This window comes from Phycodurus eques, chromosome 13, assembly GCF_024500275.1.
Source record: "Phycodurus eques isolate BA_2022a chromosome 13, UOR_Pequ_1.1, whole genome shotgun sequence".
In the NCBI taxonomy this organism is placed as follows: Eukaryota; Metazoa; Chordata; class Actinopteri; order Syngnathiformes; family Syngnathidae; genus Phycodurus; species Phycodurus eques.
The window spans coordinates 15,346,534-15,418,622 of NC_084537.1; the positions used below are offsets into that span (position 1 = coordinate 15,346,534).

At 40.6% G+C, this 72,089-nt stretch overlaps 2 protein-coding genes across 3 annotated transcripts; one reads left to right on the forward strand and one right to left on the reverse strand.

The window, feature by feature from the left end:
* The first annotated feature begins 4,921 nt into the window (after positions 1-4,921).
* pax3a (paired box 3a) lies at positions 4,922-34,091 on the forward strand. 2 transcript variants are annotated; one of them, XM_061693664.1, is made up of 9 exons: positions 4,922-5,006; positions 5,164-5,399; positions 6,435-6,564; positions 6,721-6,864; positions 22,072-22,271; positions 23,222-23,387; positions 25,260-25,483; positions 31,022-31,285; positions 34,074-34,091. In XM_061693664.1, the coding sequence occupies exons 1-9, from the start codon at positions 4,922-4,924 to the stop codon at positions 34,089-34,091; spliced, it is 1,467 nt and encodes a 488-aa protein (XP_061549648.1). The 2 variants fall into 2 exon arrangements, with proteins under 2 accessions (XP_061549648.1, XP_061549649.1); XM_061693665.1 differs by lacking the exon at positions 31,022-31,285.
* Positions 34,092-52,125: 18,034 nt separating this feature from the next.
* On the reverse strand, positions 52,126-70,089 carry LOC133411743 (zonadhesin-like). The gene is made up of 29 exons (XM_061694407.1): positions 70,013-70,089; positions 69,877-69,914; positions 67,940-68,187; positions 66,343-66,907; positions 66,028-66,224; positions 65,559-65,948; positions 64,443-64,735; positions 64,084-64,352; positions 63,873-63,947; positions 63,540-63,677; positions 63,198-63,454; positions 63,021-63,105; positions 62,837-62,887; positions 62,227-62,483; positions 62,035-62,119; positions 60,730-60,986; positions 60,537-60,621; positions 59,205-59,461; positions 59,011-59,095; positions 58,665-58,910; positions 58,423-58,560; positions 56,376-56,632; positions 56,207-56,291; positions 55,481-56,131; positions 54,019-54,227; positions 53,784-53,937; positions 53,360-53,694; positions 53,142-53,271; positions 52,126-52,268 (listed from the first exon to the last, which is right to left on the reverse strand). The coding sequence occupies exons 1-29, from the start codon at positions 70,087-70,089 to the stop codon at positions 52,126-52,128; spliced, it is 6,057 nt and encodes a 2,018-aa protein (XP_061550391.1).
* Positions 70,090-72,089: the final 2,000 nt, after the last annotated feature.

The following is a 72,089-nucleotide window of genomic DNA, read 5'->3' on the forward strand; positions in this document are numbered from 1 at the left end:
TAATAGCTGTCATGAATGGGCTACACATTGCTATCTTTGAACCATATTGCATGCCTTGAAAATGTCAGTACACTCACTGGTTGATTGTTTACTTTTCAGATTTTTTTTCATCGGAATTCACATTAGAGAAAACGTTAGAATCCTTATTTCTGTGACAGTCTGTAAAGCCTATATTAAGGTTTTTATGATCACTACAGTACTTCCAGATTTTGATAAAATCAGATTCAAAAAGCTCTATTTGCATTATTACTACTATTTGTTAGCCTAATAGCATAATTGACCAAGTCATTTTTAACATATTGACGCAATATAAAAAAACAACAACAACAAAAAAAACAATGTGGTTGCATAAAATTGTGTTTTTTTTTCTTTGTCCGTGTAGATTTAAAGTCATCCAGATCATGGTAATCCTCAAGGACTGAATCAAGGCAACTGGAATTTGATGTGGGTTTTTTCTTGTTTTACAAAACCCTTTGAAAATGGTTTTAGGCTCAGTTATTTTTTTCCTATTTGCATGCCGGTAATAACTCAGCTGTGTGACTGCAAAATAAATATTGCTGTTGCTTTACCAAATATCCTCGAAACAGTGATATGATTCATTATGATTCAAGATGTTTGTTTGTGATGTGCATGGTAAAAACACAATGGTAACACTGACATTCGTGGTTTGTCTCCAGTTATACAAAGGATGTAAAAGGGAAAAAAAGCAATTATAAATATGATAAAAGAAAGGTGACCTTTGTACATAAGAATTTTTTTAAAAATGTATGTAATGACGTACTTCTAAAGCTGATTGTTTAAATTCCATGAAAAAAGGCAAAACATTACTGCCTTTAATCTAGTTAGAGTACTAAATTTTTAGCTTTTTCCCTACATGCATCATGCCTTTTTTTCTTTTCTTTTTAAGTAAAGTGGCTTGGTTCTTTTGATGTAAGGACGAAAACCGCAATGATGATCTAAATCTGAGCAAGCCTGGCAGTACAATAAATGAGGGATTTATTCTCGAAGTCGAAGCGGGCCTCTTGCTTATCACTATCCACACCAAAATCCACAGCATCTGTACGAGAGCCATGAACTAACTTTGTCTTTAGGGGAATGGCAAATGACTACTTATTGTAATGTGTGCACTTTGAAGGCTGACAGCCCTGAAAGGCCCGAATGGCTTCTTCTCGTGTTTAGTGAAGGCAACACACTGTTTCTTTTCAGGGACATTTTGTACTTCATTTTTAATGCGTTTTGTCCGCCGCCACAGTACATTTCTGACTCAGCTTGCCCTGCTAATTGATTTGACACGCCGGATCCAATGTCCTTTTCATGATAGTCAAACTTTACTATGACTTTTATGGACATATAATGTTTCCACATGTTCTCTGTCCCCACAGCTTTGTGTATTTTTTTTATTTTTTTTTGGTCTGCCCTAAGGAAAATGTAATACAAATATTGAATATAACATGGGAATAAAAGGAATGTTAAAAAAAACCGTGCAACCTTTATTTGGTGTGTTTTCTTGCTTGATTTGCTTATTCATCCATTCACTTCCAAGTTATTTGATCTCTATTAATAGTCATATTATAGCATGTTAGTGATGACAATGCACTGGTTTGTCCTGTGGGGGTCATGACCAGTTATATCTCGGGGATGTCGGCCACTCAGCAGCCTATTGTCTTATTCCTGGGGGAGAATGGGCCAAAAATGTATCGGTCTGTTAAACACGCCTAATTATCATAATTATCACGACTCGACAAGGCCGCAGCAAGTCAAATGATCGCTCATGTGCTCCTATGTGTCCCTAATCGAGCATTTGCACGGCTGTGTTACACTCCCGTGTGTCTCCACCACATGTCCACGCAGCTCCCCTTGTTCCTGCAACTATTTGATGGAGCTTTTTCTTTTCGAGGGGGGTGTTGTGTGGTTTAAAAAAAAAAAGAAAAGAAAGGAAAGACACTACATTTTAGTGCATTCTTTGGTTGTAGAGCATGGTATTTTAGTTCATATTGCCATCTGTGCTTTTTAAGGCATTTTATGTTAACAACGTGGCACCACTTGATAAGGTGTTTACTGCCTTGTCGTAACACGCAGCCTGTTACATATTAAACATGTTGAATTAATAGGAAAAGTAATTTGTGGAAGCAATCCAATGCATCTCAGAGCTACAAGAAGAATTGCACTGTAAATTGAAATATTAAAAAAAAAAAAAAAAAAAATGTACAAAATTCTGTATTAACCTCACAAATGTACAGAAAGTGAAACAAAATTGGACACATGTACAAAATCTGGCATAATTGAAAAATGTGAAATAAAAGCGCATGTGAATGATTGACTCTTGTCGTGACTCAAATTCATGGGGAGGGGAAACAGCCATGATCTTTATGAGTGGAAGATAATCTTCTGCCCTTTCTCCTTGTTTTTGTCCCTACTTTATGTCGGTAAAGTGTTTTGTTTTGACAGACCGCATTGCAGAAACACGATTGATAGGATATGATTGATATTTCCATACCGTGTCACATTTCTTCCCCAGCCGGAGCAATAAACTATTTTACAGCAAGGTATTTCATGAAAATGCACCATAAACGATGGTTATTAGACATATTTAGCATCAGAACATAAATCTGTTTGCAGGCGTAGCTGTATTATAATAAATCGTTAGCTCAGTTGCATAATTCCTCTTGTCATCTTTATCTTACTGGCACAATATCACTTTAAAAAAAAAAAAAAATAATAATGTGTGTAGATTAAGTATTTTCTTGAATATGATTCTCAGTCATCCAGTTTATAGTAATCAATTTCAATCTAGGCAACTGGATTCTTCTTGCTTTCTGAAAACATTCAAATATCGCTTCAGCAATTATTCTATTAGACTAACATAATTTAATAATGGTTCTGATAATATAATAACTTTGTGCCTTTTAAGTTCTTCTGAGCTTGTAACAAAGGAAAACGATCTTTCCACAGAGCTTACCATGTCATTAAAGCAATGCATTTACAGTGGACATAAAAAGTATGCACACCCCTGCTCAAATGCTAGATTTTTGTGATACATAAAAAAAAGGAGCCCAAGATAAATCATTTCATACCTACAGTGAAGCATGCTAATGGCAGTGTCAAGCTTTGGACTACCCTCGACAAGGTGGAGGGAATTATGAACAGTTCAAAATAGCAGTCAGTTAGCAGAAAACCTTTAAAAAAACAAGTGTTAAGAAAAATGTCAGGAAAAGCCTACTAGAACATCCAAATGAAATGGTGGCAGATGTGTGCTGACTCCCATTTAACATGAGTTTGAATGTGATCACTGAATTCTAACCACATTCACGTCACACTTATAAGAGGGTGTGCACACTCGTGCAACCACATTATTTTAGTTTGGGTTTACTTTACCCTTATTTTCTTAATTGGGTTGTGCAGGGTATAGGTCACATTAATGGTGGAAATTATTTATCGTGGTTTATTTTTTTAATATCAGAAAAACCTCGAATTTAAACAGGGGTGTGTTGACTTATTATTACTAATTATTTCCTTAACTTACCCATTTTGGAAGATTGGCTTCTGTTTTGAAGTTTGGAAACATCCCTTAAACTTTGTCAATTCCCAGTTTTGTCATTTTGTTCAGAGGTTTGCAACTTTTTTTCCGAGTTTGTAGAAGTACTGTATATGTATATTTTCTTTTTTGTACAGCTGCTCGATGACAGTACAGAACATATGAAGTGAGGTTCACTTTTATGTTGACTAAAATAATGTATAATATATAAAGTAGCTTGCATTTAAAATGATCCACTGAAACAGTGACATGATCTCAAATGTTGAAATATCACACTATTATCTTACATACTGGACGTATCAAAAGTCTATATTATGTTTCCTCACCGCTTTTTAATTTGCATTGAATCAAGACAAAAAAACTTCCCCAAAAATTGAATGAAAAAATCTGTTTTGTTTTTTTGGTCACATTGCAGCGTTCGCTTAAGAAAAACTAACAAAAAAACGGGCAGTAATGCATTTCATTTTGTTATTATTATGGAAAGCCTCAAGTTATGTAAGAAGTATTGATAACAACAGTGAGAGTAGAATCTCACTCTACAATTGCAATTATTGACTGATAACTTAATGAACTTATTTACATTAAAGTTTAAAAAAAATATATAATTCTCATATACAATACTACTGTTGGGATCACTTAGAAATGTCCCTTTTTAAAGAAAGGCACAGTTTTTTTCCAATGAAGATAACCGCTAATTTAGATTCATTGTAGATGGACTTTGTGAATACCTTGAGGGAAATTAAAGTAATTACAAGACAATGTGTCGTTAAGTTCTGAGCCGACAAGAAAGCAATCAGGTAAATTATCACTGTGAAAAAGTTGCGTGCAGCACAAGCTTGTGACATCGCAGCCAGATGACCCTCGTGAGGTCAATCCACCCTCCCGAGGAGCTACTGGGGGTCCAATCAAAACGGCCGGCAGCCTCTGGACGTCCGGAGCCGGAACCAATCAGCGGGCTCGCCCGCGAGTCAGAGGGGACAGCCACCACAGATAAAAATGTTTGACTATCCTCCATCCTCCCAAAAACATCCTCTCAATCCTCACAGGACGGATTGCGAAGCTCCACAATATTTGATCCCCCCCACCCCACCCCCGCCCCCCCTAAAATAAACCCCGACCAGAATCTCGGTGAAGTTCGGTTTTTATATTGGCAGTTCCCATTCGGGCGAGCAACCTGTTGAGTGAGGGAAACAAGCTCCATTCTCCCCGAAAACAAGCGGTGCTGTTGCACTTCTTTTTTTCAAATTTTTGTTGTTATTTATTTTTTGTATTTTTTTTTTTTTTGTGAGATAGGATTAAAAACGAGAGGATCAATTTAGGTCCAGCTTTTGTTTGTTTATTTATTGATTTATTTAATGTATTTTGCCTGACGGACGGTCAGGAGGCATGACAGCACTGGCAGGAGGTTTAACGAGGATGATGAGACCCGGTCCGCACCAGAATTACGCACGGGGAGGCTACTCTCTGGAGGGTAAGTTCGTTGTAACACGACTAAATTGCATTTAGCATTTACAAAAACAACAACAAAAAAGTACGTATTTCCTTTTTTCGTTTTTTTGTTTTGTTTTAAAGTTAAGTGCAGCGCAGGTTTTTCTATTTTAATGCAAGTTTTGGGCTCCCTCCTGCAGTGTCCACTCCTCTAGGCCAGGGTCGCGTCAACCAGCTCGGTGGTGTGTTCATAAACGGCCGGCCTCTGCCCAACCACATCCGCCACAAGATCGTGGAGATGGCCCACCACGGGGTCCGGCCCTGCGTCATCTCCCGCCAGCTGAGGGTCTCTCACGGCTGCGTGTCCAAGATCTTGTGCCGCTACCAGGAGACTGGATCCATTCGGCCCGGAGCCATCGGAGGGAGCAAGCCGAAGGTAAGCCAGAAATGTTACGATTTGTATTTCAAACGCAATATGACTTCAACGCAGCACCTTTTTTTTTTTAAAAGATGTTTTTTTTATTTTTTTCATCGTGTAAATTGCTTGCAGTTATTATTCAGGTGAGAAACTTCTTCTTTTTTTTCCTTTTCGCAAATAACGTTAGCACAAAACGGCATTTAAATGTATACTCGGTATAAAAAGTTTTTGGTCTTACTTTCTTTTTTTTTGGCATGAAAGTAAAAAAAGAAGCATGCATTTTTTTGGGGTGGCAGAAATGTGAGCACAACCTGTATTTTGAAATAATAAAGTGTCATGTTTTTATTTCTTTCATTTGAACCATTATTGCAAGTTTATAAAAAGTAAGCACGCATTTTTCTGGGGCAGAAATCTGAGCACAAACAGCATTAAAAAAAAAAAATAGCTGCAAGCGATCATATTGTTATTATTCCTTCCCCTTGAAGCATGCATTTAGAAAAAAAAAACGTGTATTTTTAGGTGACAGAATTCTGATTATAAACAGTCGGGCTATTTAATAATGCTTTGTAAATAAGTGTTCATGTGCATAATATTATTTTCTTATTGCACACCTATTGAAATAAATAGTGACTTTTTTTGCAGACGTTAGCACAAACAACATGCTAAAAAAACGCTGGATATAAAAAGTGATCATGTTTTATCAATCTTTCTTTTTTTTAGCAATAAAATAACACATTGCATGTTTATTCAGATAAGAATGCTTTTTTTATGAATTGTGAGCACAATCATCATTTTTTTAACAGCGGAAATGAAAAGTGATCGTATTTTTCTCATTCCTTTCGCTTTTTTTGTATTAAAGTAGCTTTGCATTTTTTCTCAGAACGAAGCTCAAAAAGTGACCATGTTTTACTTTAACATCCTTTTCAGGATTAAAGTCATGATTATATAGAAAGCATCTTATACTGTGGATTTTTGTAGAAATGTGAGCAAGTTTTCATGTTTTTTAAAAAAAAAAATTTTTTTTTTTTTTTTAAATATTTCTCCCTCTTAAAGCAAAGTGCTTCTCCAGAATTGGACAAGAAGATTGAAGAGTACAAGAGGGAAAACCCGGGAATGTTCAGCTGGGAAATCAGAGACAAGTTATTGAAAGATGGCATCTGTGACAGAAACAGCGTTCCTTCAGGTAAACATAAATAAATATGAATCTCACCACTCGATGTTTTTTTTTTGAAGTAAAGAATAATCCTAGAAAATATGCTTTGGTCATTTAAAAAAAAGTTTCTGTGAAGTTTATATTTTCACCTTCAAATTCTTTCAACCCTTTCTAATGGGTTGAAAGTGAGCGCCATCAGTCGCGTCATGAGGTCCAAATTCGGCGGTGTGGGTGACGATGAGGAGGATGGTGACGAGGTGGTGAAGAGGGAGATGGAGGACAACGAGCCGAGGACGAAACACAGCATCGATGGCATCCTGGGTGATAGATGTAAGTTCATTTCTTTTTATTTCATATTACACATAATTTACTCGGAGACTCCACGTTCGTTTTTTCATGAACCCAAAAATGCAAACACTTTTATTTTGGAACACTTGGTGATGAACTTCACCCTGGTCAAAGCTGAGAGATGTCATTTGAAACTCACACCTCCGTGCAAGGCTGACGAAAGTAAATTGATGAATTTTATTTTTTTTTTAAATAATAATAATAAAACGTCTAAAGGCTGCGAAAAAAAAAGGGATTGGGGATCTTTGAAAAAAAAAAAGAATGATTAATTATTCCGTTTTTGAGATGGAGTAAAGCAGCTTGGCACCTGTTGATTTAAGACCTGTTGGATTGTCTTTTCACTCAAAGGAAATGGAGACACAATGGAGTTAATGATTGATGGCTATCTCCCCGTGGTTGCACGTAAAAATTACGCACGTTCACGCACAGATTCAAAATCAGCTAATTTCCCCTTTCACGTTGAATGTTTCCTAAAAGTGACGTAAACAGCAAAGCAGGTGATTCGCGCTCAACTTTGCGCCTTCAAATTGAGCATTTGGCACTTTCGTCACGGCTCCGAGCGCAAGGGAACGCTTCTCCCCACTAGATGAAAATCCCAACCTTTTCTTCTTTTTCACTTTCATCTCCCAATGACCCCCCCCACCCCACCCCCCCAAACCCCCCCCCCCCCCCCAAAAAAAACCACCCCCCTTTTCTTCTTCCTGCCTCGGGCGCCCACATTCACGCACTAACTGGGAGCGCTTCTCATCCTTAAACTTCACCCAACAGTTCCTCTTCACAAATAAACTGGACTACATTGCAAATAAGCACTTAATATAACATACGTGCACCGTATAATGTAGCCTTAATTAAAAAAAAAAAAAACCTATATATGTTCACATTATACAGTGGGATACTGTATATAAATATTGTCAAATCAACAATACTTGTCATATATAGGCCTAAAAATTTGTTATAAATCGAATATAGCATTTGCCTTATTTTAAAACGACGATAATTATTGTCATTAGTTCTTATTTCCAGACATATTTTCTTTAGATAAAATCAAAAGTGAAAGGTCAAGCATGTAAACTCAAATACAGAAAGTAAGAATAAAGCGAGCATTTATATTTCGTAAAATGTCGAGAATATGTAAACATATACAGCAGCTTTACATTCATATTAAAAATACATAAAATCTACCAATCATTCCAAATAAATAATAGCATGCTTTAATACATATGTCATTAGTTTGTTTTCTCCAAAGTTGTCCAGGACTTTAGATTTGTTTTAATAGATCGACTGATATGTTGATTGATCGATTTTTATTGATACGATTGATTAATCAATCGCTCAATAGATATACAGGTAGCGAGACAGATAGATAAATTCATGAGATCCACCACTAGTATACACACAAGGTCTAACATATTAAGTAAGGTGCAATTTTAGATAAATAGATAATAAAAAAATTATCAAAGGTGCACAGTAAAGTAGAAATCCTCAAATATAAGCTAGAAAAAAATAAAATTAAGTGAATCTATGCTAAGCTATCAAAATCTTGTAGATTTTAAAGCTTGTAATATAATGATGAACTCCTTATATGAAGTATTTCCATCAAATAGGTGACATCCTCCAAACAGCTCACATGCTTTCCTCCCATTCATACACAGAACAGCAGTATATCTTTCTTGTGTCTCTTTGTGGAAGTAGTTGTTGTTTTTCCCTTTTATGGCTCCTCATTAGAATGTGAAAAGGCAGCTTTCGGGCCAGGGAGGTGGGGGGGGGGGGGGGGGGGGGGGGGGGACTCGAGGAGAGTGTCTTCTGGCCAAATATTGATTAAGTAGGTGTTTGCAGAGGCCATTGTTGCGGCACGGAGAGGCCTGTTGCTCTCTGCCCCTTTCTCCTCCAGCGCCATTGTTGCCTTTCCTTAAGTGCTCACATCAAAGCTGACTCATTTAGATTTATTTGTCTGGGAAAAGGACAGCAAAAAGGTTCGGGAGATGCATCCAAAGAGCCGGTCCGGTTTGCCCCGGGGTCTGCGTGGCATTAGCAATACGGTGCTGTGGGAATGTTGGAAGTTGTTTGTGTTTTGGATCTTAAGCGTGTGTAGAATTTCCACAGCAGCGCTCCAGTGAGTTGTTTTTGTTTATTTATCACTTGTGACCACAAAGCTGTTGAGTTAAAAGTGAGCCAATCAATTAAAGACCCTGTAAAGTGAATTGAGAGATTTGTTTCGGAATACATAATACACATTTGAAGGTAACTGTGGAAAATATGTGCAAAGATTGGCTATGTAGTACTGAATTGTGGAGATAAAGAAGGAATCTGTTCTTCACCATTTCCTGTTTCCTGATTTTTTTTGGGGGGGCGGGGGTCGTGGCTAAAATGACAAATTAATGGGCCAAACAGCGTAGCGTATTTGCCATTAAATTAGACATTCAAAACTGGTAAACTGGTACTTTCTGACCTGATATTTCAAATGCCATTTTCTTGGCCCGAGTCTGTACATACACTGTAAGATGGAATAGTCCATTGCATGAGAAGGAGTGGGGGGCAGTCGAAATGTTGGTGATACAGTATGTAGTATTTTGATGTGTTTTATTGGAAAGTGTGAGCATCCTTGCGTCTGTTTTCTGCTGTTTGCATTTTAGCCTCATTGAACTAATTCAAGCAGCCCATGAAAGAGGAGTCGCCACTCTTGCAAATATCCATTTATGGCAGCGGGGGTGAGCAGAGAGGAAAAAGAAAAGCTCAGAAATGCAAACAGTCAAAGGGATAACTTTCTTTTCAAGGGAGTCCCGCGGTGCCACGTTGAATGAGGGCCCACTTCTTTCAAATGTGCCATGGTGAACGCAGTCAACATGTAATAATTGCTCTCATTGAGGTGCATTCCGGCAATCTGCCGCCATTCTGCGGCCTCAATTGTGCGGCAGGGCAGGCGAGCGGCCCCGAGAGCCAGGAGGAATCAAGCTCTGACAAAACATGAAAGATTGCAGCGCTTTTGTCGCCAAAGGAGCCAAGCGGGACTTTGTTTGTGTAAATAAGCCGACTCCCCGCTACTTCGGCGTGAGGTAAACTTGGAGCAAGCGAGGCGAAACTGTAATCCAATTCAAAAGCTTCCTAACGTCCGAGAATATAAACACCGGTGTTTCTCTAGCAGGGCCGCAACCTCCCTACAGAATGCGTATGTGCTTGTTAAGAGGTGATGGCGTTTCCACGGTGAATGGGTTTTAATGTGGGATGTTTAGCGAGACAGTAGGCCTCAATGTAGTCTGTGGAATGTCTGCTCGAGGGCTACAGTTCCGTTATTCCTCTCAGGGCAACAGAGAAATATATATGTGGGCCTCAATCACTGTGTTTATAGGGCTTATAATGGCGGTTTCGCCAAATGGGCTGATGGGAAATAACGAGCCGAATTCCAAATATTGTGCAGGGACTGTGCAAAAGTCTTGGGCCACCACTAGCTTTGCTGTTTTTCTGACCTTCACAGAATTTTCCATGTTGACATAGTAAAACAGTAAATAATAGGACAAATCCCATCGAGTAGCAAGTTTCTGTCGTTGTGTGTTCTGTTTTTGTTTTTTAAATGTTATTTTTGTCATTTACAGTGCGAGGAAAGGCTCTCGCTGCCTTTTATACAAATACTGCATAGTTAAGCCCCACATTATTCAAACCCTGGCCAAATCTGGATTTCAAACACGTTGTATTTATTGGCTGGGGATCTCCTGTCAGGAAATTATGCAAGAAAGGGGCAAATGTCTGTACAATGTGTGAGACTACGACGTGTGAGACAGATTGTGATGTATTTTTTTGAATAGACTTGTTTTATTTTCAAAACTATTTTAGACAAAATGTAACATATCCAAAACTGTTCATATCGCTCAATAAAGACCTACGCACTATTCTACATTTACAGTTGATTATAATGGCCTCGAGCAGTGATTGTCAATGCACTAGTGGGTACGCGGGACTCCACTGCCTCAGTACAGTTCAATTGTATTCAACTTTTACGTTCAATATATTTGCATTTAATATTGAAGAACTCTATTTTTTTAAAAGATTAATTTAGGTTTTATTGAGCTTAGACGCAAAACTTTTAAACTTTTTTTGAATTATTATCGAATTATATTTTTTAATTTTCCTATATTCAAGCACAGTGTTAATGTTCAACTGCATACTGTGACTAATATTGCAGTGGCTTACAGTAAGATGCAACATACTGTTTAAGAATTAAACAGCTGTCTGATTTTTTATGACCACTTAGGCCTTTCACGCAACTGTGTTTTAACATTAGTAACGAGTGTGATTCTTGAAAATCAAAGTTTTTTGGGGGCTGGTACTTTCTTAAAAGTTTGAAAACCACGACCCTAAATTATGCTGTTCAATAATATAATCCTTTAAAGTGCTTCAAAAGATTTGTTCAATCAGGAATTAAACCTGTCTGATTTTTAAAAAATGAACACTAGGGCCTACTACGCTACTGTATTTTCACAGTAATGTGGATATTACTTGAAAAGCTAAGTATTTTTTTAGATGGTACTTAGTGTAAAAAGTTTGAGAACCACGACAATAAATTATGCTCGTCATTTCCATTATCCTTTAGAATGGTTTAAAAGAGAATTCCAAGAAGATTGCATTTTTGAATAAAATTATTTAAATGTTAAAAACAACAGATTTAAAAAATCTTTTTTTTTTTTGTAATATTGCTCACACTTGCTAACTTGTTTGGCCACTCTCTTGTAAAAGAATCTTACCTAAATGTAGTAACATGGGATCACACTTTAGGATCATGTTTTTGTGTGTACAGTATTCTCATACTCAGAAAATAATTCCTGATCGTCATTCCAAAAGTAGTAACTCGGACTTTTGCACGGTACTGTATGTATACGGATTGATGGAAGGCCTTCCCACTGTCTCTCTTCTCCCATCTAAACACACTTAACACTTTCATTGGCGTGATTCTCAAGACTCTCTCCATTCCCCCCAAAAAGAGAAAAAGCAAATCCACTCGAGCTGATCTGCAACTGAATGCGACTCTATGCTTCATTAAAGCCTCTTTCTCTGTTGGCACCAGCATTGTGATCCTCCCAATATTAATTCAAAGGACAATTAATGAATTCAGGCCAACTTTGAAGTAATGGGCCGGGGTCCTGCCCTGTGCCGGCCCCCTAAGCACTGATGTACTCTCCTCCGCATTCTCCCCACTAACCCCAGAGACACCGTGAAGTGGCTGAAAGAGAAGCCGTGAGCAATGGAAGGTCAAGGAGAGGAGCCCCAGCAGAAAAGGAGCTCTCTATTCCCTTGGAAGTATTAGCCAAGCAAAACTCTGTGATGGGGAGGATAAAGGAGTGGGAAGAGAGAAAAGGGGGTCGGGGGCCGAGGAGACTCTGCAAAGAGGAGCACAATGGGATAGTTAATTGACTAAAGCTAGACAGCGTTGTCAATCACTTAACTTTGTTTAGCCTCCGTTCTCCCCCCCCCCCCCCCCCCCCCCCCTTTTTTACCCTTTTTATCGTTGCGCACATTGCACATTATGGACATGCCAGCAGCACTGAGCCCCTGTTTTGAGTTATGCCTTTTTGATTCAGTCCTTAGAGTCATCTTTTCAAGAATACGTCAGAACAAACAGAGATGCTGAAAGTTCGCAGGCTCATACAGTTAGAAGTATTCGGACAATGATCAAGTTTTACATCGTTTGCCTTTATATTCCACCTCAATGCATGTGTAGAATTGGAGCTTTAATTTAATAGGTTTTACAAAAATATGGCATTTAAAACTTTGGAATTACAGAGATTTTATGCAGAGTCTCTCCATTGATGGTTATACAAATACTTGTATAACCATCATTTTAGGGTCAGTATGACTATTAAGTGCCTTTGGTGGCCTCATCAGAAACACTCAGTCATCGTGAAAATGTAGCAGAATAATGAAACTCCGAGGTCTTATTATAAGTGACCAAACACAGAGTAGTACAATGATATTTCTCTTAAAATGTGCTTCCTTAATTGATATCATAATTTTGGGATGTGATAAAAGGATAAAGATAAAAGGGACCGTGAGGGAAAAGTGGAGGAATGTGAAGGTTGGTTCTGTTTCTGTGAAGTGGACTTGGAAGGTCAGCAGCGAGGTGATCTTTGCAGCAAAAGTGCGGAAGAGCTGTGGAAAGGTCAGGGGCTAACTGAGGGTCACTTGACTGTTAAAACTATCAGGCCCCATGGAGGAGGTTACAATAATGTTTAGGGAAAGGAAGACTATTGGCCGCCCTGCTCGTGTCCCTCGTCGGAGGCCGTTTACATGGTGCTTTTTTCACAAAAATCAGGTAAAACGAGCATGGTTTTGGTTCAAACATGTTTTAGTGACTGAAAACTAACAAAAATGGGTCTCAAAGGGAAAGTTGCACTGATTTTATTTGAACATGTCATCAATGAAAACTGGAGTACAGTACATGCACAACTGTTCGGTCTACAGCTGTCAGTCAAAAGTATTGGCAGTGACTTATCAAAAGACAATTCAGATAAGAATAAGAATACAAGTACGGCGAACCTATGTCGCATATTTTACAGTGTACTGTACAAGTGAGTCTGAAATTAGAGCTCCACACCTTACGCTTCGTACCATGATGTGCCACAACAACCCGGGCAGCACTGAGGTCTACAGGAAGAGATGCAGTATGTAATTAAGAGCAAGAAGAACAGGCAGAAAAGGTGCCCAATTAATCTCAAGTCATAGTTTCCATAGAGCAGAAAGATTATATGCTTTTGAGTATAATTGTTTTTTTTTTAATGTGTTAAAGTAGCAGTTATTTGAAGATTCATAATTACCCGAACATCAATGCTAATTTATATTTGCCGTTCTATGGCATTTCACATTATATGTTAGCATTAAACTAGCAGACTTTCATTAGATGAAGTCATATGATTTGGGTAAATATTTTTGTGTTAAAAGTACAAAGTTTCATTTTCTCTCGTTTTATGTGTCAGTTTTTCAGTAAACTTCAACTGTGAGCGACAAAAAACAGCTTGAAGCAAGCACGCTTTGCTCTTATTTTGCTTGAGAACAGATTCTCATTTGCAGTGCAGTGCAGAGCAAATACATATACAACACACTGTGCATTGTGATAGTTACATATTTACATAATATAGTTACATATTTACAAAATACGTTACATCGTAGCACATGGAGAAGGTTCATAACAAGCTAAAAAGAGGTCTGGCAAACATGTAGAGTATCACTAACTCACTAACTTTTTAAATGAAGGAAAAATGTGAGTTTTCCAGTCAACAGTAGTCCCTACTCTGCGAACGAAGCGGTTGATAAAACTGCTGGAACGGAGAGGTGGCGTCTTGCCAATGTCTATTTTAGAGATAATTTTATAGATATACTGTAGTTTATTTAGACAACAGCGGGACAGACAATCTTTTCGTTCCCTCAAAGTGGTTTTATACAATAGTCTTCCATTTCTTGACCTCGACAGAGTGAGAGCAGGTCCTATGGAATAACTTTAAAAAGTGTGTTTTAATAAGTTGAAATGTTTAAATCTTATGGGTGGGCTAAAACTACAACAAAATGTATATGGTCTCTCTATATTGTGGATTTTCATCTATCACGAGTGGGTCTGAATCGTACGCCCCGCGATAAACGGGGGTTTACTGTAATTGGTTTGCATGTGCATAGTATTCTCAACAGTGACCTCGCCAACAAGCGGCCAGTCATACATATGTCAGTGTTTGTTTTGACAAGATTGTCGTCTGTAAATAAAATGGTTCAAAAACGCTCTTACTAGTTTGTCATGTAAACGTCCCCTCAAAGTCTCATTTGTGTCGCTACTTTGTAGGCTTTGTTGTGCTTATTTCTGGCCGTCTGTCTCACGCAAACACAAGCAGGCTAGTTAGTGGCCATTTGAATGGAACATGCAGCCTGTTGCTACATCCCGCATGGGCTCTCTGCTGCTTGCTTTGTCCCTGCCCCGAGGGTGGAAGTACCACCGTGAAAGTGTCACCTAACTGGACCACAAGTGGAACTAAATAATAAGCGCTGCACGCCGGGCGCGCATAATGCTCATGCGGTGCCATTGGCGGACTTTGTTTGTCAGCGATATTAGACAGAGATACAGCTTTCAAAGTCGCATCACCCGCTAGCTCTTTGTAACGTGCCCAACCGTCTTTGGGCTTATTCACTCCATCATTTTACATCCATCCTCCTCCTCCTCCTCCTTCTCATCCTCATCATCACCACCATCATTTCCCCCCTGCTTTCCCATGCAGGCAGCTGCAGGTTCCTGTATGGGACTCTTTAGCAAGTCAAGTGAGCAGCCCACTCACTCCCATTTTTTACCCCCCCTTAACTGTTAACCCCAGCTGAGCCTATAAGCTGTCAGTTAACTATTCTTTTCCTCCCATGCATCTGCTTGCTCCGGGTCTATGTGGGCCTGCCAATATTTTATTCAGGGTGCCGACACGCACTATGAGCCGCGCTCTGAAAAGGGCCAGATCTACTTCCCTGGGCAAATAACTAGTTCATTTGTCTCTTCTGCCCTTTGTTTTGCATTGCCAACACATGTCACAGGCTCAATTACCTTCTGTATTAACAACACTTTGGAGGAAGGGCAAGCCAGCCCCTTCCAAGACAAGGCTGTAAAGTGGCCCATATGCTGCACTTCTTTTTTCCTTTCGATCACAATCACTTTTCACGTGACTCTCACTGTCCAGCTTACATAATAATTCCTCTCTACACATGATTCATACTGGATGCTTGCTTTGATTATATATGTAGCAGCAGAGTCAGGAATACTTAAATTTTTACATTTAATATATTATACTCATTATAATCCTTGATCAGGAAATACTGTGCTGTATATTTTTGCTAAATGTAACAGCAATACGGAATACGGAAAAGTAGCCCATGTTCCTTTCTCTCTGTCTGATATGGTGTTATACCTTTGCTGTGAGACAAAGCAAGATCTCTGGTTGGGGGGAACCAGTTGCATAAGGCAGATGATAACTGCCTGTTCATATACAGTGGGTACGGAAAGTTTTCATCCATCCATCCATTTTCTGAGCCACTTCTCCTCACAAGGGTCGTGGGCGTGCTGAAGCCTATCCCAGCTGTCATCGGGCAGGAGGCGAGGTACACCCTGAACTGGTTGCCGGCCAATCGCAGGGCACATATAAACAAATAACCATTCGCACTCACATTCACACCTATGGGCAATTTAGAGTCCCCAATTCATGCATGTTTTTGGGATGAGGGAGGAAACCGGAAAACCCACGCAGGCACGGGGAGAACATGCAAACTCCACACAGGCGGGCCGGGGATTGAACCCCGGTCCTCAGAACTGTGAGGCAGACGCTCTAACCAGTCCCCACCGTGCGGTGGAAAGTTTTCAGACCCCCTAAAATTTTTCACTCTTTGTTATATTTCAGCCATTTGTTAAAATTATTTAAGTTCATTTTTTTCCTCATTAATGTGGCATAGTGACAGAAAAAAAATTGTTGAAATCTTTGCTTCTTTATTAAAAAAGAAAAACTGAAATATCACACAGCCATAAGTATTTAGACCCTTTGCTGTGACACTCATATATTTAACTCAGGTGCTGTGCATTTCTTCTGATCATCCTTAAAATGGTTCTACACCTTGGAGTCCAGCTGTGTTTGATTATACTGATTGGACTTGATTAGGAAAGCCACACCCCTGTCTATATAAGACCTGACAGCTCAAACTGCATGTCAGAGGAAATGAGAATCATGAGGTCAACGGAACTGCCTGAAGAGCTCAGAGACAGAATTTTGGCAAGGCACAGATCTGGCCAAGGATACAAAAAAACTTCTGCTGCACTTAAGGTTCCTAAGAGCACAGTGGCGTCCATAATCCTGAAATGGATCTGCAAGGAGGAATGGCAGATGATCCCCAAATCCAGGTGAGAAAAACATCTTGCATCATTCCCAAAAAGACTCATGGCTGTATTAGCTCAAAAGGGTGATTCTTCGAAATACTGAGCAAAGGGTCTGAATACTTATGGCTGTGTGATATTTCAGTTTTTGTTTTTTAATACACCTGCAGGCGGCACGGTGGACGACTGGTTATAGCGTCAGCCTCGCAGTGCTGAGGACCCGGGTTCAATCCCCGGCCCCGCCTGTGTGGAGTTTGCATGTTCTCCGCGTGCCTGCGTGGGTTTTCTCCGGGCACTCCGGTTTCCTCCCACATCCCAAAAACATGCATTAATTGGAGACTCTAAATTGCCCGTAGGCATGACTGTGAGTGCGAATGGTTGTTTGTTTCTATGTGCCCTGCGATTGGCCGGCAACCAGTTCAGGGTGTACTCCGCCTCCTGCCCGATGACAGCTGGGATAGGCTCCAGCACGCCCGCGACCTTAGTGAGGAGAAGCGGCTCAGAAAATGGATGGATGGAATACATCTGCAAAAATTTCAACAATTATTATTTTTTCTGTCAATATGGGGTGCTGTGTGTATTAATGTGGAAAAAAATTAACTTAAATGATTTTCGCAAATGGCTGCAATATAAAAAAAGAGTGGAACATTTAAGGGGGTCTGAATACTTTCCGACTTCTGGACGGCTTCGAGGAAATTCTGGTCTACCATCCGGCGTCTCAGGAGGGGGAAGCAGTGCACCATCAACACTGTGTATAGTGGGGATTGGAGCGCTGCTGACCTCGACTCGGGACGTTGTGAGCCAGTGGGGAGAATACTTCGAAGACCTCCTCAATTCCACCGACACGCCTTCCCATGAGGGAGCAGAGTCTGGTTTCTCTCTGGGGTTGAGGTCGCCGAGGTGGTTAAAAAGCTCCTCGGTGGCAAGTCCCCGGGGGTGGATGAGATTCGCCCAGAGTTCCTAAAGGCTCTGGTATGTTGTGGGGCTGTCCTGGTTGACACACCTCTGCAACATCGTGTGGACATCAGGGACAGTGCCTCTGGATTGGCTGACTGGGGTGGTGGTCCCCCTTTTTAAGAAGGGGGACCGGAGGGTGTGTTCCAACTACAGGGGGATCACACTCCTTCGTCTCCCTGGTAAGGTCTATTCAGGGGTGCTGGAGAGGAGGGTCTGTTGGGAAGTCGAACCTCAGATTCAGGAGCAGCAGTGTGGTTTTCGTCCTGGCCGTGGAACAGTGGACCAGCTCTACACCCTCGGCAGAGTCCTCGAGGGTGCATGGGAGTTCGCCCAACCAGTCTACATGTGTTTTGTGGACTTGGAGAAGGCGTTCAACCGTGTCCCTCGGGTGTGCTTTGGGAGTATGGGGTACCGAACCCCCTGATACGGGCTGTTCGACCTGTACGACCGGAGTCAGAGTTTGGTCCGGATATCCGGCAGTAAGTCGGACTCGTTTCCGGTGAGGGTTGGACTCCGCCAAGGCTGCCCTTTGTCACCGATTCTGTTTATAACTTTGATGGACAGAATTTCAAGGCGCAGCCGAGGCATAGAGGGGGTCTGGTTGGGTGGATGTGGTGGATGTGGATGTGGTTCTGTTGGCTTCATCAAGCCGTGACCTCCATCTCTCACTGGAGCAGTTCGCAGCTGGATGGGATGAGAGTCAGCACTTCCAAATCTGAGACCATTGTCCTCAGTCGGAAAAGGGTGGCGTGCCCTCTGAAGGTCGGGGATGAGATCCTGCCCCAAGTGAGGAGTTCAAGTATCTTGGGGTCTTGTTCACGAGTGAGGGAAGACTGGAACGGGAGATCGACAGGCGGATCGGTGCAGCGTCTGCAGTGATGCAGACTTTGTATCGATCCGTTGTGGTAAAGAAGGAGCTAAGCCGAAAGGCGAAGCTCTTGATTTACCGGTCGATCTACGTTCCTACCCTCACCTATGGTCACGAGCTGTGGGTCATGACCGAAAGAACGAGATCCCGGATACAAGCGGCCGAAATGAGTTTCCTCCGCATGGTGTCCGGGCTCTCCCTTAGAGATAGGGTGAGAAGCTCGGCCATCCGGGAGGATCTCAGCGTAGAGCCGCTGCTCCTCCACATCGAGAGGAGCCAGATGAGGTGGCTGGGGCATCTGATTCGGATGCCTCCCGGACGCCTCCCTGGTGAGGTGTTCCGGGCACGTCCCACCGGGAGGAGACACCGGGGACGACCCAGGACACGCTGGAGAGACTTCGTCCTTCGGCTGGCCTGGGTACGCCTCGGGATCCCCCCGGAAGAGCTGGATGCAGTGGCTGGGGAGAGGGAAGTCTCGGCGTCCCTGCTAAAGCTACGGCCCCCATGACCCGACCTCGGATAAGCGGTAGAAAATGCATGGATGGATGGATGAATACTTTCCGTAGCCACTGTATGTAGATATGACCTTGCCTAAGAAGAAATAGGCAGACACTTCTTAGAACAGCCATCAGGATGTATTTAAACTTTTTTTTTCTAAATTGTATCTGTCATTATTCTTGAAGAGCTTGTCCTGTCACTTGATTAGCATAGGGTTCCTTCCTTACACTACAAAATGTAATTTTTGGGGGGAGTGAGGATATATAAAAGTACAGATTCAAGATTCTTTTCACTTCACTTTTGCTAGGGCCAGTGAATACTGCATACACATCTTGCTGACAACAGGGCTTAGAAAAGAGCAGGGTAAACATTATTGAGGGTATACATTTTGGTGATGGTCCAAAACTTACTCTTCACTGGGTTCCATTCAGGTTTTCTTCGTGTTTTTCGGATGGTTTTATCACTGCTACAGGTGCAGTTAAAGGTTCTGGATGTTCCTGACATTATCCTAATTAACCCTCAAGAGCTAATCTCCCGAGCCTGATCAGTGTCGAAGCTTCAATGGTGCCTCAGTAGCACAATCCACTATTTTCTCAGGGTTACATCGATCCCCCAACAACCTACAATAGTGCTAACCTGTTAAATTCACCCCATTGGAAAACACTACCCAAAGTCTGCACTATCTATCCAGTTGTTGCATGCTTGTTATGAGCTGATTAATCCGTATCTTATAAATGTCTGTTTTACAGATAATTCTGCAGTAGCCCCAATATCCGCCCCCGCAGTCATAATCTATCTTTCTATTAAGTTTCTTGTCGGAGCCACAGCCAAACTGTGAGCGGCCATGAAGTATTTTCAGCTCCCCAGAGCTTTAGCTCCAGCGTAAAATTTGATTTGGGTGTTTAAGTAAGGAGGGTGAAGCCTCCTTTTGTGTGTTTAGTATCCTCTTCTGCTGCTTGTTATGGGGAATGTGTGGGAACAAATTTGCGACTGTGTGCCTCGCCATTGGTGCGATCCGAAGCGGCCTCGTTCGGAAGGTGGCGACGCAGCGGGGAGAGCTTGGCGCCCACGCACCCGGCATCTTCAGGTGCCACCAACCTCCTCTCCATGTCGACCCCCACCGTTTGCTTCACCCCCCAGAAAAGCCAATGCCCCTCAGGCAGTCAAGGGAGGGGATGAAGGGGTGCTCCCCTGCTGTGCCCCTCTGCATCCCCCAGTGGCCCTTTTTGGACCCCTTTGTGGCTCAACCCTCCCTTCCACCCTTCATTCCCCCACTGCAGCCCCCCTCCTCCCACTCACTCCCCTGCTGGGCAGGTGACAGGCCCCTGAATGCGGACCCGGGCGTCCCTGATGGCTCCTACAGATGGAGCGTGGTAATCGGTCCAATAGGGGCCTGCCATAGGCTTTTCCCTGCGAAGATACAAAGGCTTGGCCACATCACTTCCACAAAAAAAAAAAAAGAGAGTGAGAGAGGAAGAGTGCCAAAGAGAACGCAAAGCAGAGGATGACAAAAGCAACACTGTCATCCGCCATTAGGGGAGAGTCTGTGACGGAGTGTTTTCTCTAGTTTCTAATAATAAAAACAAGGAACAGGGGGTGGGGGAGAGAAATAAAAGGGGGGCAAAGTAGGCAAGATGCACCCCCACCCTGCAGTTAACATGACTTACTGTGCCAATGGGGAACTTTAGGCGGTCCCCTTCCCTCCTTCAGGAATCCATTCTGCGCCATCCATACTTCTGGCTTTTTTTGTTTGGTACTAATTAAGGAATGTTGCAAATCCCCACCAAAGCAATGCTAATGTTTGAAGAGTATCAAGTGATATTTTCCTGCAGGCCACATCAGCAAACCACAACCTCATAGTCCAGGAGTTTTTGAGCATTCAGCCAATTGCCTCATGCCAGCGTGTTTTTGTACAAATGTAATGAAGACCTCCTCTCAGCATCAGAATCTTCTTATGTGCTGGCAATTCGGCGCACCGCAGACTTCCCAGGGCCAAAATCCGTGTGTAATGCCTGGTCAGACGCACACTAGCAACCGGCGCAAACATTGCTGCTTGGCTCCAGAGGCAAGGGGAGATCCCTGCAAGCCCCCCCTTTCCTCCGTCTGTGTCTGACTTGGCACTTTTTAATTAAAGCTTTAAATCTGGAGGGCAGAACTAAAGTGAGGAGTGAATCTGGAGGAGGAAACAGACAAGCCTGTGTCCCGGCGCTTGGGATAACCTTCTTCACTTCTTGTTTTGCAATGTCGAAAAGGTGCAATGAACCCTCCTCATGGTCTTGAAGAGGTCCCTCTGGAGTGTATTTGGGAGTGGATTCTTTCTCTATGGAGTCCATCTGTGTCGGACACATTGTGCCAGACAATGTTCTTTGAGCGAAAGCCTGCATAGGCTGAGACGTAGCAGATGCATGTTTGTGACTGAGAAAGAGAAGAGGGACTGCATACGTGTAATTGGGGACAATAGTGGGCTGTCACGCTAGTTTGTGGAGCCTAATCATTATTTAATAGACGGGTAACCCCCCAACCCCCCACCCCCCAAACACGCCAATAGTCCCCGTCCTCTACTTTAAGGCCTTCATTGATTCAAGTCTTCTGCTGAATTAGACCCCAAAAGCCGTCCCTCAGTCGCCCGCTCTCTCTCTCCGGCTCTCAACTGAACAAACAGATTAAGAAGCACCTGCAAAGGGCCGAGCACCCTTAACTCTGGGACCCTATCGGCATAGCGCACAGCATGGCTAAGACCGAGAGAGACACAGTGTCCCCGGGAATGGAAACCCCGGAGAGATCTAGTCCTCTTTAATCCGTGTTCAAGCACTCTCTGGCTTTTGATCGCTTCAGGAACCACCGAGGGGTTTAAAAGAAGCAGGAGAAGACAATTTAAAGTGGCTCTGTACCATGTGCTGCATTCACTGAAACCTTTTGTCTCTGATCTGGCTTTTGTATCACGGCTTAGTGCACCTCTGTAGGACTCCTGAGTAACACTTTATTTGTTTTCCAGCCAGTCACTCGGACGAAGGCTCCGACGTAGACTCCGAGCCAGGCCTGCCCCTCAAGAGGAAGCAGCGGCGCAGTCGGACCACCTTCACGGCGGAGCAGCTGGAGGAGCTGGAGCGGGCCTTCGAGCGCACGCACTATCCCGACATCTACACACGCGAGGAACTAGCTCAGAGGGCAAAACTCACCGAGGCTCGCGTTCAGGTTGGCACTCTCCGATCTCACCCCCCAAAAAATCGAATCTTGACTGTCAGGCGATGAGTGGGTCTGTCATGCATCATGCGGGTATTAAATGGCCTTGGGACGTTGCCATGCATTCCATACAGCCACTAGACGTGTTAAATCTTCAAGCTGTCGACCCTGCGCTAAACCCTCACCCCAGACGTATAGACAGACATACACTGCGCCCACTGTATGTGAAGACAGCTTCCTATTTTTGTCAGCGCCAATGTAAAGATCCCCAAAATACATCACGGCTACTTCAGATGGTGTGCTGATATAGGCTTTAACAACTGGAACAGCCCTCTGGCTTTATTTGAACCTGGTGACTCGCAGCACTACACAAAGATGTCTGTGGTTTCACTGCACACGCCACATGTTAAGCTCTCTATCAGTTCAACTCCCTGTAATGACACAGAGAGACTTTTTTTTTTTTTTTTTTAATAACACAAAGGACTAGAAAAGTCAACTTTTCTTTAGTGAGGTCATCAGATAAATTCGTGTTTCATAACCTTTATTGAGCCAAGGCACACATTTTACATCAGAAAAATGTCACGGCATATCAGCAAACAAAACTGTCACAAAAATTCAGAAAACTTATATTATGACGGCCTAGTCTTAATTTACACACAATTGACTTATTCAGTCTGACATTTGGGCCTGTTTAATTGAACAAAAAGTTGATATACTTACAGGAAGCCATGACTTCTTCTGTTGTACAGTATAAATGACAACAGGTGGATACACAGGTTTATTGTATTTTCTGCCATCGAATGGAAAGAGCATTTAATTGTTCTGCCTGTCGCGATCCGTCGCTGGCATAGATAGATCAGCAAAAACATATTTGTAATTAATAAATTAATACATTTTCCCATGGCATCCTGGTTGGGTATCACTGACGAATGCATACTGAACAATGTTTTTGCTATTCTCAGGTGTGGTTCAGCAACAGACGAGCCCGGTGGAGGAAGCAAGCGGGAGCCAATCAGCTGATGGCTTTCAACCACCTCATCCCAGGCGGTTTCCCTCCGTCGGCCATGTCGGGCCTGCAGCCCTATCAGCTGCCCGAGAGTCCTTACCCCGCAACTTCCATAGCTCAAGGTGGGCCTCGATTGAGACACTCATTTTATTAGGTACACCTGCATATCATATTCAAAATAAGAGCGATACATACTAAAAACATTCATTTACAAAGATAACGAGCTCAACTCGATTCATACCTAACCTGTATTTTTATCATTATGGGTCTTGCATTATTTACACAAAGAAAAAAAGGAAGGGGGAAATGCCCTCGTTTCCCGATTTTCAGTATGTTAACAAAAGTAAGAACATTTTATTTGATTGGCACCTTTCTCTGTATGCCACACTTCTCTAGACTTTCATGAAAAACAGTTAAGTATTATTATTCTTTTTCCATAAACCTGCCCTCGGCGGCACGGTGACCGACTGGTTAGTACATCTGCCTCACAGTTCTGAGGACCAGGGTTCAAATCCGGCCTCGCCTGTGTGGAGTTTGCATATTCTCCCTGTGCCTGAGTGGGTTTTCTACGGGTACACAGGTTTCCTCCCACGTCCCCAAGACATGCATTGTAGATTAATTGGAGACTCTAAATTGCCTGTAGGTGTGAATGTGAGTGTGAATGGTTGTTTGTCTATATGTGCCCTGCGATTGGCTGGCGACCAGTTCGTGGTGTACCCCGCCTCTCCCCTGAAGATAGCTGGGATAGGTTCCAGCACGCCCGCGACCCTAGTGAGGATAAGCGGTATGGAAAATGGATGGAAACCTGCCCACAATTAAAACATAACCTCAGCAATAATGTTATGTCTGCATGTTTATACAGTCTATGGTTAATGTCAAAGCTGTTAAAAACCCAGAAAAATGCAATATCCAGTTTTATGTCTGTGCGTGTGAGTTTGATGACCTATCCCTGCACTCTCTGAAGCTAAAAAACTACTACTACAAAACAAGAATAAAACAGAGCATCTTTTTAAAAACTAAAATCTATCTCATCCAGAAAGTGAAGCAAGCCAAGAAAAACAACGACAGACAGAAACATAAAAGCAAGCATTTGAGCAGATTTGTACAGTACTACATGTATCCCCCTTACAAAGAGCAGATGTGGCTGTATTTAACCTGTTTCTAATATTTGGGCCCCCTCAAGTAGCTGAATAAGGTAACCAAAATACTGTATCAGGGAAACCTCTCAGTGAGATTTAATGCTGCAAACTACAGTCACAAATTCAGTCATAAACATATTGTTAAATCATTAAATTGCCTTTGCAAAGACAATATTTCTGACACTACTCCTGTTGGATCTCATTCAATTGCACACGTGTACTTAATGTTGTGATGTGTGAGTGTACAGTATATTAACTGTCGTATCGGGTAAATTTCATATTTTTTCACAAATCGATACTATGGGTCTGTCTCCAGGTTGTCTGTTATATTGACGCATTATTAACCAATGTGAAGTGTTGAAAATAGCTTATGAACAAATCTTTTAACTCTCTCAAAATGTCGAACTCTACCTCTTCCCTCTCCGTGGGAGCCGTGCTGCATTATTTTGCCTCAAGACTGAAAGTCTGGGTGTTTTTTTTTTTTTTTTTTTTTTTAGACAATAACAAGTGAAACTATTTATGTTAGATAGATTCAAGTAAGTCTGTTTTGTTAAAAATGGATCGCTGTAATGCTTCAGTGCAGAAGAACTGGTCAGCCCTGAAGGTAACTGGTGAGTCAGCTCATCCTTATATTTGGAAAAAAAAAGGCTTTATGTCTTGTCGGAGGGGTTGGCACGAACTCAAACTCTGATGTGAAGGCCAATGACAGCGTTATTAGTGATTTTTGTGTGTGTGTATTAGCGTTTCAACATGATTTTGGGGTGTTACGTTGATGTTGGTACATTTTCCATAACCTGCCCTCCTTAAACTTAATCTGAATGTGATTCTAAGTGGAGTTCCTTTTATTTTGAACAGCCACTGAGCAGCCCAGCACGGTCCATCGACCGCAGCCTCTGCCGCCCACCTCTGTGCACCAGAGCGGGCTCAGCTCGTCGTCCAGCGCTCAGGACGGCGGTTCGGGGTACTGCCTGTCCTCCGGACGTCACGGCTTCTCAGGATACTCTGACAGCTTCGTGTCCCCGACCGGACACGCCAACACCGTCAACCCCGCCGCCATCGGCAACAGCCTTTCCCCTCAGGTTGGTCCGCGCGACCGTTTGACATGTTACCGCCTTGACATTGATGAGATCCTTATTGGTATGGGGAAAAAAAAGGTAGCTTTTCATTTGTGTTCATCTAGATTAGTTGATGAATCTGCAATGCGGTAAATGTCAGTCTTTGCAGGAAGGCGACAGATATGAGTGTGGATAAGTATGGATGTGGCGTGATGACACAAATCAAAACTGAAAAGACAATTATGGCCGATTACACAGTCATCAGGCTCCATCAGTGGCCCCCTACAGGGCCAGAAGATGGTCTAACAGGCGGAAAACGAGCTTTTAGCCTCCACAAAGGGTGGTCGGCCCCAGATGCAATGCATGCTGGGTACTAATTCCCATGAGAGAGAATCTCAGTGTTCTGTCAGGTGCAGATATAAACAAGAAGCACCTCAGGCAGGTTTGTTACTAACCTGAACATATGAGTTTGTATGCATTTAAACATAAAGGAGTATCTTTAATATTGCCTCCAATGTGAGGGCGCGATAGGTGGCTCACTATTAAAATTAAGAAGCAGTTGTGGCCGCAATATTAGTTTTTCAATTCATTCATGGTAAAAGATGAGGTGTGATAAACCTTTACGCCACACATTGTTGGTTTGCTTTGGAAATGTAACAGATTACGCCTTAAAACTTGTAGACTATCCTGTTCTGTAACAGGCGTAAGGATGAATTCATACACTCACAGGGGTCACAAAGTGACTGGCACGCCAATAAAAAAAGGCCAAAGGTTGCGCGGCTTACTGGCTGGTTTCAGCGTTAACCTTTAGCAGACACAAGGTCTTGCATGGATGCGGCGTGCCAGGAATGTCAGTCTGGAATTGCAATCTCACATTTGCCCAATGTCTTAATTGAAGGGAATGAAGTAATCTATCCCCTTGTAACGCGGTGTGTAATTTATGCAAATTATTCACTTTGTTGGCTAATTTCTTTTAATTTGTGTATTCATTGCAGCTGTTTGAATGCATATTGCAACGCAGTTTGCTCCATTTCAGATTAGGAACTAATTAATTTCCTGATTTGGAATAAATAAGAGAGCAGGAGTGATTACGTTCAATGACATTGAGAGTTAATGGAGACTTTAAGAACTTTGTAGCTTCGGTTTTTTTTTTTTTTTTTCATGGCTCATTTTCTTTCGAAGGGGGAGTTTGCAATTTCAAAGAAATCCCTTTTTGTCATATGTGTTAAAATAGTCATTATCAATTTACAGGAGTACATTATAAATATGATCTGTGTAAAAGTCAACCGTCTCTGGCCCCATCTTGTTCCTTTAATTTGCAGTGCACTCGCGGGTGCACGACGAATGATTGACACCTCGTATGTCATGCCTTCTGTCTCGAATTGCTTGTTTTTCTTGGGCGAGGTGGTTTCTTGTGTATCAAATAAGAGGTAAAAGATGGAACCAAAGAAGGCTATTTTTTTCTAAAGATCATATTTATCATGTACTACTGTCAAGTAGGCATTTTTTAAATTTATGTTTTTTTTGGAGTCATCATAGCAGGCAAAGTGACACGACGCCTCCCCCCCTCCAGTTGTTGTTGCGAGCAGTCAGTGAGAACGGCGACATTTTCCCCGTGTTGTTTGTTGGGAATTGTTTAGGTACAGCAGCTTTCCAATATGGTATCACATTTACGAGAGTGCCAGGCATCACTTTTGACAAATTCAAGGTAACAAAAATATATTACGATAACACATTCACGTTTGCAACCAGCTACGTGAGTTAGCGTTTACAATTGCTGAATAAATAATATAGACTCATTACTGAGGCCGACAACTAGCATGGCTAACATCAGTTCCTTTCCGCACTGACGTTACTTCACAATTTGAAGTACTTTTACTGTTGTACTACAGTTTGATTATATTTTGACAAATTCTAATGTTTATTTTCTGTTTATGTTTACTAATGTACTTACAGAGTGCGTTTAATGGAAAAAAGTTGCTACTTACTCAAAATAGTTTTAGAGCTGTAATTGCAAGACTGTGATACCATGATATTTTTGCTCACGGTTATCATAACTCTAGAATCTGATACCGACACTTGCCTGATGTAAAGTCATAATGACTGTTTTAACAAGTATGACAAAAAGTGATTTAAAAAAAATGCAAACACCACCCTTTAAATCGCCCTTATTTCCTTATCTGAACTGGAATTTTGTAAGTGAGCCGTACTCGCCGACGCGCTATATCCATCAGAAGATTCAAATGTTCAGTTAACTCCAGATATGGTCATATCAGGACCTATTGACTGATATGGATAAGGTTGACTTTAGATGGGGGAGATAGTTGTCAGAGAAGTTAGAGAGCTGCGATCGGAGCAATGGCGGCCTCCGCTTTAGGCACGAGGTCTCTGGCATCCCTCTGCTGATCTGGTGCATACCGAAGCGATCCGTTCTCACCAAGGAAGCGAGCGGCTGGGATTTGCACCCCCCTGAGACCTAATCCCCGGAACAACCGCAAAACAGACACGCCATCGCCAACTGCTGCCGGAGAAAAGTCAGATCGCCGACGCATAGTATTTCCAAGCCGTACCATGGCCACTTGAGAAGAAACGTGCACTTAAACAATGCATATTAGCGCCTCATAATTTTTTCCCTGCTATACATATAATACATTTAAATCATTAAATGACAATTTTATGTTTTTTTTACAGTATAATTAATTTTTCCATTTCTATTTATGTGAAATAAATCCGTTCTACTCTATCCCACATTATATTCAGTTGAATGGGGAAATACCTTTTTTGTTGCTGAAAATAGAATGAAAAAACAGAGTAATAGTAGGGAAGTGACAAAATACCAATATGACAATGTACTTGTTTTCTCTTACATTATACTATCTATCTATCTATCTATCTATCTATCTATCTATCTATCTATCTATCTATCTAGTATCGATACACAAGCATCATATTATAATAAATACCTTCGTACTTTTCGAATTTTGACCAAGGAAACATTGCATACATTAAATGTGATGCCAGCAAAAATTCTTACAAGTAAAAAAAAAAAAAAAAAACCAGTCTAATTGCTGTTAGACATGTTTGGAATTGGACATATCAGCTTGAAATTGGACAAAAGCAGTTTGGTATGTTTGAGTTGCCTGATGTTATCATTGGCAAAACATTGTGATATATATGGTGGGTTCCTACCCCTTGATAATATTGCCTTTTTTTCTTGCACAGATCTTTATTAGTCAAGTGTGGAGGTGACAATGTGTGCGGTCTGAACATTGGCAGCCTACATAACATATATCAGTACAATCAGAACACACGTGCCAGCTGCCCGCTAGTATGGGAAGCCTCATGTATTCTGCTTTATATCTTTGTCATTCATTATTTATTCTGCCTTTCCATTGCAGGCCCTTCCCCTCTTCTTTTCATTACATAGACTGTAACTCTTTCTCTGTAAGTCATGTTCGATGTGCCCCCCCTGCTTTTTTTTTTTTTTTTTTTTTTTTTGAAAGACAATTTCATGACTTTGTTTCTCACGCAAACCTGTGCGCAGCTGTTCATGATGTATCACCACGGGCGCTACACCCCTGACATCAGAGCTAAAACTGCAAAGAGAGTCCGCACACAACTTGCGGTATTGGTTCGACACACTGGCGACGTCTCACACGCACATGCATGGTCACACACACACACACACACACACACACCGCTACCCCTCGTTCCCACGTACCCTTTTGGCCTCTAGGCCTCACAAGGACACGGTAATTTTCGGGCATCAAGAGATTGTGAAAGAGGGTGTGTCTTTGAACAGACACAACAGTCTGAGCGCAGACATAAACATAAATATGAGAACACTTTCAAAGTTGCAGAAATTGTGTATTTTCCAATAATTTGACTAAAACATTTGACTAGATTATGCTAGAACTGCTTAACAACTTAACGGAATTTTTTTTAAATTCATAATGTTCTGCTTAGTTTTTGGCCAGTGTTTGATTCTTTTTTTTCATTTTAGGCTAGTTTGACAATGGAATATGTAATATTTTCTGAAACACAACTTACCTCTACATTCCACCTTCACAGCTTGGTTATGATACAGTTGCTGAACGATTGCCACAATAACATGATTCATCGTTAAGGTTTGCTTGTTATTTGGAAAGTGATCATTGTTTATTAACATATATCTATCTATCTATCTAGTCTATCTATCTATATATACGCACAGTCTCATTCTCATTAACTTTCTCTCTCTCTCTCTCTCTCTCTCTCTCTCTCTCTCTCTCTCTCTCTCTCTCTCTATATATATATATATATATATATATGCACTCTCTCATTCTCGTTAACTTTCTCTCTGTCTCAATCCAGCTCACTTTCTGTCTGTGTCGCTCTATCTCTCTATACTCATTTCTACCTATTATACTGTATTTCTCTAGCACTCTGTCTCTCTAGCTTTGTCATTCTCTCCATCTCTAGTGCTCTCTCTGTCGCTCTATCTCTTCTGCCACTATCGGTCTCTTTCTCTATCTCTCTCTATTGCTCTCTCTCTTTCTATCGCTCTCTATCTCACTCTCTCTCTATTACTCTCTACTCATCTCTTTCTATCACTCAATTCTTCTCTCGCTATATTTCTATCTACCGTACTTCTGTCTCCTTCTCTATTTCTCTTTTGATCTCTCTCTTTATGTCTCTGTTTCTATTACCCTCGCTATCTTTCTCCATAGCCTGCTCTCTCTTGCTATAAGTTAAATTTACTAACTGAATTCCACTTTACACCTTCACAATTCATCTTTAAAGTTAAGCCTGATCTTTCAATTAGATTTTGTCATATATATTTTTTTTATAAATAATAGTTTCTTACTTTTTACATTTCATTTTTAACATTTGTTAACTTATTTTCCCCCTTCTATGAATTTATCCTTCCATCCATTTTCTTTACCGCTTATCCTCACAAGGGTCGCGGGCTGCTGGGGCCCATCCCAGTTTATGTTGAAGTAAAATGATTAAAGTCTTGGCAGCAGGGCAAACATGGATCTGTTTCCATAAATGCCCAATGGTCTGTGCTTAATATGCTTTCTAGATTTATGGATGAGAATGATATCTTTGGATTTCGATAAATAGACACTCATGTTGACATATTGTATTTTTATATACCATTTCATGTCTTACATGCTCAACATACTGTTTATGGTTTTTCATTACTGCTCATGCACCGCTAGTTGGAAGCAAACTGCATGGCCTTGTATTTGTGACATGTGTAAGGACAATAAAGTTAAATCGAATCAAATGTTCAATAATTGTGACCAACAAACAAGAATTCGGGTTTCCTCACTCCACAAGTTTGACAGTAAAAGCCTACAAATAACAAACGTAGCTCTGGTTTTAGCCTTCATCTCTGTTGTCTCCTTGTCAGCGAAGCAGAATAAAAAGAAACCACATGTATGAGGTTAGCCAATGTGGTCTGACAATGAACAATGACTGTGTCTCCACTTTTCGGAGCCCACCTGAGTAGAGTTGATTGAATGTCTTTTCTTCTCTATTCTAATCCCACTGGCTTCCTTCCGTCTCCCCCCACAGGTGATGGGCCTTTTGAATCCAGGCGGAGTGCCTCATCAGCCCCAGAGTGACTTCGCTCTCTCCCCTCTGACCGGAGGCTTGGAGCCTAACGCCGGCATGGCCGCCAGCTGTCACGGCTCCCAGCGACTGGAGGCCTTACCGGGTCTGACCGGCATGCCCACCCTGCCGAGCACTCAGTCTTACTGCCCGCCTTCCTACACCTCGCCAGCCTACGCCGTCGACCACCATCCATCGTACCAATACGGACAATACAGTCAGAGCAAGGTAGGCTTTATCCATCCATCCATCCATCCATCCATCTGTCCGTCCGTCCATGCCTTCAAGAAAGTGTGACAAAAACTACGTGTATGAAAACCAAAGCAATATTTCCCATAAGAAATTACATAAATCTAATTAATCTGTTCCAGACACCGAAAAAAAACAAAAAACATTTTATATAGAGTAATGATAGTTTTATATACAGGAAACAGTGTAAGAATGAGTAATAAACCAACTTCTAATATTACTTTGACCTCTATTGAAGACTTTTAATGGCATATGAAAGAGGCCAAAAAGGGGAAAGGAGGAGCAATTTTTTTTTTTATAACATCGTGCACAACTGCTTCATACAAATTTAGTTTCAACATTTTTTGTAGGTTAAACTTTAAACAGGGCACAGTGTTTCCCGCTGTAGGCTGGTTCACCTACTCTGCTACATCGCAGATTTCTTTTCGTGGAATGTATCTACTAGTGTATCACAGAAAACCCCACTATATGGAAATCTGTTATGCCCTTGCGCGTGGGAGAGCCACAGTCGCAGATTTAGTTAGTTAACAGACACTACAATACAGACAGTATTTTATATATATTATATGCTTGGAAATGCTTTGTTTGTGATCAAATACATTTACAATATGTTTAGAAAACTTTATTTTAATACGTTGTAACAAAGTGTAAAGCTGTTTGAACAAAAAAAATAGCATAAAATGTGGTTGCATCAGCTCCTACGTGAGTGTTCTCGTGTTTGTGTTTTACTTTTCTCCCGGTGTACAATATATGTCTGAAAAGTGCATCGGCAACTGTGACTCTTCTTTCCCACGTGCGAGGGCATTACATTAAGTAAGTGGAAAAAAGTTTGCTATGAACTGCAAGGAACAAGGAACACTGTATTTCAGAAACAATCAGTCAACTGTTAGACAGAGAAAAGGTATAATACGTTCTCGCACACACTACAAAAGTATAATATTTGTAGATGAAAGTTCATACAAATTTTATACTGTAGTGAAGGAACTGCTAATAAAATGAGCAACATTCTTTTTCTATAAATAATACTGTATAAAGTCTCTTTTTAAGATACATGTAAGCTTGTCTATTCTTTTATCTCCTGCTCGGCTTGAGTAATTTGGTGTAGGATTTCTGACTAACATAAACTATGTTAATTGCACCGACCCTTCTGATGAGTGACCGTCTCAAATGGGCTCGCCCTGTGCTGAAATTACATGTACATGCGTTGTTGGCCAGGCTACCTCCGTTTACATTACGCTCATCAAACGAGCCACGTAGCTCGACGCTGAGGCATTTCAGGGGCTGGGGGCTCGCTCGCTGTCCTTTTGTGACCCCCGTGATGATGAGCCGTACTCGAGCGCGGCTCACCTATCCATGTAATGACCCCCGTGTTGGCCCGACTCAAAGAAAGGAGCCACTTACGAAAAAGTGTGTTTGACAGGTGGGAGGGGAGCGGGTGGCTCCTAGTGGGGTACACTAGCACATGTTGACTGGCCCATCAGTGGGTACATCTTGATCTCATTAATTTAGCCCGTCCTGGGAGAGAACCGCATGTAGCTTTTGGGGCTTGCCTCCCCTGCCCCAAAAGTATGTGTGTGTGTGTGCGTGTGTGCGTGCGGACATGTGTTAAGGAAGGGGCTCTTTAACAGGGGGCGATTATGACCCTTGGCAGGCCCGTATTGAAACCATGTGTCCAACAGGAGGTCAGATTTAGTTATTGATCAACGGAGCAGAACTAGAGAGATCCAGGCGGAGGCTTCGCTCGACCAGCCACGCTGGGTTCAAAGGGGGTCTCAAGAGATCCCCAAAGCTCTTCACCTGTTTTTGTATGAGGTTTATTGTTCAAACTAGGACCCCACTTTCCATTCTCACCTGCTCTTAAACACTTTTCTTGTTGCTCAGCATTACACATGTCAGAGTAAAGGTGGCAAAAGTACTTCACTCTGTATTTAAGTAGAAATACAGATACTTATGTAAAAAACCCTATGGCAAAGGAAGTAGTACTGAGTTAACTCTGTTACTTCAATAAAAGTAAAAAAAAGTGCAGATTCTTAAGAATGTACTTAAGTACAAAAGTAGAAAGGAATTTTTACTGTCAATACCCGTTTGGATAAATTGGCACAATGGAAAAAAAGAATATATATATATATATATATATATATATATATATATTGATTTAGCTAGTGCTTATACTGAGAATAATAATACAAAAAGGTTTCATGTTGCATGTTGTTTAATATCTCGCTTGACTTATGCTATCAAACAAGCTTTGCTGACATTGTGAGGTAAGTAAATTAGATATTACCTGTATGTGTTTTTTCAGATTAGACAAATAATTTTTGAATGCCAGAAGCTAGTGTTTTTTAGTCTGGCACGAGACTAAATTCATTCACCCTGAATCATTCTTGGAATAGACAACATCAAACAAAACTCATAAATAAGGCCATGAACGAGGAATATTTTCTGCAAATCTGTTGCCGTCGTGGGCAATGCTCCCTGGTTCACGTTACTCCAAACGACTAATATAACTGCGGGTTACTGAGTCACGTACAGCAGTCGTGAAACTCTTCTTCGTTTGTCTGCATTACTGTATTATACTGCCGCCTGGTGGCCAGGTCATTCACACCAGTAGGCACCGCAGTGGCTTAATCACGCACAAACTGTAATTCTTATGTACGCATGTACATTATTACGATATGTTTTTATAAAATACAGTACTATTTTCCTTATTAAAAAACACCAAACCATACTTTTTAACCCTCACTCTGTCTTCCTTTCTCATCCTCAGGTGCCTTTTATTATTTAAACTCGCCTTCTCCTCGATGTGGACCCCGTCCCCCACACCCACCACCTCCCCACCGCCTGTCTGACATTCATTGACCCCAACCCCCAACCACTGCTTTTGCCAACCACCCCAAGCCTGACCAGAGGACTGCGACAGAGAGAAAGAGATGGCGAGTAGTGGTGGTGGTTTCATCACTGTGATGGCGGGCTGGACGGGAATAATTAGGACCAAAGGTGCAACCTCTCCAGTTACCTTGCGAAGTCTCGTCATGATCCGAGGAACGAGCCCGCTTGTTCATGCTTGAAGAGGATAAGGAAAACATGACTGGGAAGAAAGGGCGGGGGTGAATTCTTAATACATTCAAGATTCTGTACTTGATTTTTGCAACATGAGGCTGACTAGAGGCCCATTTCCACCAAGCAGTCCATCGTCAAATTTGTAAGGGGTACCAAAATAACACTTAAGGCACCAAAGGGTGGGGCCAGACACGTTGATTGGTCAAGAGAATCACTTGAGAATGGAATTTTTGTTTTTGCTTTTTTGGTAACCATCCAGTCTAGACACCTTTTTAAACCGAACTTCTTGTTCTCTGGGACCATGTTGACCGAGGAGGAATGGATTTTTTTTTCCTCGTCAAAAAAGGCCAGATGTTCTTCTGAAGGCTGACAACAATGGAAAAGACATAAATCTACCGTGATGTGGTGTCTCGTTGAAGACGATTTAAATACGACCGTGCGGGTCTTGTGTAAAACGAGACAAGTAGACCACTGCAACCCAAAGAAAGTGCAATACCTTCATACCTCATAAACGGGCGCCGTAGACCACATGTACATGATTCTGTCCTCCATGAAATTCTCTTTTTCTTTTTTTTTTTCTTACCATCATTCATTTTGGGTTGTGTGCATGACCAATCAGGGGAGCTTGTTAAGATTGACAAAAAAGAGTCACTAAGCCAAAAATGGAAGAAGAAAAAAAATCTCTACAGGTGAACACATTTAACAGTTCTTTTCTTTTGCATGTGTTGAATTGGTTTCCATCAGGATTTTTGTTCCGTCGCTTATTTATTTAGTGTCACGCAAGTGCTCTGTCTTCTGTAATTACATTATCGTAAGTCTTAAAACAATGTTCATTACTCGTGTTTCTTTTTGTTGCCCGAATGATTTTGTATCATTTTTGTTTGACTTAAAAATTATTTTGTTTGAAGACTTTTTGTGTACAATACAGCACTATTGACTATTTATAATAAACAATGTCAAACAAGTTGTGACCTAATCTGTAGCATTTTTATGTATATTGGTTCCTGTATTATATCGCTGTTCATTGTTTGTGCACGCACTAGATCACATTTTTCTAAAGCAACTGTATGTTTTTTTTTGTTTTTTTTTATAGTAAACTGTGGTGCCTTGACATTTGAGTGATCTGACTTAAGAGCTTTTGAGATTTTATTGCTTTGACTTGGGAGTGGAAACTTAAGATACAGTCTGTGTGCTGTATGGTGGCAGTGTGCTCAAGTCAACCCACTTCACAATAAGCAGCAGTTTAGCAGATAGTGAAGAATTCTCTCCCCCCCCCCCCCAAAAAAAAGGCTTCAAGCTGTTTATTTTCACTTCTAGTTGAGGTTCACTGTCACACGAAACATCAAACTGAGAGAATTATAAGTTGTGTATTTAAAACAACTTTGCCTTAGGAATGCCACTGCTAGCTTAATGCTAACACATAATGGAAAATGCCATAGACGGGCTTGATAGTCATGGTGTTATATAACCCTTCAAGCTATTTGAACACAAAGAGTGGAACAACACCTTCAAATAGATAATATAACAATACTCACAGGCATATATTATGTATCCTCTGTGAAGAATGACCAATATTATTGCATCTTACTGAGTCTCTGAGAGTAGTGGTGATTCGTCTTCATTCGTGTATGTACGATTATATTAAACTGCCCCAGAAAGAGCAGCCCAATGAATTGAATTGAAGCATTAAATCACGATGCATAAACAGATTGTTTCATAAAGTACAATATCATAAAGTGTTATTTTCCTTATTAAAAAACACATACAAACACTAACATAAAGGTTTTATATGGCGGGTGGGTCTAGAACGTATGCTCAGCCATAAACGGGTGTCTTGAGGTGGGAGTTTCAGTTTGTACAGGTATATAGGGTTTTTGCAAAAGGTTAAATTTCAACAACAATTAAGTTTACATACCTGTATTCCGCCGGCACGGTGACCGACTGGTTAGCACATCTGCCTCGCAGTTCTGGGGACTGGGGTTCAAATTCCGGCCCTGTCTGTGGGGAGTTTGCATGTTCTCCCCATGCCTGGGTGGGTTTTCTCCGGGCACTCCGGTTTCCTCCCACATCCCAGAAACATGCATGGTAGGTTAATTGAAGACTCTAAATTGCCCGTAGGTGTGAATGTGAGTGCGAATGGTTGTTTGTTTCTATGTGCCCTGCGATTGGCTGGCGACCGATTCAGGGTGTACCCTGCCTCCTGCACGAAGATAGCTTGGATAGGCTCCGGCAGCCCGTGACCCTAGTAAGGAGAAGCGGTAATGAAAATGGATGGTTGGATGGATGGATGGATACCTGTATGCCTCCAAAAGAAATCCATTTGTAATAAGATCATAAGAGTCAAACCCGGATTAAAACAAATACAAAAGAAAAACTTCCCAACATTTTGTTAGCCTAATGACATAATTGCCCAAGTCATTTTTTAAAACAAGAAAAAACACAACAATTTCAACAATCCACTTACTTCGATTCAACCATTGCGGATTACCATGACTTGGATTACTGACAATCTACACAGACCTAACAAATTTATAATTTTTTTTTTTAGCAAGCACATCAGTATTTGTTATTAATGTTGTGAAAGTAAGTTAAACATTTTGGGAAATTCTTTCTTTTTTTTTTTTTTTAAATTATTATTTTTTAAACCTGTCCTGTTCAGTGGCATGGCCATGCAGAATGGTGGATATGTGTGCCTTTTGTGCTGGAACAGTTTTGCTGTGCCTCTGCTTATTTTTTTAAAACAAATTTTATTCTGTAAAATGCAGCCGGACAGAAAAGGGGTTTAGGGGACAGACAGAAGTACAGAGCGGAAAAGGGGAGTAAGGGTGCGAACCACAGCAGAGCAATAGTTAGACAGTCCAGATTCGGCAATTCTGCTGTTAGGCTAACGATTTATCTTCTATTTGTCACGACAGTGATCACAATGTGTCCATGAACTGCACAACTGGTTCACCCTCACGGAGCACTAAATCATAAATATATCCCATTTCATAAGCTCTCCTTTTGGACAAATTCCTGCTCTCTAGGGGCTCCTTCGCACCCCTTGATGACTAAAGCAGAGCTGCTGTAAATCACCCGGGCGGCCAGTAACCCTCAGACACACATCAGTCACTGACATAGCTGCACAGGGTTCAGAGGCTCTCATTGCCAAAAAAAGAAGAAGGAAGCACTGTTGGCCACCGTTACAAAAGGCTGCGAATATCACTGGTGAGTTTTTATCACTTCCAATATTTTTTTCTTCTTCACATGTGGAGGATTGAGGGATCAGGTGTGCAGCTGTTAGCATCATTCATGTGTCAAATGCTTCAGTCTGCTCGTGGGGAATATGTACACGGAATTCACATGTTGTTTTAAGACACTTGAGGAAGTATTTTTTTATGCACTGTATATTTTTTCAAATACATTTTTATGAATCATTTATTTCATATTTTTAAGGAGTCAACAAAGGTCAACAAATTTATTATTATTTTGTATATATATATATATATATATATATATATATATATAAAAATATATATCAGAATCATCTTTATTTGCCAAGTATGTCCACAAAACGCACAATCCATAGAGGATTACAATTCATTGGTTATTGAAATTATGATTGAGCTTCATTGAGTGTTCTATTTTTTTTTAGAAGTGCTAAAATTGTAAGACACAATGACTAAAAAAGTGCACGTGGGAAGCTTTGGGGTGGTGTGTCAGTCAAGCAGCAACACACTGGAGACAACTTAACCTTTGACCCCGGTCCTCTTTGAAATGAGTAGACTACTTGACCGGAGGTGACAACAATCCAAGAGTCGGTGCGCCTTCCAAGCACTCAAATTGAAAGTGAAGGAAAGCGGACAAAGAAGTTGAAAAAGGAACATTTCTAATGGGAAGAAAGGGAGAGAATGCTTTGAATTACAATGTCGGAGTGGAATGTTGATTGTAGGCTAACTTTATTTGATGGAATTTAACTAGAAATAGAATAAAAGTAGGTCACGGGTCTTCTGGTATGATGTGTTCAATAGGGAACCGAGTTTTATCAGTGCGACAGAAACCTTATCAGAACTCTCAGCATGCTTTTCTTAATGTTTTACGCTGCCTGCTGGGTTGGCTTTGTGCTCCTCCCTCCATGACGCTTTCCTTACCTTTTTATTCATTTGAAAATGGCACTCAGCTCAGCCGTCCAGCACGGCTTTGGACATGAACCAGACTCTCCCGTCTGCGCTATTGTCCAGATGCCAGCGGGCACCACGTCAACAACAGGCCCGCTTCCAGCCACCCGGAGACCTCTACGACAAGGCCTACCTTTACATCGTCTTTGTCATGTTCTTCCTCACTTTGGCTCTCTTCAATTGCTGCATAAGAAGGCACCAAAAGAAAAGACCAATGAGAAATATTTGTTGGACTTGGGGGGAAAAAGAGGAGCCTATGAGCCAAAGTTTGTCCAGTTCATTGAAAAACTGTCTGAAATAAAAGCATTGTTTTGGCGCCATCTTGTAGCATCTTGGTGCCAAAGAACTATGTTGAAGCGAGGGGAGGAGCTTCAGGTAATCAGGCCATAGCCCTGTCTCATAAAAAGAGAGTCCTTCTTGTGGCAACTAGAGATAACTACACTGGTGCCTTTAATTAAACGAGTTGAATTGGTTCCATGACCACGCTTGCAACTCAAAACACGCACATCTCAAATCCCCTTTCTCTGTTGAAATGAATGCAAATGCCACTAATCCGTTCCAGCCTCCTAAAAAAACAAGAGCATTTTTGTAATGTTTTATATGTAAAATAGTACTCTATTATATTGTACTTTATCAATACGTATAGTAGTAACATCTTTCAATGGAAGGTAAGTAATTAAACACTTTGTGCATCAGGAAGTGTGCAACTTGGCCACTGGGTGGCAGTCATGGAGACAAATGATGAAGAGTTTTAGTCAACTACTGTAAGTGACTCTGTAATCTGCAGAGGATTAAGAATACAGTATATGCGAGTATTCTTACTGTATATTGTCTGTCTACGTATGTCAACAACAACAACAACCTCTTGTTGACCACCCCCAAGGAACACACCCGCTAAGACACAAATAGGGAGAGTCCACACCTACAATTTAAGGATTTAAGAAGACTTTTGGATTAAAGGTGAAACCACTTCAACGAACAAGAACAGTCCAGTTGCCTTGAATCAACATACTCATTTATACTTCCAAGCTCTGGCTCGCAGACCCGTGTTTGAGAACCACTGCTCTAGAAAGTGGATGGGGGTTAATGTTTTGACAGTTACCAAGCCAAAGAAATGTCAGCATCCTCCATTTCAGCCAAGACCTGCTTGTGATTTTGCCAAAAAACCTGTACTAAGTTTTTTTTTTCTCTCTCTCTCTCTCTCTCTCTCTCTCTCTCTCTCTCTCTCTCTCTGTCTCGCTCTCAATCTCGCTCTCTTTCTTCCCTTACATCTAACAAGCAGAAATGTCACGCAAGCCGGCCTGCTGGCAGGAACAGACAGCTGCCTCTGATGATCGCAAGGAAGGGTGGAAACATGGAGAAGTGTGGGTCATCGGCAGGCTGGAATCTCCTCCCGTGAGGCCCAATCAGGATCAATAACACACCACGCACGCACACGCGCGCACACACGCACACACAAACACAACACCGGGAAGCAGTGATGCCTCCACAACTTGATCTGTGTTGGCATTGGCAGGGTTAAAAAGTAGTAATCAAAAGTATCTAATAAGATCCAGTGCTATAGCTGACTCAAACAGATAAAATACAGTAAATAAAACATTAATAACTTTTTTTCACTGAGATATCTTTTTATTGTGGTTGTAGTTCAATCAATTTATCTCAGTGAATTTTTTTTCATTCTGATTTTTTTTTTACAAAGGATAAATAATTAATACATGTGAGTGTTGTTATATTTTCTGTGTACACGTGTTGCTCCACCATTTGTGTTCAAATGTCTGTTGCTTAATGGGTTATAACACTATGACCCACATGTCGGCGATGCAATTCTACACTACAACCACAATACAATAATACAAATATTGCCAGAAAGATCCCTATCTGACTGTCAAAAGTGATCATTATATTTCTTCGTAAATAACCCAAATTTTGTTTGAAGATTCTTTTTGTGCGAGTGTATCTAATGTTGCGGCCAGTGAGCGTACGCCCATGCATGTCAGCATCTCTTCAGAGTAAAACACAATGACATCCCACACTTAAATTGGTTGTAATTAAGACCGAAAAAAAAAATGGCAATAGCCACCAGAGACTCGGCGACATTCCTTCACCATTACATGGTAACTGATCTTTGGTGAGTGGACGCACGGGGCGTGCAGGGGCGTTTCAACCTCTCGCTGACCTCGTACGATCTAAGTTTACAAAGTGGTGACGAAACGCAAACCACAGTCTGCAGAATTAACGTCAATTGCGCAGCCGGGATTGTGAAAGGAGATGGGGGCACTTTAAAAGACAACACACGCTTCTAATTTGTGCGCGCACACACACGCACACTCATAATGCAAAATACACTTATTACTTTTTCCAACCTCTGCAGATGACAAAACATTGTAAGAGTGTGTTTATAATGTCGTAACCTCCTCAAGTTTTTATTTTGGTTCTTCCAGTAATCGGCATTGAGAAATTGCACATCAGTTAAAAAAATTGCTTCACTGCAAACATTTAGATTTAGATTTAACATTTAGACTTTACATTTCAATATTTAAAGTTTAGATATAACATTCAAATTTAAGAGTTAACATTTAGATGTAATGTTCACATTTAGATTTAAGATTAAGCTAAAACATTAGAATTATATTTATCATTGAAATTTAGATTCAGCATCATTTGCCATTTAAATTCATTTGCCATCTATATTTAAAAATGTTAAATACTACTACTAATAATAATGATTTAGCATTTAAATTTCATATTTCACTTTTAGGTGTGACATTAACCATTTGGATTTAATTATTTAATTAATCTCTAAGTTGATAAATATTGTTATAAATGTGCAAAACAAAATCTCAAAAACTCAAACTCAAAAAGTATTTTTTTAAACATTGTAAGAAGCTAATGTGTTGCAGTTATTCTCAGAATTAGCTGCTTAGAAATGGCACCCCATAAAGTACAAGTTGAACCAGTACTTCTACTTATACCAGGGTCTTTTTAGTAGCTGTACTTCTACTCAAGTACAAAATGCAAGTACTTTTGCCACCTCTGTCGATTAGCAGCTCGATACCATCAGATTCGCTAAAGGGAAGGGTGAAAAAAGGAATTCATTTACACATGCTCTTCATGCAATGTATTAAATCAGCAGGGTCAAAGGTTTGTGAGGACGGACAGCGCTTGTCTAATTGAAACTATCCGCTCGGAGAGGTTGTGGCAGGGATCCCTGGGGCAGTGGGGACCTGCTTCCACTTCCTATGTCATAATTGCCTCACCCTCTTTTAGAAGTGGGGGTCACCACGTAAACCACCCTCCAAAAAGTCATTGTCTATGAGAAATTGTGTTGTATTCTGGTGGCTTTTTGAGGGTGTACACAACAATGTGCATACACAACAAAGTGTTTTGCTTGAACTTATGCATGCAAATATAGAACCACTAATGCATATGTTAAAATAACAGATTGAGTAAAAACTAATGAATTGTGTTCGGAATGTACTCATGACTATACAGTATAACTGGGCATAAAACATTTTGATTTTAACTTTATGTCGGGCTGAACAAGTGATCATTAACTACATTGCATTAAACTACAGGTAGACTTCATACAAATGACTCGGTATACATTTTGTGCTCTAATGAGCTTAGTTTCTTTTCTATTGAAGCTCTTATTAACTATCCAAACAATACAGAGAGGGGGAAAAAAGAAATGTGTTCTGGTTTTCATCTGTCATGAGTATGCCCTGTGTTTTTTAGCCTTGCAATATCTATTGTAAGGTTACATAAAATCGCAAAGTCATTTTTTTCCAATATCATGCAGCCCTATGACACATATACTATAGACCACACTCACATTCAAACCTACTGATGCATGTTTTTTGAATGTGGGAGGAAGCCGGAGTACATGGAGAAAACCCATACATGCTGCGGGGAGAACGCGCAAACGCCACACAGAAAGGCCGATACGGGTGAATCGAACACAGAATCTCTTCACTATGAGACAGCCATGCTAACCACTTTCTCACATTGCTGCCTTGCGCCGTCATATTTTTAAAAAGTTTTGTATGGCCCTCAGAGGAAAATAGTGTGGAGACAACCCATGTAAATATGGGGGAACAGATGTGCTAACCACATTCTTTAAACTAATTATACAGCATAAGAATGGCCAAAGTGAGAATCCTCCTATTTGCAGGATGAGCTGATTTAACTTTTGATGATGACTTAACAAGGAAAGGAGTGCACAGATGGCCATAGTATTTGGCTTTCTGTGCCGGCCTAAACAAACAGAAACAGTGACCCACATTTACAACCTAAATTCTAATATTTGCTCCATGGCATTGTATTAATTTAGTCATAACAGTCATTTCCTTCATTTCATAAAATTTCTCTTCGTTGCACTGCTTCCAGTGTGTGTATGTGGACGTTAAGATTTTTTTTGTCCAATCAGATTTCAGCTTCTACGTGTTGCCATGTTATATTAGCAATGGGACTGTTTCTTTCACCAATCAGATATCATACTGTCCTCACAGGGCCAGCTGGCTGGCCCACAATAATGTCAACTGTCCTTTGATTCTTGGTCAAATCAAGCCAAGTTCGACCAACACAACACATCTATCGCCATCTTTATACATGAATAACTTTAATAATTAGTGTCTCTGGTGAGATGATGTCTTTCATTAATTTTATGTTGTTGGACAAATATTGATTCTGAGCTGCTCCAGTCGATGCACATGCTGCAGTTGCAGCAGTTGTGTGTTGTTATGTTTGCGTTTTTGTTTACTATTGATGATTTCTATAATTGCAACGTGATAGCGGTGGTATAAAGAGGTGGATGAAGTCAGCTAAATCCCCACTGAACGTCGAGTTACCAAATGCACGGCCTGCCACTGCTTAATATAGTCCAAAAATAGTGAATAATTTATGTTAGATACCTTTTAAAAAAAAAAGAACTGTGATATTTTTTAATTTTAAATGCATACAGTCTTGGAAACAAACAGAAAACTCCAATCAATGGGAGAATATTGTTGATATGAACAGAACATGCAGGACACCTGTATTCTCTTTTCCAAAACAGGTGAAATAGCGCCCCTCTGGCTTCCAACGACAAAGTCTGTAGTTTTCCAAAGCTTTGTGGTGAAAGGTGAAAACTGCAGGTCGAATTCACGTCCAAGGAGGTTGAGTACGCTCGTACTGTCGGCGTCCCGTTGAAGTGATAATAAAAGCAGTTGCAACGTCGTCGAGCCAACACTAAATAGTCAACATGTTGTGATATGAATCATGCTAGGGCTAGCTTGTTAGTAATTGTTTTGAATGGACCTTCTTGCTAGTTAGCTGAGGAAGCTAATTAGCCGCCATGGCTACTCAACGAGAGAAAAAAAGCTTCAGACAATGTAAGTCAATATATATATATATTTTTATCCTCTGTGAATTATTCTTCAAAGCGACACTTAATACACTTATTGTGTAGTGGCCACACAAATAACTCAAAAGTTCAAATGAACAGCCACGTCTTTTAGTGCAGTGTTCCCCACAATTTATCGAGCCAAGACATATTTTACATCCGGAAAATCGCCGATTCAGATTCTTGGCCCCTCATACATACAGCAAGCCTCTTGAAGGGCCTCTATCTTGTATTATTCTAGTTCACTTTTCTAATTTCTGCTCATTAATTTTTTTCTTTTTGACCAGGAAAAATGTTTTTTTTAAACAAAGTATGATAAATGTCTTATTTCATTTAAAATACCGTTATTCTGGTTATATCTATGCTCTAAGAGAAGTACAATAATACCCCTACTACCGTGAATAGTGATAACTGTAAGTCATTGATTCTTTAACCTTAACCACAAACTATGATCTAAAACAGCTTAACGTCATTTCAAGCTCATCAGACAGAATTACCCTTAAAAATAAATGGCTTGCAGGCGCTTTAATATTTAAAAAAAATGCACCTTAAGTGAATACTCTCCACTAACAACCCTGGTTCCTCCCTGACATATAAAGTTTGAATCTTAGTCAAGATGCATCACTTCTACATATTTCCTTAAGATAACTTCGTATTTAGATAGGGCGTTGGCCCCATCTTGTGGCATCTCGGAGCGTTATAAAAAGAGCACCACAAATGTGAATGTGGAGTTTTTATTTATTTATTTATTTTATAGCATAATAGCTATAAATAGCATAATTTATAGCATAGCACAATAGCTTTAAAAATGTATCATAATGTTTTCTGTTTTATGTACAGGACTTAGTTTCAACTGTGATTTTCAAAGTGCTCTCTCAATAAAGTTGAGCTGAGTACATACTGATTGACAGTACAGAAGACAACCGGTTAGGAGGTCTGCCTCACAGTTGTGAGGTTCGAAGTTTGAATCGCTGCTCCAGCCTTCCTGTGTGGAGTTTGCATGTTTTTCCCCACGCTTGTGTGGGTTTTCTCCAGTTTTCTTCTCCCAAATAATAAAAAAACAAAAACATGCATGTTAGAGTCAGTGAAGACTTTGAATTGTCCATAGGTGCAACCCTAATGAGGCTGAGCAGTATAGAAAATGGATGGTTGGATGATTATCTTTTTTTAACCGTTATTGTTTTTTGTTTTTTTTTAACATGCATGGCCATTAAGAAGTTGATATACTGAAAACATTGCCAGTCTCTTAATCGAAATTTTGGCGACACTTTGAGTTAGGAATGGATTCATTCAAAGAGAAGTTTAAAAAGTATTTTATTGTCATGGATTTACATGAGCATGCATTTATGTCATCCCGCAAGCACACACCATTAGTGACAGACAGGAACAGTGAAGTCCATCATTCGTCGGGAGTTTCCCTTACATCAAATTCAAATCTGCAGTCTGGGCAAAATTCAGCACTTATGTTAAGGAGGTACTGCGAAGAGAAAACATTCATAATGAGGGCAAGAATGTGTGCATCTACGCCTCTTGCATTGCATGTACTTACACTGAGGATGACTTGTGTCACGTTAATTCCCACGGCGTGCTGAACCCGAGCTCTTACATGCGCGTACACTGTTGAGAAATATAAAGAAAGAAAGTGATGAACTGACTGAAGCTACTTTGTTGTACACTAATATATTTGGGCCACTGCAAGGAAACTGGAAGTATACAAGCATTCACTGGAAGAGTGATCCAACATTACATGCTGTAATACAGTGGTTCTCAAACTTTTTACACCAATTACAACCTAAAAAAATAATTAGCAAGTGCCACCATTATTACGAAAATTCAAATACAAAACTGTACTTAAATAAAAAGGTATTACACATAAATTGTACCTAAACAAGTGTTTAGGAACACAATTCTAAATGATTAAATTCAAATGTATTGATATTTAAGGTTAAATACAATTTAAATGTACTTAGCCAGTGATTGTTTCTCGTACCACGAGAGGGAACTTACGTACTACTAGTGGTACTCGTACCACACTTTGAGAATCGCTGTTGTAACAGATTCACAACTATCCATAATTAACATGATATGCAACATGCAAATTACAGGAAAAACTCTATCTAGCTTTGTTTTGCTGTTTCATGACCTCGAGTGCACATTTTAGGCACACAACAAAATTGTGCATATAGTAGATAGATGAGAAACTCTTGCTTGCTCAACCTAATTAATTTCATATCCAGACTGATATAACCAGCAAGTGGAATAATACATAGACATTTTAAGTTTGTGGTCCATCCTATTGGGAATTTTCACAGTATTTTCTCTCAGCAAAACAGCAATCGCACCCATTTGTAGATAGTGATTTGCTGGCATCTACTGGTCAAGGAAGGCACAGCAACGCTAGTAGTTCTGGTACTGAACAACTAGATTGGCTTCCAGTAATTGCCATTACTGTGTGTGTGTGTGTGTGTGTGTGTGTGTGTGTGTGTGTGTGTGTGTGTGTGTGTGTGTGTGTGTGTGTGTGTGTGTGTGTGTGTGTGTGTGTGTGTGTGTGTGTGTGTGTGTGTGTGTGGGGGGGGGGGGCACGGTGGCCGACTGGTTAGAGCGTCAGCCTCACAGTTCTGAGGACCCGGGTTCAATCCCCGGCCCCGCCTGTGTGGAGTTTGCATGTTCTCCCTGTGCCTGCGTGGGTTTTCTCCGGGCACTCCGGTTTCCTCCCACATCCCAAAAACATGCATTAATTGGAGACTTTAAATTGCCCGTAGGCATGACTGTGAGTGTGAATGGTTGTTTGTTTGTATGTGCCCTGCGATTGGCTGGCAACCAGTTCAGGGTGTACCCCGCCTCCTGCCCGATGACAGCTGGGATAGGCTCCAGCACGCCTGCAACCCGAGTGAGGAGAAGCGGCTCAGAAAATGCATGGATGGTGTGTGTGTGTGTGCTCGTGCGTGTGTGTACCTTTTCCTTCCCTGTTGGCCCCATTGTCATTCCCTCCTTCAACTACCAAAAAAAAGACATTATTTTGTTTCATTCATTTAGTTCCTTTCATAAAAAGCCGGACATGTCTTCGTCAGCAAACTGCCTTTAGTTGAATACTGGCACAATGGTGACCAATGTGTGAAGTACAGGTGTGGGAGGTTACCTGTTGCGGGGGAATCTTTAAAGCAAACAAAGAGAAAAACGTCATTTGATTTAATATAGTTAATCTTATAGCAGGGCTTTACATTATTTACATAAGAAGAAATAACTCCTGAAACCCTGAACATTTTAGTTGAATACTGGCACTGGCAGATAATTGTTATGATGTACAATATGAAAAGAACAGGTGTGGGAGGTTACCTAGTCCACCGGGAATCTCTGACAGAGCTGTAAAATAAAAGATAAAAGCATGTTATTACTTAAATACGTTCAGGCAATCGTTAAAATTGCTTGAAAAAGACTGAAAAGTCTTTTTTTTTAACTTTTTGAATTGAACTGCCCTTTGATTGTTATGATGTACAATATGAAAAGTACAGGTGTGGGAGGTTACCTGTTTCGGGTGAATCTTTAAAGTAAACAAAGAGAAAAACATCATTTGATTGAATAAAGTTAATCTTATAGCAAGGCTTTACATTATTTACATAAGAAGAAATTACTCCTGAAACCCCGAACATTTTAGTTGAATACTGGCACAATGGTGAACAATGTGTGACGTACAGGTGAGGGAGGTTACCCGTTGCGGTGGAATCTTAAAAGTGAACAAAGCGAAAAACGTCATTTGATTAAATAAAGTTAATCTTATAGCAGGGATTTACATTATTTACATAAGAATAAATAAGTCCTGAAACCCTGAACATTTTAGTTGAATACTGGCACAATGGTGAACAATGTGTGAAGTACAGGTGTGGGAGGTTACCCGTTGCGGCGGAATCTTAAAAGTGAACAAAGCGAAAAACGTCATTTGATTTAATAAAGTTAATCTTATAGCAGGGCTTTAATGTCACTCATATAGTGACATATATTACAGATAATCATTACACAGATTGAAATATTTTGAGCCTTTGTTTCTTGTAATTTTGATGAAAACCCAAAATTCAGTGTCTCAGAAAATTTGAATATTATGAAAAAGGTCAATATTGGAAACTCAGGGTGTCACTCCCTAATCAGCTAATTCACTCAAAACACTTACAAAGGTTTCCTGAGCCTTTAAACAGCCTCTCAGGCAATGTTCACACTGCAGGTCAATTCAGATTTGTTTGCCCAATGTGACATGTCTTAAATTCTTTCATGTCACTGTGAACAGTACTTCTCCTTTTCCTTTCGGCTTCCGTGAATGTGAACACATGCATATCAGATATGTGTCTCTTGTCGCCACAGCTCTTCATCCTTTTCCATGTAAGCCTATCTCCTGCATCCTCTTCTCGAACACCAACTGCCCTCATGTCTTCCCTCACGACATCCATCAACCTTCTCTTTGGTCTTCCTCTAGCTTTCTTGCCTGGCAGCTCCATCCTCATCATCCTTCTACCAATATACTCACTATTTCTCCTCTGGATGTGTCCAAACCATCGAAGTCTGCTCCCTCTAACTTTGTCTCCAAAACACAGAACCTTGGCTGTCCCTCTGATGAGCTCATTTCTAATTTTATCCAACCTGGTCACTCCGAGAGCGAACCTCAACATCTTAATTTCCGCCACCTCCAGCTCTGCTTCCTGTTGTCTCTTCAGTGCCACTGTCTCTAATCCGTACATCATAGCTGGCCTCACCACTGTTTTATAAACTTTGTCCTTCATCCGAGCAGAGACTCTTCTATTACATAACACACCTGACACCTTCCTCCACCTGTTCCAACCTGCTTGGACCTGTTTCTTCATTTCCTGACCACACTCACTATTGCTCTGGACGGTTGACCCCAAGTATTTAAAGTCCTCCACCCTTGCTATCTCTTCTCCCTGTAGCCTCACTCTTCCCCCACCACCCCTCTCATTCATGCACATATATTCTGTGTTACTTCGGCTAATCTTCATTCCTCTGCTTTCCAGTGCATGCCTCCATCTTTCTAACTGTTCCTCCACCTGCTCCCTGCTTTCACTGCAGATCACAATGTCATCTGCAAACATCATGGTCCATGGGGATTCCAGTCTAACCTCATCTGTCAGCCTATCCATCACCACTGCAAACAGGAAGGGGCTCAGGGCTGATCCCTGATCCAGTCCCACCTCCACTTTAAATTCGTCTGTCAAACCAACAGCACACCTCACCACTGTTCTGCTGCCCTCGTACATGTCCTGTATTATTCTGCATGCAGTACCACAGATAATCTCTGGGTACTCTGTCGTAGGCTTTCTCTAGATCAGGGGTACCCAAACGTTTTGGCTCAGGGGCCACATTGACGTAAAAAAATTGTCATGTGGGCCAGCATTAATTTTACATGCTACCGACGAGTGGAATGCTTTTTTGTAGCTATTTTTATTTTACTTTGTTTTACTATGCTGTCTGCTGCTAGGTAGATCTGATAACTGCTTGACCTGGATAAATGAAGGTTAAAATAAAAATTAATGAAATGCAAAATAAAGTATTTTTATGAAATTTGACTCAAACTCAAACTTTATTCATCAGAATCAACAAACATGTTTGCATTAATGTGAAGTGTGATACTGAGATCTCGACTGCAGTAAATGGGGCAGGTCTGGCTCAAAAGCGGTGGTTTTAATGAGCAAGATGTCACGAGATGTTTGGGTGGACGCAGTTGGGTGCTTTAGTGAGCTTCTCTTTGGTTGTTATGCTGTACAATGTGTGAAGTATACAATAGTTTTGAGATGTGAGAAGTTATCTGGTAGAGGGTTATCTGTTGCGTCGGGAACTTAGAAGGTAACAAAAGAGAAAAACATGTTATTTATTCCATTTTAATTTATGAAGGTATTTCCTTTATTTTTGACTGCTTTAGGCATTTGGTAAAATAAATGTTAATCTTATGGCAGGGCTTGACATTTACATTATGAGAACAATTCCTGAAACTGAAATTTGAGTTGAATACTGGTACACTTGTGTACAGTGTGTTAAGTATTAGTGTGTGAGTTTATCAGGCAATGAGAAATGAAATAATTACAATATAAAATAAAACAATTTGTGGTTATCAGTGCATAAATTAAAATACTTTTCAGAGTTTTGACTTCTTTAAAATACATTTTACTCGACTGATCTTTAAAAGATTCTGAATATACTGGATTTTTCTCATTTTATTTTTAATTTTTTTCTCATTTTATTTTTCATTTTCAATGGACTGTTGAAAAAATTGGAATAGTAACAAATTCAATGTAATGTAATAAGTCTGAAATATACTCAGTTGTCATTTTCTGTGACTCATTCTCAAAATAAACTGGGATATCCTCCACGTTCCCAGTGACCCTGGAAAATGCATAGAGTACATGGATGCGCCAGTGAATGTTACCTTCTGTTAGCAACGTCGATTGCGCTAGAAAATAGAAAGAGAAATGCAATGCAATTTATTTGAGGAATTCAGGAAATACAATAGTGTGTGTATAATTTGCTGCTGTCGGGTGGAATCCTCGTACCTCCAAAACCATCACTTTTCAGGAAACCCCCAAAAAAGACATTTTGTTGAGCCATTAACATTGCATCGTTAAAGAGAACAAGCCATTTTCAAAACTCAAGATTTGTCAGCAATTTGACAAGAGAGACCCACGTGGGGCCTGACCAATAGTATTGATTTGGGGAAAAAACTGAAATTGAATAAATTTGGAATCTGAGGTTTCAGCCTGACGCCAGCAATATGTCATGAATATTAACATTATTGGAACATAAGTCAAAGTCGTTTGTTACAGCATGAAAACAAATCAGAAAATTCTGGATTTAACCAAAAGGAAGACAAAATGAGGATATAAGGACTAACACATGAGGATAGGCTAGCTTAATGCCACAATATTAAGTTTTTTTCTTTTTCTTCTTTTTTAGGTCGAGACGGGCTTTCAATAAGATCTGGTAAACACAGCTCTATTGTGTTATTGAACAAAAATTGTTTAATGACTTGCAAAAAAATATGTCTTCAACGTTTTCAACAATTTTAAAGGAAAGGCTTCTTTATTGTTTTGTTTATATCATTACACACTTTTTTTGTTACAGGTTTTGTATGTTTTTAAATATGCCACCCATCTTTCAGTCTATGCCCCTGCCTGGTCACCCTGTCATTTTTTTTCCTAGACCCAACCCTGCCTAAATACTGCATTCAGAGGGAGAGAATTGTGACAACTATAAATTCCTGACAGAAACCCTAAACTATAATGTATTTTTTAATTTGCAGCACTCAAGTACTGCTTATTTTTTGGACTACTGTTACACAAAGTTAATACTACTTCACTATCAAGTAACTGTACAGCAAATCTCCAATAGTCTCTTTGTTTTTGGTGTGTATTACCTATAGCAAATTCAAACTTAAATTTATTTAATCTTTCTGTGTTAAATACAAATTAGACCTGCAAATCAGAATACTTCGTCTTTAAGTAAAAAATGTGACAAGGACTCACCATTAATGAGAGGTACAGACACCAATAGAAAGAAATGCCACACAAACTGATCCATCTCTAACTGCTGACTTTAGCCTCTCACAACTCACAAGGATACCTACTTATAAATGACATTCTGTTATTTGTTCCTTGCTTTTGTTGTGTAATAATTTGTAAGTAGGCACACCCTTTGCTTTTGACTGGTAGGAATGTTGTCTGCTTACCTGCAGAGGGAAGACATACTCAGTATCATTTCAAACAAGGGTTTCTATTTCTTAGCAAAACACAAGTGTTTTCTCGCAAAATATTTTGGTAAAATAATCCTAGAAAGTGGAAGAAAGCATGAAGAGAATCTGACTAATTGATAAACGTCATTCGCAATGTTTCTAGTGAATCTTTATTTACACAAAGCAATGCTTGAAATGTATTTACTGTGTATTCATATGCAGTTTTTCATTTCAATACCTCACTAGTTAAAATAAGATACTGTATGTGATCATGCAGAGTATTATTTTGAAATACATAGCATGCATTGTTATGGTAGAGCAACAGTTGAGCTTAATGAATTCAGACAAGGTACAAATCATGTTAGCTTTGTACACAGATGTAATTGACTATTAAGGTTTCGCTTGGTCTAAAGAAAAATAGACTTTCATATGAGTGCAGATACTGTTGTTGAGCAGTATCCTGGAGAACATTGCCCCTCCGCCATGCATAACATCGTTACACTCTCCAGCTCTCTCCAAACTCTTGAACAGTCTTGGCCACGGTGCCGTCTGGTTTCATCCAGTCATTCAGGATTCTACCGTCGAAGTTTCCGCACAGGCCTCCCACTTTTCGTTTGTATATACGTGGTAGAGTTATTTCTGTGGGAATAAAGTAAAGTATTTGATTACAGGGTAAAAAAAACATCCAGTTTTCCATCCATTTTCTTCACCGCTTCTCCTCACTAGGGTCGCGGGCTGCCGGAGCCTATCCCAGCTATCTTCGGGCGGGAGGCGGGATACACCCTGAACTGGTTGCCGGCCAATCGCAGGGCACATAGAAACAAACAACCATTCGCACTCACAGTCATGCCTGTGAGAACAGAATCGGTGACAAAGGGCAGCCTTGGCGGAGTCCAACCCTCACCGGGAACGAGTCCGACTTTCTGCCGGATATGCGGACCAAACTCTGACTCCGGTCATACAGGGACCGAACAGCCCGTATCAGGGGGTTCGGTACCCAATACTCCCGAAGTACCCTCCACAGGACTCCCCGAGGGACACGGTCGAACGCCTTCTCCAAGTCCACAAAACACATGTCGACTGGTTGGGCGAACTCCCATGCACACTCGAGGACTCTGGCGAGGGTGTAGAGCTCGTCCACTGTTCCACGGCCAGGACGAAAACCATACTGCTCCTCCTGAATCTGAGATTCGACTTCCTGACGGACCCTCCTCTCCAGCACCTCTGAATAGACCTTACCAGGGAGGCTGAGGAGTGTGATCCCCTTGTAGTTGGAACACACCCTCCGGTCCCCCTTCTTAAAAAGGGGGACCACCACCCCAGTCAGCCAATCCAGAGGCACTGTCCCTGATGTCCACACGATGTTGCAGAGGTGTGTCAACCAGGACAGCCCCACAACATACCAGAGCCTTTAGGAACTCTGGGCGAATCTTATCTCACATATTCACACGATCAACTATCAATATCAAAGTGTTGGTTTAAAAGAGAGAAGAAAAAAAAAAAACTAGATACCTGCATCGCTTCGTCCATCAAACTTTACCGAAAGACCAAAGTCGGTATTGAGATAAATGTGAGAGGAATGCTTCTTAATCTTGAGACCAAGAGACGGTGAAACAGGTGTCTTAGTTCTCTGTCCATCCACCTGATGGAATGCAGAACAACAATTTATGAAGAATTTGGAAAAAATATAAAAAATCAAATGTGTAGTTTTAGATGTCCTTGAAACTCACAAACAGCTTCTGATGCTTCTTGAACTCCACCGTATGATTGTACACTTTAATCCTGAGCCCTTGTAATCTGTGGTGTTCTTCATGCTCGTTGCTGTCATTATCACCATTATCGTCGTTCTCATCATACTCATCACGGTCTTCTTCACTACTTATATCATCAACATCATCATCATCTTCAATTGGTGTATTGATACCCTCTATGTAGACATCCTGGAGATTACCAGGCAAATTTTTGGTTCGGACCAGTACATATGAATGTTCTCCCTCAAAGTCATGCTTCATGTTATCAAAGGTTCTGTATCCGGGGTCTCCATTTATTGTACACTCATCGAAACCTGTTTTGTGATATAAATGTAATGTTTTAATCAATTACAAATATAAAATGTATCGTCAGTTAAAACGCATTATCCGTTATTCATGGTACCTGTTTTTTGGCAGTAATAACGCCCCTCTTCATTTTGAATGCAAACAGCATTACCATCACACTCTTCTTCATCGCAGTCACTCTCCCCAATATCATCTTCCCTCTCACATCTACATTTCTGACTGCAGTGTTTGGTGTACCACACTTGACCGAACTAAAACAAGAGAAAGCCAACAGAATAACAGCAGTGCACTTGAACTAAACTGATACAATGAAATTCTGAATTGTCACTTACCCTATATTTATTTCCATCTCCGTCCACACATCCACATTGCTGGATTGGTACACAGTTTCCAAGTTTCAGCACATAGCCATCATCGCACACACACCCTGGCTCACAACCCTCATTGTCGTTGCAAAGTGGTGGCCCATTCAAATACCTGCAGGTTGGACTGCAGGCAGGGATACAAGTGTTGTAATGACTATTCTGTTGGCAAGATGGTGCTGCAGAGAGAGAGAGAGATATATATATATCCATACATATATATCCATACATATATATATATATATATATATATATATATATATATATATATATATACATGCATACATACATACATACACACACACACACACACACACATATATATATATATATATATATATATATATATATATATATATATATATAACATAACATAACATCAACAATCAAGCTAATTGCAATACTGTATTTTGTTTATATGGAATATGTTTTCAGAAAACAAATGAACAAAACACAAAACACTAACATTTCAGGAACCACAAAAACAAAACACAAAACACTTTAACATTTCAGAAAACAAATGAACAAACCATGAAACACTTTAACATTTCAGGAACCACAAAAACAAAACACAAAACACTCTTAACATTTCAGGAAACACTAAAACAAAATCAGAAACACTTTTGCAAAAAGACAAAGGACACCCGGAAAGGGAGGGGCCCATTTCACAGACATTCTTGGAAATCCCACGGCTTTTCTCAGCAAGACCCGCCCCGCTTCAACATGATTGGCTCCTGCATCGCAGCAAGGCTAGGCTACACAGATGGAACGTGATGTCCATCCCAAATAGTGATTGGATATACGGACGCCCTGAACAGCGAGCCTGTATCGGCGTTTGATGCTGTGTATACAATATATTGTACTTGATCACATTTCTTAAGCCATAAAATGATAGATTAAGAGTTAAGGAAGAAGCAGGTTGCTAAAGAGAGAGGATGCTGGCGAGAATTAAAGGGAACGTGTGGCTATTAGCAAGGAAGCTGCCGGTTCCATTCATTTTTGAACGTACCGAGCGAGGGATCTACCTTGCATACATTCTGTTCACAAGCTATGCTTTTTCATCGTGTTTCTGCTTTTGTTTTAGTGTTTCCTGAAATGTTAAAGTGTTTTGTGTTTTGTTTTTGTGGTTCCTGAAATGTTATAGTCTTTTGTGTTTTTCTCATTTGTTTTCTGAAATGTTAGTGTTTTGTTTTTGTGGTTACTGAAATGTTAGTGTTTCGTGTTTTGTTAATTTTTTTTTCTGAAATGTTAGTGTTTCGTGTTTTCTTCATTTGTTTTCTGAAATGTTCGTGTTTCGTGTTTTGTTCATTTGTTTTCTGAAATATTAAAGTGTTTTGTTTTTGTGGTTCCTGAAATGTTAAAGTGCTTCACAATTTATTATATTGTTTTGCACTTCCAGGCCACCGCAGTTTCTCAATGTGTTCATACTCACTCAATTCAGTAGTTGGGGGCTCTGGTCTAACAGTTGTTGGTTCATTGCTTTCTGTTGTTAGAGGTATAGGTCTAGCTGTGGAGTGAGGGTATGTAATGGGTGCTGTCATTTTTTCAGTTGTTGGTTCAGGTCCTGGATCTTCTGTTCCTTCGTCTACTGGGTGGTCGGTTGATGATGGGAGAGCTGTGGCAGTGGTCTGTGGTTCAATTGTTGTTGGAGTTTCTGGTGTCCATGATGTTTTCGAGTGTAATCTAGTTGTCGGTTCACTGCTTTCTGTTGTTAGAGATATGGGTGTAACTGTGGAGTGAGGGTATGTAATGGGTGCTGTCATTTTTTCAGTTGTTGGTTCAGGTCCTGGATCTTCTGTTCCTTCATCTACTGGATGGTTGGTTGATGATGGGTGAGCTGTGTCAGTGGTCTGAGGTTCAATTGTAACTGTCGCACCTGGCGTTTCTGTTGAGGCATTTGGGTTTGAGGGCTTAGTTAATTCTGGTGTTAATGTCTTTGTCCCAGAGATGGTTGTGTCTGTTGTTGTTTTTATTGTAGTTGTTATTGGTTGTGTAACAGTTATGTTTTCTGTTGTAAATTCAGAACCTTCTGTTGTAACTGAATCAGTTGTCATGGGCGCAAGGGTGGTAGGTTTAGTCAGGTCTGCAAAACAAATCACTCTTAATTAGATACACTGGTTATAATGTAAGTTGATTATCAGTTGAAGTGTACGATTACCTGAACAGTGCCCACTGTATAGGGATATGTCATCTATGGCCACATCTGACTGATCATTAGAACCTCGTCGACCCTCAAAAAGGATCTAATATTAAGAGCAAATTTCAATTCTCCTCTCAACACTCCTTTGAAAATGTGCAGGTTAAACATTGAGTTCGATTTTTCCTACCTGGAAGGATCCAGTTGTTGTGAAGTCAACCTGGGCCAGACGCCACATATTCCCTTGATTATTCCTCACCCAACTAATAGGATCAGCTCTTTTGTCTTGCAGCAAATATACATGGAGGCCCATTGTTTCAGCTGAGCCGTACATATGGTACCAGAACTGCAGACATTGAGGACCGGAGGCAGAACATTTGGAACTAATGAGGCGAGCTGTATCTCCATGTGACGCGCTGTTGGCTTCAATGTAAAGATAGTGGCCATCTAGATTATAACATGAGAGTTTGATTAGTTAGCTCTTCATATTATTAAATTAGAATATATTTCCACTGGTAATGCTCAAATTAAAATTCTGCTACAATTTAGCTATAGTCTTGTCGATAAAACAAGTTTTACTTCTCTAACAGCTGTATTCCCACGACAAAACAAAACAACTACATTTTAATATAGTGTCAGCAAAGTGTAAGCTTTGTTAACCAACACAGGTTTTGGCCCATTAAAAAACTACTTTCACTATATTTAATAGGTAGCATATATAATATGTATACTATATCGCCGGAATCATCGTTTGTCCAATACCATCACTTTCAGCCCCCCACGCCCCCCCCCCAAAAAAAAAAAAAAACAGCATGTTTGTTGAGCCATTAATGTTGCATCGTCAAACAGAGCCAGCCATTTTCAACACTTTGAATTGGTCAATAATTTGTAAAAATGCCATACTGACGTGGGGACTGATCAGAAATATATGTATTTGTGAAAAAACAGTAAATTGAAAAATTTTTTTACATACAAGGTTTCGGCCTGACGCCAGCAATCTATAAAATATAATTACATTACCTGATATATTAAAAATTACTAATACAGCCCTATGGGGGGCACGAGCCAGTGCAAACTGTAGGCCGGTCCCAAGCCCAGATAAATGTAGAGGGTTGCGTCAGGAAGGGCATCCGGCTTAAAACTTTGCCAAACAAATATGAGCGTTCATCCCAAAAATTGATCGGTCGTGGCCCGGGTTAACAACGTCTGCCACCGGCGGCCTCAACCTGCAGGGTGCCGGTGGAAATTCAGCTACTGTGGGTCGAAGAAGAAGAAGAGGTGGAAAGCGGGTTCTTCGGCAGAAAGAGAAGAGGAAAGCACAGAGCCTAGAACTGAATGTGGGGACTTTGAATGTTGGGACTATGACAGGAAAATCTCTGGAGTTGGTTGACATGATGATGAGGAGAAAGGTTGATATATTGTGTGTCCAGGAGACCAGGTGGAAAGGCAGTAAGGCCAGAAGTTTAGTGGCAGGGTTTAAATTACTTTACCATGGTGTAGATGGGAAGAGAAATGGAGTCAGGGTTATTTTAAAAGAAGAGTTGGCTAAGAATGTCTTGGAGGTGAAAAGAGTATCAGATCGAGTGATGAGGCTGAAACTTGAAATTGAGGGTGTTATGTATAATGTGATTAGTGGCTATGGCCCACAGGTAGAATGTGACCTCGAGGTGAAAGATGTTGAGGTTCGCTCTCGGAGTGACCACGTTGGATAAAATTAGAAATGAGCTCATCAGAAGGACAGCCAAGGTTCGATGTTTTGGAGACTGTTAGAGAGAGCAGACTTCGATGGTTTGGACACGTCCAGAGGAGAAATAGTGAGTATATTGGTAGAAGGATGATGAAGATGGAGCTGCCAGGCAAGAGAGCTACAGGAAGACCAAAGAGAAGGTTGATGGATGTCGTGAGGGAAGACATGATGGCAGTTGGTGTTCAAGAGGAGGATGCAGGAGATAGGCTTACATGGAAATGGATGATGTGCTTTGGCGACCCCTACAGGGACAAGCCGAAACAAAAAGAAGATAAAATAAAGATTACTAGAAAATAAACAATTAGCTGTTCAAAAACAAGGAAGTTCTTTTTTCTCTTCAAAAACAAGGAAGTTGTTACCTCCAGGTGTGGCTGACTTTAGAATCCACCTGTCATTGTCATTGTCATCTTCTGTAATTATCATGAACAACTTTCTACCCTAACTAATAATGTGTGCATTGTTTTTGTTAAAGAGTTAAAAGGTTAATTACGTCCTGTGGTGTGATCCGAAGAGGGCCCTGTCATAATTGTAGGGGTTGAACCACTTCGTCTTGTCCAGTCATATACATCAGTGAGAAGCTGATTCCATTGGCATAGACCTTTCTCAAAATTACAGTTGAGTTGGCACACTGGAAAGTCAGAAATATTACATTTGTAACAGTGAATTATAAAAATGAAAAACTAACTTCAAAAGGCTAAAAGGACCAGGAAAGCCTCAAAACAATTACTGTACCTGAGTATGGTGGTCTGTTCTGTGCATGTGCAGTAACATTGTTATTAATAATTAGATTAGTTGTTGCTTCAGGGACCCAAGGTATTGTGGCATTTGCCTCAGGTGGCCTCGCTGTAGTTGGGAATTGACCAGTAACATTCACTGCAGGGAGCTCTGTCACTGCAGTTACTTGTGGTGTGACACTTGGCGGAATAGTGGCATTTCCTTCAGGTTTGGGCGGGTGTGTTGTTGCCGCACCACTTAGCTCTAAAAATAAAAGTCAGGGTGGCAATTGTAATGAGTTTCGAATGAGCCGTCTTTTAATAAGTGGCACATTTATATTCTGCAGTATGGGAATTTTTCCGACCTGAACATTGTCCATGGAAAAGCAGTACATCGTCTATGGCGACATCAGATTCTTCTCTGGAGCCTCTGCGCCCCTCAATAATGATCTAAGGAAGGGAAATAATGATTTTATTTTCTTATTGGCTCAACAGTAGTCTGGTAACCCTTATTTTACCATGGCAACATCATTGGCTGAGAATGTTTACATGAATATACCTGGAAAGATCCGTTGACAGTCAGGCCCACCTCGGCCAAGTGCCACGTATTTCCTTGATCATTCCTCTTCCACCAAACAGCGTCAGCTTTTTTGTCCTGCACCAAATATAGATGGAGGCCCATAGTATCGGCCGAGCCATACATATGGTACCAGAACTGCAGACACTGAGGACCAGCGGTAGAACACTCTGAACTGATGAGACGAGCTGTGTCTCCATGCGATGCGCTGTTGGCTTCAATGTAAAGATAGTGGCCATCTGGATTATGACATAAAAGTTCGATTAGTTAACCATTCATATTACTAATAAAAAAACAAGTTTTCACAGGTAATTTTCCAACTGTAATGCTGTTCTTTTGAAGTTATGATATCTTATGACAGATGGCGCAAGATTCATTTCTGTAAGAGCTGCATTCCCAAGACAAAGCAAAACTATTTGGTATTTTGTTAGCTAAATTCAGACTTTGTTGTATAACAAACCATTGGCACGTTCGTAAAAAGTCCTTTATGACGATATGTGTTACTGTTATACTATATACAGTATATAGCATAAACGGTATATCAAAGACAAACAATTGTGTCCTTGACAAGATGAGACTCATTCAGAATGAAAGAAGGAAGTTGGGACTCAAAGGTATGTCTGACTTCAGCACCAACCTGCCATTGACTTCTACCATTGTCATAAATATCTTTCCAGCCTAATTAACAAAGTGCAACTTTACTGTGGATGAGTCAGAAGGTTAATTACGTCCTGTGGTGTGATCTGAAGAGGGCCCTGTACTAAATGTAGGGGTTGAGCCACTTTGTCTTGTCCAGTCGAAGACATCAGCAAGGAGCTGATTCCATTGGCATAGATCTTTCTCAAAGTTGCAGTTTAATTGGCACACTGGAAAGTCAGAAATATCACACTATTGACAATAAATCCAAAAAGGAGGGAAGACTAAAAACTAACTTCAAAAGTCTAACGTACAAGGAAAGCTGCAGAACAATCACTGTACCTGAGTGAGGTGGTTGTGCATCTGCAGTATCATTGTTATCCATAATTACATGAGTTGTTGCTTCAGTAAAAGGGGGTGCTGTGGCATTTGCTACAGATGGCCTAGCTGAAGCAGGGAGTTGATCTGTAACAGTCACAGCGGGGAGCTCTGTAATTGCAGTTCCATGTGATGTCAGACTTGGCGGAAGAGTTTCATTTGATTCAGGTTTGGGCGGGTGTGTCGTCGTCACACCGCTTAGCTCTAAAGAAAAAGTAGAGGTTGGAATTTTAATGAGTTTTAAATGGTCTATCTTTTTTCAAACAACACATTTGTATTCTATGTGCATTTTTTCCCGACCTGAACATTGTCCATCGTAAAGCGTTAAATCGTCTATGGCGACATCAGATTCTTCATTGGAGCCTCTGCGGCCCTCGATGATGATCTAAGAAAGGAAAAGAAAAGCATATTTTCTCACTGGCTGTACAGTAATCTGGTAAACCTTATTTCACGATTGCAACATCATTGGCTGACAATGTTTAAATAAATATACCTGGAAAGATCCTTTGACAGTCAAATCCACCTCAGCCAAGTGCCATATATTTCCTTGATCATTCCTTTTCCACCAAATTGCATCAGCTTTTTTGTCCTGCAGCAAATATAGATGGAGGCCCATAGTATCGGCCGAGCCGTACATATGGTACCAGAACTGCAGACACTGAGGACCGGAGGCAAAACACTCTGAACTGATGAGACGAGCTGTGTCTCCATGTGATACGCTGTTGGCTTCAATGTAAAGATAGTGGCCATCTGGATTATGAAATATGAGTTTCATTAGTTTATTCTTCATATTATTAATTAGAAATAAGTTTTCATGGGTCATTTTCTAACTACGTTGTTCTTTTGAAGTTATGATAACTTATGACAGATAGCAAGCTATATTTTCGTAACAGCTACATTCACAAGACAAAACATTTGAATATTATGATGTGTTACTTTTTATATTTTGTCAGCAAAGTTCAGGTTTTGTTCAATGACACAAACCATTGGCACATTCTAAAAACTACTTTAATTATAGTGTAATTGTAGTGAAAGTGTAATAGCAGTGTACACTGTATGCCAAAGAGAAACAACTGTCCTTGACAAGATGAGTCACTAAAAAACTAAACGAGGAAATTCAGACTAAAGGAGTGCCTGACTTCAATCTGTCATCAACTTATCTGTAATTATCATAAATAACTTTCTAGCCTAACTAACAAAGTGTGCGTCTTTACTGTAGATGAGGGAGATGGTTATTTACGTCCTGTGGTGTGATCTGAAGAGGGCCCTGTCCTAAATGTAGGGGTCGACCCAGTTAGTCTTGTCCAGTCAAAGACATCAGTTTGAAGCTGATTCCATTGGCATAGATCTTTCTCAAATTTACAGTTGAGTTGGCACACTGGAAAGGCAGAAATGTAATGTATTGACTATAAATCAAAAAATGAGATAAGAAAAAAAAAATAATCACTGTACCTGAGTGGGGTGGTCTGCTTTCTGCAGCTCCAGTATAATTGTTATTTAGAATTAAATTTGTAGTTGCTTCAATAACAGGGTGTTCTGTAACATTTGCTAGAGGTGGCCAAGTTGCAACAGGGAATCGATCAGTAGCATTCACTCCGGGAAGCTCTGTGACTGCAGTGACAGGCAATGTAACATTTGGAGGTGCTGTGACGTTTGCATCAGGTTTGGGAGGTTGTGTTGTCATGACACCACTTAGCTCTAAACATAGGGTAAAGAATAGAATTTTAATGACTAATAAGCCACTGACCTTTAAACTAGGAAACATTTTTATACTACAGTGTATACATATCTTTCACACCTGAACATTGTCCATGGTAAAGTGTTACATCATCTATGGCGACATCAGATTCTTTATTAGCGCCCCTGCGCCCCTCTATAATGATCTTAGGAGGGGAAAACAACTGATATTTTATTGGTTGTAAAATATTAGGAACTGCTTATTTTCCATTATTGTAATACTGGCTGGAATTCCGTAATGGAAGTGACTGACCTGGAAAGCTCCTGTGGTTGTCAGGTCTACCTGACCCAAGTGCCACGTATTTCCTTGATCATTCCTCTTCCACCAAATAGCATCAGCTTTTTTGCCCTGCAGCAAATATACATGGAGGCCCATAGTATCGGCAGAGCCGTACATATGGTACCAGAACTGCAGACACTGAGGACCGGAAGCAGAACATTCAGAACTGATGAGACGAGCTGTATCGCCATATGACACAGTACTGGCCTCAATGTAGAGGTAGTGACCATCTAAAGAAAATAAATCAAAGGGTCAGATTTGTCAAGTAATTTCTTCATATCAGTGTTTTATTTTTTGTTTATCTGATATCATACCCCCAGTGTGGTCAGAGGAGGGTCCTGTGATTAGGGTAGGTGTAGAACCACTTTGCCATGTCCAGTCAAAAGCATCTGTGATCATCTGATTCCAGCTGCAAATATTTCTATCGAAGCTGCAATTCAAGCTACAAACTCCAAGGGAAACAAAAGTAATCGGGGTGCAACTCTGTTAAAATGCGCAACTTCAATTACTCTTAAAAAAAAAATGCACTATCAATATACTCCCCTGAACATAATTGGTACATTTTAACTGCTGATCCACTAACCTGGGTCTGAGGGAATGACTTCTGCAGGTTCTGGTCTGTTTCCCAGTCTACCTGAAGAAAGAGAGTGATAACATTGTTAAAACTTGATAAACTTGCATTTTACAATAATTATAACACCATAAGATTAGCATCATCTTAAGATAAGATACCATAAGATAAGATATGATTTTGTAGTAATTATTACTTGCGCAAGAGCCGAACTGAATGGAAATGTCATCTATCGCCACATCTGATAGAGCATTGGCGCCTCGGATTCCCTCCACAATGATCTAATAGGGCCAATATGACAATAAACAATGTAAGACCAAATACATTTGTCTAGAAATCAATAATAAAAATTCACACATTGTCCAAGGCTAACCTGGAAAGGGCCGGAGACATTGATATCAACTTTTCCTGGATGCCATTTTTGCCCGTGGTTGTTTTTCATGGACCAAATCTTGGTAGCTTTATTTCCTTGGAGCAGGTACATATTTAGGGCCATGGCTGTGGCAGAGCCATGCATATGGTACCAGAAGTGGAGGCAAACTGGGCCACTGTAATGGCACTCTGAGCTCAACAGACGAGCTGGGTCTCCGTGTGTTACACTGTCACCCTCAATGTACATATAGAATCCCGCTAGAGGGACAGTCCGACATAATGGGGTTCAGTACGAAGTCATGAATAGTTGAGAAAACTATGTAGTTTAATGGTTAGGTTTTACCCCCAGTGGTGTGGTCGTGGTTTGGCCCACTTCCGATTGATGGGGTGGCACCGGAATACCTTGTCCAATCAAAGGTGTCCTGTATGAGTTGCTGCCACCCACACAGATTCTTCTCAAAGTCGCAGTTCATGGGACATACTATGCGGAAAAAAACGTGTTATGAACAGTATTCCATTACAAATAAAACTTGACGAGTTTAACTTAATCCAATTCATACATATGTGAAATAAATCAAAATGTGAGTTTCATAGCTATGCTAATGTACATGCATTTGCTGGAAAATTATTAATTAGATTATATGACTGAGGAAATGAAATGTTTCATCTCTCTTACAATCTGGATCTGGTATTTGAGATGGAAGAGTTGGAGTGGGTGGAGTTGGAGGATTTTCTGTAGTTTGGGGTTCAGCTGAAAAGGGAAATACAATTACTAACACAGACCACTCTGGTTATAAACTAGGATCTCATTGTGTGGAATCTCATATTCTGCACAGAATACTGAATGAAGTTATTTCCTCGTCAATTCACATCTGCACACAACTCACCGCAGGCTGAACCTGTTGCCCAATAGGGTAGCTCCACTCCTGCAACGTGGCAGGCAGTTTCATAGGATTTAAGAGATTCACATAAGGTGTGTTGGTTGCCACTTGTTGCACAGTAGTCGTGCACACAGCTACTGATGTAGATGCTTGGGTGAATGGTTTCATGGCAGGGCTTGAAGGCATCCCCAAGGATGGCAAAACACCCAATGTAGGCCTCATTCTCCTCCCCCTCATTTTCACAAGGTCGCGGATCATTTGGATGGGAAACACATCTTGGGAACAAAAGATCAGTGGACGATGATGAGTGTTACATTCATTATTACAAGGCTGTTGGCTATATGTCCTACAGTAAAAGAACTCACTCATTATTGTGTGGCGCCCTCCAGCTATCACCAAACTCAAATGGGTCCGTAGCATTTTGGCCGCTTGGTTTTATGAAGTCATCGTCCTGCTGTTCTGAATAGGTACCACACAGGCCACATAGTTGATATTTGTAGCTCTCATCCACCTGGAAGAAGAACCTATTCTGCCCATCTATCACCATTCTTAGGCCAAAGGTTGTCTCCATGACAACATAACTATTATTCTTGTAAACCCAGACAGAACCATAAGAAGCAGCGGTGGAGTAAGGGAGTTGAACAAGGCTGTTATTCTCCTAAAGTGAGAGAGAGAAAATTCATTTTAATCTGTTGGTGTGTTATTAAACTATTTGTATTGTCTTACATTGATATGTAATGTTTGCTGTTAAAGGTGCAGTCAAATGGGTAAACTGTGAGTAAGCATTCAGCAAACTGAAACCTTTCATGACCTGACACAGAAATATCTGACCACCATAAACATGGGTGTACCCAATCATGCTAGTGATAGTAATGAATGGCAGCAGATGTTTTAGAACAAGGCGCACTGGCCTTAGTGTCATAAATGTCATGAGAACGTCCTGTGTTGCGTAACATTTACTATGGTAAATCATTGTGATAAATATTCCTTTTGTGAGTGAACGCACCATGGATATCTGTTTTGTAGTTTACATAAAGGATGAGTCCATTTTCCACTATGCAATGGTAGTCTTAAAAAATTATTCATGATATGCTTGTGCTGACAGTTACTATCAAATGTCAAATTCAATCAATCAATGAGCTTGAAGATTTGAGTGGAAATAATCACTGGAACTAGACAGTGAAAGCAAACTTCTACTGCACTAAGAACATACAGTATAACTCAAGACTAAAACTAAATCCAACATAACAACCAGGCATCCATCATACAGGAGGCCTTTTTGGGTTGCACCAACTACAATGACTAACTATTCTAGAATTCCTTGGTCCCCGCGACTATATCCCCCCCAAATAAAATTCAGCTGAAGGTTTGCCATTTTAGGTAGAGGAGCTGCAGTCCATAAACGTGTTCATTGTATCTGGAAAATGTAACATTTGAACATTTAAGAATCGCAAAACTGTTCCAATGAGGATCTTACTTACATAGACTTGGGTGGTCTGCTTCAATGTGAGGTACAAATCCTCAATTTGCAGGGTCACAGCATCCAACTTGGACCGGGTCGAGTTGTGAAGGGGAGGATGCATATTGTGACCGGTCACTGTGAAATGGACTGAGCTTTCTCTTCCGCATGTGGTAGCCAGTGTGTAACTGCACCCCCCTTGAAAGTCATACGCCATCCCGTCAAAGGTGATATAGTGTGGATCACCATACACGCTACAGGTGGCAGGTTTGATAGGGAAGCATCCTTTGACCCCGGCCTTGACTTTACAAACCTCAGTTTTGTCACATTGCATTTTATTGCACTGGACATTGTTATCACCCATACATTGGCACAGCAGCACACACTCTCCTTCCAAGATCGTTTCTCCTTTCTGCAAAGTGATTTGTGAGAATCAATAATGGCGTGTGACAGTAGGTGACTTTAGTGATTGATTCATCTATCTCTCTTACCTCATAGTGTTTACTGTTATGCCAGCACCCACAGTCCTCTGTTGGAACACATTTCCCCCCACTGAGTTTGAAGCCATAGTCACACTCGCACCTTTCCTCACAACTTCCACAAGATTCGACTATATCCTGACTGGAGCACACATCTGGACAGCCTTCAGCACATGAGTTGTAATGACTATTCTCACCACATAGTAGAGCTGTTGGAACAAGAGAGAGATAACACACTTTTAACCGTCATTGTTTTATTACGGTCATCAATTTCCTACTATTTATTGCAACAGATGTCAGGGAAATTTAAGCAGTGAAGTAACATACGGCAGATTGTAGTGTTCCACCATGTAGGAATAATGACTCCAGCATCCTTGCAAATATCAGCGTACATCTGCAATGTCTCACATAGCACGAAAGGATCACCGTGAGCGGAGCACATTTTGTTCATACATCCCCTGAAGTAGCTTTCTGCTCCCAGAAAGGATCGGCACGCTGCAAATGGTCCAGTACTAGAGAGGAGAATTCCACAGTGTTGCTCACTGCCATACTCGGCCTCTTCCACAGGTTCACACTGGTGAGGTACTAGAATTGTTTCACAGGTGGAGTTTGTTTGCCCACTCTTCCAGCTGTTAGCCAAAGCTGTGGCATCATATGCAGGTTCTCCATCAGGCTTTCTCAAGTCATCTTCTCGAAGATGGTTAAAGTTTCCACACAAGCCACAGACTTCCTCAGAGTAAGTGGGCGGCAGGGTTATATGCACATCACCCGCATTGTCATATGACACGTAAAGGCCAAAACTGGTTTCAAGTACAACAGCTGCCAGGTTACTTTTGATTTTTACGGTGTTATTGCTGACACTTAGTGGAAGATTCCTCCAGATCCCGTTGACCTACAGGACAATAGTTAGATATTTATTTCTAATCAGTCATCAGCATAAAATTTGTCAAAGATACAGAAATGGATAAAACAGTTGAACAGCAGATAAGAGAACTGTTCAATTTGTACATTGCTTAGTCCAACATTTAACCCCCGCCCCAAAAATACATACAAATAAGTCAGGTTTATAGGGATATAGTATGTACAGTATGTATGAGAAAATTAAATTTTCTTCCATAGTAAACAATACATTGACATTGTTATTTATAAGCCTGTCTCAACTAAATGTATGAATCGATGCAGCTGCGTAGTTGGTTGTTGAGTGCTCGGCTCTCTTCCTCTGCAAACAACACTACTGATTAATTGCCTCGTCAACTGCATTCAGAAGGGCACAAGTTTGAGTATTACAAACTAATTCACACTCATTAGACTTCTATTGGATGGAAAGTCTAAAATGTGTCACATTTCAACACTATTTCTCTTTGCACTCTGATGACGACGATCAGCGAGCTGTTTGGCCATATTATTGGCCTCCTGTGGTCTGCGCGGCTTTGCAGATTTAGTTTAATTTGTTGTATCTTTCGGCTTGCCATGACTATTGGCCTTGTAAGCAGATTTTTTTCCACATCTCACTCTATGCCTCTTTTCTTAACGAACTACGGATGAGCAGAAAAGCTGATGGCCATATTGAGCACAGGTTTTGGAGTCAAAGGCGGCGACCACTAGCAGACGCACAGACTGCTGCATGTAGCCAGCTTCGTTGTTTTTAAAAACAGCCGACCTTTTTCAGCCGATCACCTCAAAATTATGTGATCAGTTTTCTATCATGCGATCGGCTCGAGAAAACTCTGAGTAAGACTATTGTTTTCTTAAGCATACAAACTTGAAGCAACTATTGCTTTAAGTCAACTTGCATCAAACATGGGATCTGTTGAGCCACAAATAAAACCATGTTGTCATTAGTAATAACCTGATTATTTCTATATTACAGCACTTACGCTGTCAAGATAAAATCCTTAATTTTAGTCTCACCACATTAACTCACCACAACTCGGTGTGTCTGCTGTTTCAGAAGAGACACTCTGTCATTTCCCACGGACACAATGACCTGGTGCACAGCTTGTACAGATGAATTCTCATCGTGGTCATTGACCACCTTCACACTGAAGGAGGACAAAACCTCAGAGGAAGAGCACGTCTTTGCCAGAATGTAGTTGCAGGGGGCCATGAAGCGAAATAGCACTCCATCAAAAGTGCTGCAGTCTGTGTTACTATGTATAGTACATGTCCCAGTATTGGACGCCTCCCTAGAGGTTTGTATTTGAGGACCACAGCTTTGACCCTTAGGACACTGAGAGGGAGTACAGTGAAGCTTTCTGTCTGAGCAGAGGCAGCGAGTGGCCTGGTCTGTCCATATCTCTTTGTTTGGATCACACTGATGTCCTGTGGGAGATGAGACCCCAAAAAAGATCACTTGATCAGATCTAATAGTGGGATAATTAAGCATTGTTGAAGCATTTAATGCCCTGAACCAGTGCCAAATTTTCAAAAATACTTGTAATGGTAATTGTTGAAACAGACAACGTATTTGTTGACATACTCATGTAGATCTCTAAATAAATTGCACTATAAAATTATTTAGTTTCAGTTGTACTGTTGAGTAGCTGACAAGTTTTATCAAAGTACCAGGCTCATCATGTATAATGTCTTATGTCTATCAGTGTGTACCTGCATACTAAAGTATTGATCAGTGGGACCAAAACTAGCTTGTTATTGACAATAAACAATAGACAGTACGAACCGCACAAGCCTCTCCTTACTCCAATGTTGTTAAATGTGACCTGATTCTCCAAGGACATTGTTCGGACTGCTTCAAGAACAATCTGTTTAAAATATAATTATTTACATTGACTTGCATATTAACAGCCCATGAACATTTGCAGATGAATTGTTATAAACTGCGCTTCTTACCTTCGTCCCAGACTCAATGATGTTTAGTGGCACAAACACCTGTCGCCAAGAATCTGGTGCCAGTACTGGCGAGATCCAGATTTCCACCAGACCAGTACTGCTTTTGAGCAGAGCTCGAAGCTTTAAACCATTAGGAGGGGCCAAGTACCAGAACTCTAGACATGCATCAATTTGATCTAATGCATCACTTTCTATTTTATCCACAGTTATAGCGTCTGGAAATGAAAAGACAGTGATGAGATTGACACATGCTTTTATGCTTGATTAAAAGAGAATGCTTGTTTTTATATAGGGCTGCAATACAGCACGTATTCCCTGACCGTGTTTGTTTCTTTTTAACTGACAATAACAGTGATAAAATGTATGTCTGCCTATGCAATTTAGGGAAGACGTTTTATGTTGTATCATAATGTTGATTACATAAGAAAGGCAAACGATCCTTAGATCGTTTGTGTTTCAATAAAACATGAAGCACATCTGGTGTCATATAATATTCATTGAATGCAAAATGGCTTTTATTGTGTTTTTGGTGAAAACCTCCAATTTTAGGCTCTCTTTTTCAGTTGTACTAGAGAGAGCATCAAGTTATGAAAGATTATTAGAGTGCTTCAAATAAATTAGTGATAGGTTGGTTAGTAAAATGCAACTATGGACTTATGCCCCGAAACCCACGACTGAATATAGTGCAGTATTAAGTTAAGAAATTTAGTGCCAATAACAAATCTAAAAAGTTAAATGTTTGTGCGTTGTTTCAAGTACGTTGTGAGGAAAACATACTTATTTCGATTGTCACTACATTTATTCCCAAATATGGTATCCTTCTTACTTGATTTGTGGTGACTCGTTGTCCAGTCGCATGCTGTAGTCTTGTGTTTGCCAAAGGAGCACTGTGTAACATATTCTGTGAAAGAAAAAGATTAATACATTGCACATCTCAAATTTTCATATTTGTAAATCATGGTTGTGATGTAAAAAGCCATAACAATGATCTCATACCTGAATCTCTTCTCCAATCGGGTAAAGTAATGGATGAAAGATCATTTTCTGCCCTAATAAAATTGGGAAGTATATTAGAGCATTTTGACAAATTACTTTTTCCTCAAAACACCTCAGCTTAAGTGGAACAGTGTGAATTTTAAAGTATTACCTGCATTGAGTCCCAGTCTGGGTTAGAAAGAGGAGAGTCAATGTGACCAACAAATCTGTGCAGAAACCTCCAAGCATGGCTGATCCCTTAACGCCAGCTCTTCTGTTTCTAAAACTCTCACCTTGATGAGCTTAAGAATGGATGATGAGGAGTAACTTCTTTGTGAGGGACCACAGATGAATAAATGTGACCTCTTCACCGCCACCGCAAACAGTTAGGCTTGCTGGTGTCACTGTGGGGAAAGCGTCGGGCGTTAGGATTTTATAGCCCACCGCTGAACCAGGTAACCACTGCGGTGGGTGGAGACAACAGGTAAAAAACAAAGGAGTGGGTCTGTGTCCACTGACGGCAGCAGCAACAGTTACAGGAAGTGGCATAGATAAGGTCAGCGTTTTCGTGTTGCTAGGTCATAAAAGAGGTGCATAAATTATTTAAACACATGTACATGTAGAGATGAGGCAAACATTGGTGTCGTTTGGCCTATTTTAGGGGGGAGGGGCTTAAAAAAAGTTTTTTTTTATAAACCCCCAAAATTCTTGGATAAACATACTTCTTGAGTTTATACACTGTATTATAAAACAGACTGGAATAACACTGCAAATCTAACGGTGACATTGACTTTTACCAAGGATTGTATTGTTTTATTGTTCTGTCCAAAAACTTTACAAAGCAATTTCTCAGTCTTTGCTAGTTGTTTGTGAAATGTTGTGCTCACGCACTACATTCGCTCACATCCTGTGCATCTCCTGGGGGCTAAGCCCCTCATCCATAAAACCTAGTGACGCCCCTGAGGCTAAATATATAAATCTCTGAACAAAAACATAATGAAGCTAAGTTCAAAGGTACATAGGTGTTTGGGATGTATAATAAGCACTGATTTTTCAAGTTTAATTTGCTGTCTTCAACACAACAATTTAAAGATAAGAAAGTATGTCTGCTATTTGCAAGTGAGGTAGAAGGCCAAAAATTATAGCATTAAAGAACTGACCTAAATATTGATCTGTGCTGAAATGAAGAGCTCTTTTTCAAAACACAACGGATAACTTTTGATTACTCTGAGTAAAATTACATTTACATAGACAAATTTTACAAGTCATAATTTCATCCTGTTAAGAACATAATTTACTCAGTCTAAACATGTGCAACAAATGTAAATACAGTTGTTACTCAACAGAACAGGAAAGCAAGAACAGCAAGATCTTTTTATTTTTAAGCATTTATCGCGTTTTGGAAGAGAGCTCTTCATCGACAGTATATCCATCCATCCATCCATTTTCAACAGAAATTGCCAGATTACTAAAATATTAATGCATGTCTCTGATGGTGTAGTGGTACATTAGCCTGACTTAAGTGCAGTGAGTGTGGTTTCAGTTCCCACTCGGTGAGGGTATGAATGTGAGTGTGTACGGTTGTCTGTCTCTATATGTGCCCAGTGCAGGGTGCAGTCTGGCTTTCGCCTGTAGTCTATATTCTTCCAATTTTTTTCGGAAACTTTCCACCTTTTTCGTTGTAACTTTTACTTTTACCCTCATAATTATTCTAATAATCTTAAAATTTTATTCGTGTAATTTTATTACTACAATGTTTTCTAATCAGTGTGGCTCTCATACAAACTATGCTAGTATCTGAGGTGTGTCAGAAATGTTAAAGGACTGATATCACAGAAGATGTATTTCAACCCCAAACTACAAGTTTTCGCCGTCACTGTGGGCCAGATGATCAACTAGCTCATCTACACAAAGATCCTGCGGCGTTGACTTCATTCAGTGCGCGAGAACAGATGAGAGATGAGGGAGGGCAGCGCGTGGCTGCGCACAATACCCTGAGCATCCGACAGTTCCTGTCCTTGAAGAACATCGCCGTGCAGAAGAAATCTCCCTATTTACCCAACCTGGCCCTGCTTGATTTTTGTTCCCCCTCTTTCTCAAGTTCAAGGGGGTCGTTAATGGGATCCTTTTTGAAGATGTGGACGATGTCCAAATGGCCGTGATGGCAGAGCTGCGAAATAATCTTTTCATGAGGGTGTGGCAGAAAAGGCTGGGAAAGTGCGTTATGGGAAATGCTGTTTTGATTTGAA

Excerpts from the sequence above, each read along its gene's own strand:
- pax3a (XM_061693664.1), top strand. The coding sequence starts at position 4,922 with ATGACAGCACTGGCAGGAGGTTTAACGAGGATGATGAGACCCGGTCCG. Across the intron at positions 6,565-6,720 it reads CAGAAACAGCGTTCCTTCAG|TGAGCGCCATCAGTCGCGTC; the intron begins GTAAACATAAAT and ends ATGGGTTGAAAG. Across the intron at positions 6,865-22,071 it reads TGGCATCCTGGGTGATAGAT|CCAGTCACTCGGACGAAGGC; the intron begins GTAAGTTCATTT and ends TTTGTTTTCCAG.
- LOC133411743 (XM_061694407.1), bottom strand. The coding sequence starts at position 70,089 with ATGCTTGGAGGTTTCTGCACAGATTTGTTGGTCACATTGACTCTCCTC. Across the intron at positions 58,561-58,664 it reads GAACAGACCACCATACTCAG|TGTGCCAACTCAACTGTAAT; the intron begins GTACAGTAATTG and ends CTGACTTTCCAG. Across the intron at positions 56,292-56,375 it reads CAACAACTGGATCCTTCCAG|ATCCTTTTTGAGGGTCGACG; the intron begins GTAGGAAAAATC and ends TCTTAATATTAG.